The sequence below is a fragment of the Diospyros lotus genome, chromosome 1, assembly GCF_014633365.1.
Source record: "Diospyros lotus cultivar Yz01 chromosome 1, ASM1463336v1, whole genome shotgun sequence".
Lineage (NCBI taxonomy): Eukaryota > Viridiplantae > Streptophyta > Magnoliopsida > Ericales > Ebenaceae > Diospyros > Diospyros lotus.
In genome coordinates this window covers 47,329,775-47,401,863 of record NC_068338.1, presented here as the reverse complement: position 1 = coordinate 47,401,863, position 72,089 = coordinate 47,329,775, and the positions used below count along the sequence as shown (strand labels likewise).

The window sequence follows — 72,089 nt, the reverse complement described above, 5'->3', positions numbered from 1 at the left end:
CCAAAAATGTTTGATTTTTTGGTACTAATAGCCTATATTATAGTTGCAACTCCTTATCCAAAGCTTTCCCTTTCCCTCTTCCACTTTGTCAAATCTAGTCCAGACACATAATAGATCTTCAATTCATTACATTTTTCTCTTTAATACTACTTTATCTTTTATATCAACATTTGGTATATTTTTTTTATTTTGATATTATTGTCACCTTGTACTATTATTACAGTGTAACTAGTAATACAAGAAGAGTATGTTATATTTTGGGGGTTGCCGTTTTTTATTTTGTGCAGCAAAAGATCTACAAAATAAGAGATTAGTGCGATATAATTGATAAAACAGAAAACGAAAATATACACAGTATATTAAGAAGCTCTCTTGCAGTCACGATGAACGCATTCAAGGCTCAGATCTGGGCAATGAATTACCACTTAGGTAACACCACGAATAAGGCCACAAAGCCCCAACGAAACCCAGTCCTAAATCGCCTAATCGTTGCTTCTTTTTTGGCCAAAATAAACCCTTTATTGCCAAGAAAAAATATGCTCTACACAAAGTAGAGTTCACTTAAGAAATAAGAGGTATCACAAAGATAATGGGTTGAAGAAAGCTAACCAAGAGGCTTCACTATTTTCACTCACCCAAAGCATTCGGCCAAGCCAAATATATATGGAGAACAAAGAGTCGCACAAAGTGGCAAATAAGATACCACACGAAGCAGGAAATGTGGAAGGAGGGCCGACCGACAACAAGGGGAAACGGTCGCCGACCAACCGACAACAAGGAAAGAAATAAAGAGTGCTTTCGGTGCCAACTAGAGGAGAGGAAGAGAGAGAGAGAGAGTTCAGTCTCCAAATGAGACAAGGGCATATATATATGAGGGCAATTAGGGCATCCAACAAATGGGCTCGCACAAAGTAAATAGGTCATCACAATAAATGGGTTTGCACAAAGCAAATAGGCTTGCACAAAGTAATGGGCTAGGCTTCTCCATCTCTTGAGAAAATAGACTAGTTGTTTAGCTTACCGTTTTTTATTAGAGTTTTTAAGTTAGTATAAAAGTTGTGTAGTGTTTAAGTTGATAATCTGTTTAGATAAATGTGTTTTTAAACTGTTAGTTAATAGTTATATGTTTGGTTTATAAAAGCTGATAAGTTGTTAAAACTTGACAAAAGACTAAAATAGACATGATACTAAATAATATAAATAAAATTTATAAAAATACTATTTTTATAAAAAAATATAAATTAATTTCTAAATATTAGATAAATTATATATACTTATTAAGAAATATATTAATATAATATATATATACATCTTTTATTTTTTTCTTTAAAAAATATTACCATTAATATATATACAATATATATATATATACTTATAGGTCGGGGACGCCACCAGTGATGGAGGAGGAGGTGACGATCGAGGCTGGAGGCGACGCCTGATGGCGATGGCAGTAATGGAGAAGGGTCGACGACGCTCGGCGACTTGTGGCGATAGATCTGGAACTAGATACGGCGGTGGCGCGACCCACCAACACGAGCTGTAACGCCCCGTAAATGCCAATTTAATTTAATTTTGGAGTAATTTAAATTAAAAGAAATATTAAAATAATTTGTTGTGATTTAATAAAATTTACTAATGTGATTTTAAGGAAATAAGAAATTAAGATAAATTAATTTTGTTATTTAGGAATTTCTGGAAAAAGAAAAAAAAATTAAAATAAATTAATTTGTGTGATTTTTAGAAAGTTCTGGGCGTTTCTGTAATTATTATAGTGGATGTTTGTGTATATAATGAAAGTTTAGGGGTGCTGGCGTGAATCGCAGAAGAGGCCAAAAGTCACATTAAATATAACTTAAAACATATATAGGTTAGATGCGAGCGTGGGCGCGGGCGGTTCGTGCGCGAGGCGGCCAGGCAGCGGATGAGGGATCGAATCGCGGGGGCTGCGCGCGAGGAGGGGAAATTTTGGCTGATTTAATTCAGCCATAGGCGTCAAAACGGCGTCGTTTCGAAGGAGGCGGTGGCCTCCCCCAGCGGCCTGCCGCGTGGCGCCTCCCTCCCCACTCGTTTTTTGCCGCAATTTAGCCCGATTTCCGGCGTGAATTTGAACAGCAAGCAGTAAGGAAAATTGCAGAAAATGGCAGCGAGCTCGTGACGTAAATTTGAGATTTTGGGGCTTTAAAAATTGGATTAAACTCCGTTTAATCCCTGATTTAATTATCCAGGTATGTAGAGCAGCTAGTAATTAATATTCTGTACGGTCAGAATTTCGTTTTGCGTCTAATTTTATTAATTTTGACAAATAATTGAGATATTGCAGTTTGTATAATTTTTACTGCTTTTGGACCAAACGAGCCTAAGGATATCTCTGATAAGGCAAGTTCTTCTTATCTATCTCGTCGTTTCTTTCGTTGGCGATTTATTGGGCCTCCCTTCATTTGTTTCGGCTATTAATTAATTATGAAGTTTTTAAACGGTTAGTTTAAGATTTAATTTATTAAATGGATCTCGTGGGTTTTATTCGTTGGTTGCCTACGGGGGTTTGTGCCACCCCCTGCCTGTTGGGAATGATGCCATACTCACCCGGGGTTAGGTTCTTAGCGGTTCGGGTATTAATTGGATTTTTGGTTATTTTCTAGCTGGAGTGGTTGTGCAGTGGGGGCTACGATCGGCGGTTCGATGACGGAGTGACTGTCGTACGGACTACCTTAGGCCGCCGGCGAGTCTCTCCTACCCACTAACCGTTGACCGGTGCCAGGCACTGATGACTAGCTTAGCCGTTATGTGATTATAGCATACCTGCTTATATTTTATTCTCGTTGCATGTTTTGATGTGCACATGGGTACGGGCTGCATGTTGGGATTAACATGATTTGGTTATGCTTGGTCACGGGCATTTTAGCTTGACTAGGATACATCCAGCACGGGCATATGCATTGCGTGTGGCTTACTATATGGGCGGAGCATGGCCTGATGCCTGGATGTATGGGCGCCTGGTATCACGTTGATGCTCACTACGCCATTGCATTTTATGTGCATTGCATGGCTACTGATAGTATTTAGTTCTCGGATGGGAGTACCGTTCCGAGGGAGCCTATGGCTCGGTTGTCGGGAATACCGACGTGGATACGGGTGACGGGAGTACCGCCCCGGGACAGTGCGCACAGGTTTGTTGAGGATATTGTTGCCTTTCAGGGCAGCGACAGGTTGGTATGGGACTTGGGTGCCAGGTGTCTTGTGTGGGCCCCAAGGACCGGTATGTGCTCTTATTATACTGCACTGTTGTGTTGTAGCGTCTCATGACTTGTGTGTACGTGTGGGGCTGTGTTTGGGATGGTCTCTTCTTTTATTTATAGCCTTTCATTTCTTATAAACTTGCTGAGTCTTGCGTCTCACCTTGCTTTCCATCATTCCAGATAAGGGTAAAGCAAAGGCCGAGGGCGAGGATCGTTCCACTTAGCAGCCGGCCGCGTTGGTAAGGTGTACAGTTAGCTGCCCCCGTCATCTCTGATGTTTTGCTAGAGTCGTTGTCTTTTATTTTTGACTGTGTCAGGTTGTCATTTGTACCTCCTATTGTTGGCACAGGGTCTGTATGTATTTTTTTATATCCTCCATGACCGCTGTATCAGCGAGGTGCTTGTGGGCATGCATGTTTACCGTTTTGCTTCCGCTGTTAAATTTCTTATTTATGCATGCCAGGGTATTTTTGTCTTTTATCTATTTCTCTTCCCTTCTGTGAGCGCACTCATTCGGATAGACCGGGTGGTTGGGATATCCAAGCGGGGGTGCTTACACGAGCTGCTTGCCGCGGTCCAATAGGACGACGACGATGGCGACAGCAGTATAAAAGAGGGACGACGGTGGTAGTGGCGGTAAGTAATGGTAGAGCATAGCTTCAGAGAAGATGATGGAGAAGATAGCTTTAAGGAGAAAATGTAACGGTAATAAAGGATACGCATGTAAATATGAACAATATTTGAGGGCATTTTGATATTTTTGTTGGTCAACCTAGTAGTGTTTTTTGGCAAAGTTGGGGGTACTAGCTTTTGTTAAATGCTATTATAACAACTTTTAAGTTTATTATTTTTGCCAAACACTTAACCATCAAAAGCTATATAGCTTATCAGTTGCAAAATAGCTTATACGCGATCAAACCACTAAGCCAAATAGCCTTTAAGACCTATTTCTCCTCCAAAGAGATGGTAAATGGGCTTATGGCCTGACTTCTAATTGAGTTGTCAATAAATAGTGATAAGGGTAAATGCTTTAATCACGATTCGAAGCCTACGAAGATTATATCCTCCCAAAAAATCGTCATCGTCTTGCATCTTATTCGAAAACACAACCTAACAGATATAATCATTATTTTTAAAAGAGTGGCATCATGCCTCGAGTTTAATTATTTTTATCATTATCGTTTTGTTTTTATTCTACCTTCAATTTTTCCAATATTATGTACTTACTTTATGATATAACTTGTGACCTATTACGCATGCGTAATTAATAAACTTACTTAGTAAATATAAAAAAAAATGTCTCCAAATTCTCATAAATGAAAACAAAAGGTCAATCATGACTTTTTGAATTTAGATTTCCAGTTTTTCTTTCATTTTCTAAATAGGGAAGCAGGATGATAGTACATTGCTATTAAAATCATATTATTGTTCTTACCTATATATATATATATATATTATTGTCAGTATTCATTCATTTTCTTATAGTAAGCTGCAATATTGGCCAGGCAAATGACAAAGACTTCAATCCCCAGATTTATTTTCTCTGAAAATATAGTATTATTTTAATAACAATATCCTAGCATTGTGAATCATGGCTTGTTGAACTTAGATTTTCAATTTCCCTTTCATTTTATAAATAAAAACAACAAAGAATGGTGAGGATGACGACAAAATTTGATCTTTGGTGAGTCCATGGCCTACCCTTTTGGATTTTTAAAACCTTGGTCAAAGAATTTGTAGCATAAGCCTATATATTTTTCTATAAATATCTCTTTTCAATTATTAATAAAATATTATAATTAAAATGTCAGTAGATGACACAGTCTAACAAGTAGAAACAAAAGATTGCAAAACGCCTAGCAGAGGCAGCACAATCTGCCAATGAAGAACCAAACCGTTCATTTAGCCCAACCACACAACATTAAAGAAATTAAATCAAAAAATATAAGCAGAACCCAATAATTAATGACGTATAGAAGCTTTTGATGAATTCGGTACGTTAGTGTTAGTGTTGATATATATGATCGAGAAACAGTCTCCAATAAACTTGCAGCAGCATCATCATCAAGAGTTGAGTGAGGAGTTTAATTAATTAGAGGGATAACTAATGTTCATAATCTATGTCATGAGGTCTTTGCAACGATCAGCTGAAAATGATGCTTGGTTTATAGTTTGTACTTTGTATCCTAATACAGTTGACATTAGAAGCTTCTGCATTTGACCAAGGCTGGGTTGGCGCTTTCAAGTCATACAGATGAAGTCATCAATGGCGGCAATAGCCTTTATACTTCGTTTGTTGGAAAGCAAGGGAATTTACAAATCAATAAGGACGTTTGTAATTAATTAAAATTATTAATTTAGTTCAGGTTTCTATAGGTCTTTTTAGGATGACAATAGGACAAGTAGGGGGGACAAGAGATATTTTTTTACACCTAGTCGGTTGCAATATTTATATATGTACTATACATATAATACAATATTAATATATTCTTTGTATAAATCAAGCAAGAAGATTTGAGGTTTAATAATACTTAAAGGGGTACTCTTGTATTTCTAAAATGAAAGACATCTCCCTCAACTTCTAAAATTAATTAGTAACACTCCTTTAATGAAAAAATGGTAATTACCTAATTAAAAATAAAGTTGTTTAATTTTATAAAATGTCCAAAATGTCATATATATTTTCGCTTCTTTTCTTTTTTTGATAAACTTTACCTATCTTTTTCTTTTATCTTTCTTACCATCCATGTACTAACAAATGTTTTTTCTCTTAAAATAGAGAAGAAGAAAAAGATACGAGAGATAAAGTCTACCATCGCTATGGGATTTTGCAAGGGATTAACCTCACCCTAAATTTATTTAGTTTCGATAATGATATTGTTGAATGCATCTCGTTAGATTTATTCTCATCATAAATCATTGTTGAACTTGACAACTTTTTTTAGTTTATATATATTCAAATTTTATATTAAATATTTTAAACATGTATTTTTGTAATAACAATTATATTTTTAGTCTACATAAATATATATATATATATATATATAGAAAATACACATTCAAATACATTCGATCTTACAAAATTTATGTAGAGAGAGAAGCCTGGAGAAAGGAGACAAAGAGTGATTAAGGGTAAAATAATAATTTTATTGATTCAACCTTCTAATATCACATGAGATCTCTATCATTTTAAAAAACATAAAAGGTATTAGTTATATTGTTATTAAATTTTAGAGGTGCTTACTATGCTTTATATTATATCTATTCTAATATATAAGCAAACACCCTACATTGCGCCTTTGCAATTTTAGTATTTGAAAAATGTCCCTGATAATTATTTTGGATTTTTTCTCTGATTTTTTTTTATTATATATAGTAATTAATGAGTTTCTACTCTACACCAGTTATACCAGTATAAAATAAAATAAAAAATACTTATTAAGCATATCTAAATCATTTACAAATTGGAAACTCTGTGTTCAACACTCTACTAGTTCCTAATTAATTAATTATTTTTTCTTAATTCATTTGCATGTCCCATTCAAAAAAGTTGAATTCCAACCTCCTCTAAATCAATGAACCAAAATTGCTTTTATATATGTCAAGCAGAGTATAAAATACTGTTTTGTTCTTAACAGATGGCTAGCATTAATCTCCTTTCTTTTTTTTTTCCTGACATTAATATCCTTTTAATTGTATGGTAAAGTTGATATTGAATAATAATTAGACTCTTTGGCTTGTATCTTCATTCACACGCGCATACATGTTGACCCGATGATCAAGATGACGTTGCATGCATGCATGTCGCCTTCCTGTTGGTACAGCAGAGCTAAAAAAGGTAATACCGTTAATATAAAATAAAGCCGGTCTAACGAGAAATATTATATATTTTGTGGAGAAGATAGAAAATTTTATGGTAATATTAGGCCGTCGTATTTAATTTTATTAAATATTTAAATATGAGATGACAACTACTAAAGACAAATTTCATTAATATAATATCATAAGTTCATCATATCTTATCTTATATATATATATATATATATATTTAGATCATAAATATATGGTAATTGATTCACTGTCGGATTTTCAACTATTTCAAAGATATTCCAGTCATAAACTAAAATGAATAAACCGCTGCTCATGGGTACTTGCTGTTTTACCAGAAGCAACTTCAATCTTCGCAAGGGGATATTACTTTCCCATCCTTGTTTTCTCTTCTTTATAACTGATAGATTGCAACACCAAACACGAATAAAGAAATAAATAAATAAAATAAAATAAATTGACAGGTGCATTTACAGAATTGACATATGCACGCTTTGCTAGTCAATTTGCACGCTAGCAGGAAAATATTAGTCAGATATATAATGGGGAAACTATCCAGTATCCAATAAAGAAAGAACGAGATATTTACAGCATTGTTACATAATCACCACTTGATTACAAGATATTGGTTAAGAATTAGTATATCTATTCAAGTAGTTAACATGAAATTGGAAGAAAAGTTGCAATTCCAGGTCATTGCACATGCTTTTACCAGTAGTTCTTCCACTAACATGGGGGGGGGGGGGGGGGGGGGGGGGAGAGAGAGAGAGAGAGATCATTAATCTCGATTAAGTTGAATCATTGACCCTTAAGCAGGAGATGGCATGAGCAAACCCACGCTTATACCAACTCTTGTTTGATCAAATTTTCTTTAATATTTTTTTAGTACCTTTACGGTAGGGCGTGGCTAATTAATTGCGTTAATAATTAATTAAGCTTACACAAAGATCAAGTCTAGACATAAATTATATATATTACCATGAGCTCATGTTCATGCTCATGCTCATTTTTCAAAATACACAAGAAGCCATTACTTTACAGTCTCATGTGATCAAAAGATGATGTGCAGGTGAATAAGCGGATATATTTTCACGAACAATCAATTGAAGTATTCATCGTTTCGGACAATAATCAAAGGATTTCAATGGATCAATTGACCATCCACATGAAATTTCCCTTTCATTACCTAATACAGAAAAGAAAAGATAACTAACTCAAAAAAGAAAGGAAAAGATAATCATAGTTATACCACAAGGAGAAGTATAGGCTATCGAATGAGCAAAAAGCTTGTACCATGCTTGGGGAACATATATATATATATGTACCAATAATTCATAAGGAGTAGTATTGATTGATGGAATGTATTTTATAGTTATTTCGCTTACTAATATTTAATGAAAAAGTCTAAAGTTTATAGTCCTTTGTTAAATGAGCAACCGAGGGTGATGCAATGAAAAAAAAAAAAATGCTTCAATTGATGATTAGATTTTTTATTTGAGATATATAGTTATTTTAAATCAAGTTGTTAATTGATTCAAAGTAAAAATGAAAATTCTACTTAACCAACACTCAAGTGGAAGTTTAGGCATATTTCATACCAAGCAAATCGAGATTCTCATGAGTTAGCAGCATAAGCTAAAAAAGGTTAAGTCTTATGCATTAATATTTCTCCTTCATTTATCTCAAAATATTTAAATATATGATTTTGGTGAAAAATGATAACTTCTAACAATCCCCTTCCCTTGTATGATAATTTTGTATCCATCGGTTAAGTCTTATGCATTATTTCTCCTTCATTTATCTCGAAATGTTTAAATATATAGTTTTGGTGAAAGATGATAACTTCTAACAATCCTCTTCCCTTGTATAATAGTTTTGTATCCATCTTTTTATCAAAAATCTTAGCTCCTATTTGGTCTTTGGCTGTTCACTCAGGTCAAAAAAAACTTTTAAATTCTTGTTTAATAATCAATACATTTATGTTTTGTATATTAGTCATATCATACTCTTAATGATTTTACAAAAAAAAAAAAAATCTTCCTTGTACCTAGCGCATGATTACATTTCGCAAACATAAAGTTACAAAAAAAAACTTACGAATAACTTTGTAAAAGAAGAGGGAATACTCTCACTAGATACCTTAGGAGTTGCTCCCATCTTCCTGGTTTCTCCCCTTTCTCTGAGGATTTGAATTTTGCCTTCTAATCTTCCATTTTCACTGTCTAAAGTCTTCCCCTTTCCTCCATTTTAGACCTCCACGTTGATTTCTTCTCTGATTTCCTTTTCCCTTTCCTTCCATCATCGTCCCTATTTTGGAATCAAAGACTCATATTGTGGCACCTTCTATGGTTAAATATTTGAAGATTATAGGTGGTTAATCTTTTGATAACAATTTGAATACTCTTAGTTATTGGTATTTCATTGGCTATGCTCTAGTTCAACTATGGATGTTCCCTTCCTTCTTTGCCTATGAATGGTTTTTCTATCTTGGGTTAATCAAGTTTTAATTTATCTTGCAGACATGTCTTAAATTCTTTAAATTTGTTGCCTAGCTTTATCAAATTTGCTTTTCATGTTAGCCTCTTTTAAGCAATTTGGTTTCAATTCTCTAAATGCATTTCTTGATGGGGATAGGTCCTATTTTGCCCTATTTGGTTTCATTTGTGGTTGCCTCTCTTGTTTTTTTTTTTTTTTTTTTATTCTAGTAAAACAAAAGTTATTATTTGACATTATATTCTAATTATCATTACAAAAAATATTTATAATCTTTAACTATATATATTATTTGACAAAAAAAGTATTCAGAAATTGTAAATTCTAAATTGAAAAAATATATATCTAACTATATTTTAAATAAAAATATTATATATAAATATTACTTGTATTTATATATTTAAATACCCATTTAAAAGAAATTAACCATTGTTGCTGGTGTTGACCACATCATTAATTGGTATCCAATTTAATCCCAACAAAAGTCTGGGTTCATGCCTGGGGATATATATGCTAAGGTTGCGGATCATTGGATGATCCCAACAATATTTGTTGGAGGATTTTAGCCCCAATAATTTGTTTATCCTACCAATTTGGGGCTTAGAAGTTATAATCATAATAAATTTATTGGAGTTTGATACTTTAATAATCAGAACGAACCCAAATTGTTAGGGTTTAACCTTAGAGAAAAAAGTTAACGACACATATTATTATAAGAGAAAATAAAAAGAGCTCTTAGGATATGGGTATTTGATGGATCGGCCTCAATGAAACAGAAAAAAAAAAATGATGGTATTTTGATAATTTTAGAAATTTAATTAGAGTTTACTAGTACAAGGATTTGTAAACATTTTTAGAATCTTGTAGGTATTGCAAGCTTTTAAACTAAACTTTGAGATTGTCAGATCATATTTTTCTCTTTTCTTATATATATATAATTTAGTTTATGTTTGGAACTATATAAAATTATCCTAAATTGAGAAGAGAAAGTTTATAAAATTAATTTTATTCATTAATTCACTAGTCCAATATATATAATTAAATTTACCAAGTCCTAAGTACTAGGATACGCCTACTATTTTTTTTTTTTTTTTTTTTTGGGGGGGGGGGGGGTTGTTAAAGATCATATATATATAAAAATATATATGAGTACTTTTCTGCTAGTTTTCTTGTACGTCTCATCCACTCCATTTACTTTTTGGAACCTTATTCATTGCCATTCTGTAGCCTACCAAATGTGTTTTCTCCATTCATTAATTCTATCGTGAAGTATAATTAATTAACATAAACTACTACTCAAAGCTAGTAGTCTTCAAGATTTTCCAATCCTGTTGTAATGTTGCATTATTATAATTATAAATTAATCTTTAGCTAGAGAATCAGAGAATCCTTGATCCTCGTTAAAGAAAATTCCCCATCCCGTTTAATTAAGTTTATTAATTAAAACTTAAGAATAATTATATCCATATATAGGATCCAAAACGCTTGTCCCATCAAACGTGGCCACCTGCAGAGCAGTTAATTATGTTATATAATTATTAATCATTAATGCAAGCCATCTGTTAAGCTATTCTATAATTATTATTAAATAAATGGAGTGTTCAAAAATTAAAAGAGTGCAATCTGCACTAATCCTACTTTATATCATTTCATATTTCATATTGAGCTTGACCTTATTATACTTTGTAGCTATAGTACTATATATATGTTGAATTTTGTTATACCAACTTTATAAAATTTATTAAATTCCCATTCGGCAGATAACTGAGAAGCCAAGAAATTGGCTTCGCTACCTACGCCACAAAATAATAATAAAAAAATACAATGTGTAAAGAAGGATATATCCTTTATATATTTAACTTAATTACCCAACAAAATGATAAATCCTATATTTAGCAATGTAATATTTATAGATAACACTTAGAATAATACAAATTCAAACCATTTCATCTTGCTTTAATCTTCATCAATCCTTCGGTTGTTGGTTTGTTTGTTTGTCTGAGTTACATATAATATTTATAATGAGTGTTTAAATTTTGATTAAACCAAAAGATTAAATTGGACCAAAAAAAAAAAAAAACTTGATTTGATTTAAGACAAATAAGTTTAATCTAATTTTTAATTTGAAAAGTTTAAAAAATTAATCTTTAACGTGTTCCGGTGTAACCTGATTTTGATTTTAGACAAAAAATTAAATAAATACAATAATATATACACTACAACCTATATGTGTAGATACAATGTGTATTATGTAGTGTATGTAACTTTGATCGGTCTAATTTTTAATCTAAATTTTTATCAATTTTGAATTTTGTCTAAAGTAATTGATCACTCCTACTTTTGATTTGAGTTTAGTGTAATTTACAACAGTGTTTATCTATGAGTGTTGACTTGAATTTTTTCTTTTCCTCGTATGATTGTTTCTATATAAACTTCTTTATTATGAATATTAAAAAAAAAAAATACCACCTACTCTTCATCTTAGTCTACAATACCACTTGTTTTTTCATATTTACCCCTCTCTCTCTCTCTCTCTGATTTGAAGTCCTCCTTCTCCTGGTTGGACAAACCATGAATTGTTAGGTTAGGAAATATAGAAATATACGTTTTAGGTAGATATTAATATATATATATATATACACACACATAGAGGGGGGAGAGAGAGAGAGAGAGTAATTAATTGGACACGCTAATCCAGTCCACTTGTTCCACGTGGATTCAAACCAAAGAATTTAATGGACACATTTTACACCTTAGATTAGTCAAATGACAACCTTAAAGAGCGAAGGAAGGAGACATCCATCGTTAAGAATCTTTGTTTATTCTTCCCAAGCGAATGGGAAATTGGGTTGACATTTGGGTGCTAGTTTATTCAGATTAGTTCAGAGCCTCTTAATTTTAATTTCTATTCTAATACATACATAGATAATACAGTGAACCAATTAAATGTCAGTTGTTTAATGATTGATTAGAGACACTAATTCCACTTCATCAAGTCATTGATTTAAGGCCCAACAAAACTGAATATTTATTAAACTTTTTAGAGGCGGCTACGTGAATTAGTACGTAGTTGACATGAAAAATTGAATGTTACTTAATTCTATATATATATTATGTGAATCACGTGAATTAGTAGTTAACATGGAAAATTACATATTACTTGATTCTATATATATGTGAACCACGTGAATTAGTAATTGTCATAAAAAATTAGATGCTATTTTATTTTTTATATATATGTGAACCAATCAAACTGATTTTTTTTTTTCTTTATTGCGTTGTCTGCTGTTAATTACACTTCTACGAAATGGTTAATTAATTAATGAAGCTTCTAATTGCTTAATGATTGACAAAAACGATAACCCGTTGTACCCACTTTATCAAGTCATTAATTTAATTATTATTATAAGTCTTATATAAATATTCTAAGTATTGGCAATTTACTGAAGAAAATTTACACTTTGTGTCGTGGGACAATGATTGGGGTATTTCTTGGGTTTGTAAATTTAGAGGTGTCAATTTTTGTTTAATTATTAAATATTAAAATTTAATAAAATTTTATTAAACCCGTAGTGAGTTTTCCAAACTTTGTCCCCCTTTCAAGTTTTTTTCTTAACAGTGTTTTAATTAAAAGGGGTTTGAGTTATAAATTAAGAAAATTTAAAAGTTTAAAGATAGATTGGATTTGTGGTTAATTGTGACTGATCAATCTAATTTAAATTTTAATTTTAATTTGTGAATGAATTTAAATTAGAGTATACTTGAACCGCGCTCCCCATTGTGAATCCTAACTAAACCAAATTATATAAACGTTCCCTATAACCTTGTAGCTAAGAGGCGGCTGAGTTAATTAATTAGCAGTTTGAGATAAAAATGATGGAAGCAAAAGAAAATTGATGGAATGAGAATCATGGGCCTGGCCCTTATTAACAACTCATTAATTAATGGAGATATTTCATATATATTTGTTTGTTTAATTTTGCCAGAGATATTGTTAAGTTGCATCGTGAAGAGCATATAATTCCAAGTTGTGGATTCACATTCACACATATAAATGTAGACTTGTTGCATTGCATGACGTGGCAGCATATGACATCAGGCCAATCTGCTTCTTTTTATATATGTACTGAACAGAACAAAACAACGTGCAGAGTCTGGACGGAGATATATAATAATAATATTATTATAAGGTATGGAAATCATAAAACAGATTGGAAAAAGCAGCCAAAATAAAGAAACAGAGCTAAGCTCACCAAGAAAAATGTATTTTAAGTTAATACTTTGAAGAACACAAATAAGGCTATTACAATCAACTAACTCAATAAATAAACGTAATAATTAAGTAATTAACTAAATCTGAATAACCCCAAGAGCTAAGGCCACTAAGAAACAGATGATTTGAAAATAATAATAATAATAATTACAAGTAGTTAAGCCAGAGCCCCATGCATGCAAGCAAGCAAGCACCCACCAACAAATTTTAGTTCATTTCTTGGAATGAGAGAGGAATCAGGGGACCATTCATAGATGAACTTGAAGAGGGTTACTGGAATACCAAGAGTCTAGCGCCTTTGAGTTGTCGTCAGAAGACAAGGGACTTAGGGTCAGAATGGCTTAAGAAAGGGAAGGCAACAAGATCCATGGAACACTGAAGGAAATTAGCCTTTTAGGTTTCACCTTGCACGATCAACTACGGCTTTACCATGAGGTGATAAGGTGTTCACTTTTTTCTACTACCCTGATATTTGGTTAATGGCCTCTTTATAAAAGTTTTACTCAACCTAATATAAATGCTAACAATGAGGTTGAGATAAATGATTTTTTGGTTTTTTTCTGTGTTCTTAATCTTCCCATTAATACCAATAGTTTTTTTTTCCCTTACCAATTAATATATAGGTCGTAAACAGCATGGTAATTACCAAAACAAGACTAGTTGCACTTTAAATATTTTTTCATAAAGAACACTTCATCATTGGCCTGGAATGGAATAAGACCAATGACAAAAAACAGGAACAAAACCTCGTCCAACCAGTGCAAAGCAGCCATCTATTGTCAGCTAACTTGCTTAATTAGTTGAAAGATGCCAAATAATTCACAAGTCTCCTAGTGGTCATATTAAAAGAGAGTCTCAAGTCCATCTTAGAGTTTAGCATTTGCAATTGGGGACGTTAATGTAGACCTTTTATTTGACAGGAAAAAAAACAAAACACGCGCACACACCCACATACTTTTCTGCATGGGTTACACATAAAAGCGACACTAACCATTAATCCAATCCAGAGCCTTCCAGTTAGGCAGTGTCTGGTATTGTATCATCATCTTGCAATACCTTTGAGCCTGCTTCTAGACGTCATACTAAGTTCTAATTGGTGGCCCCTTGCGGTCCAAAGCAAGTTGGAATTCTCCCTGAAGGAGACACCTAATACTAATTCTTTTTTATATCGCAAAGTCAATGGGTTAATTAGGCTTTATTTTAGCACAGACCATGGCTATCTTGGCATCTTAAGATCTTTAAATACTTCATGAAAAGAAAAAAAAAATGGGGGAGATGTTAAATTCCAGTATAATTTATTCCTGCATAATTATAATTGTCCAAGGAGCAGATGAAACAGTTATCGCCCCTTTAAATTCCAAGGCAGAATGGTCGCCTGTCCATAAACTTATTCAACCCTTTAGTTGTATTTAAAAACAACATTTTTCTTGTCTTCTTGAATCATATCTGAGTCTGCTAGGAGAATGAGGCTTAAGGTAACTGAGAAGCCCAAGGAGAAGCAAAGGAAGGGGCTGTGGTCGCCGGATGAAGACGAAAGGCTCAGAAGTTACATCCTCAAGCATGGCCATGACTGCTGGAGCTCCATCCCTGTCAATGCTGGTAAGTCTTTAACCATTTTTAAGAAATCGTCGCCTCTTAATATGGCTGCATATAATGCTCGGTAATCATCTCTGATATCGTCAATGAGACGGTGGGTGGATGCAAATTTTGATGTGGCTGGAAGACAATGCATCCCCCTATATATACACACAACACAATCACAACCCTTATTTCCATTTTAATATTATATATATATATATATGTATATATGTAACTCTTACAAGCTTTCACTCCAGCTTTAGAATCATCGAACCCAGAAAATTAGACTTAAAAGAAAGAACAGCAAGTTTTGAGATTGATATACAGTGCTCTCGAACAATCATTTTGGGGTTTTCTGTATTTATGTTATGGAGAAATGAAGCTTTGAGATGATCATGGATTGATTTCATCTTGGTCTTTGTTCTCTGTAAAACTCTCTGCTTTAGTGTACATAGAGCATTTCCCAAGTGTTTGGACCTCAGGCTAAAAGGTAAAAGGTTAATTAACTTTAAATTAATATGCTTTTTGACATGCATGATATAGCGTGATATAATGATACTTTCATATATAATCGTGAGTCATTTTCTAAGGCTTTTTTCTTTCTTCATTACAATTATTAGTTGCAGGGATAATTTTTTTTTATCAAAATTTTACTCAAAATTGATATTACCATCAATTAATGGGTACGTCATATGGTAGCCATAGTCCTTGTGTTTGGTATTTAATAGGTGGGCAGTTTAATTAAGTCAACAAAAACAAATGGAATTACATCTGAGCAAGACGAGATCAAAGATGACTATATATTCTTATTGTATTGACCAAAATGCCCTTGTAGTTGACTGGCGTGATCTTATGCAGGGCTGCAAAGGAGTGGGAAGAGCTGCAGGCTAAGGTGGATTAATTACTTGAGGCCTGGGCTCAAGAGAGGATTATTTTCTGAACAAGAAGAGGATACAATCCTGAACCTTCATGGCAAGTTAGGCAACAAGTAAGAACGAAAATTTGTATTGTACTATATTACTATGAAATAATATTCATACTCTTTGACTTCCTGGGGAGGTAATTAATATTCGAATCCTGATAATGGGGTTGGGGTGAGATTGTTAAATAACTCACAGATTTGGTCTGAAAAATCAGATTGAATATCATTGCTCTTAATTTTTTTTATAAAAAAATATTTTACATTAAAGTAAGAGGCATAAGATATGACAAAACTATCCGACATACATATATAAAAGGACAACATCTATAAAGTCAGTGTGCATTAGATATCCTGGAAGATACATAATGTGAGGCCAGGCTAACAGTCCACGTCTCCATCGATCCACGCTTGCCTTGAGATACCATCTGCCACATATTCCTCCTCTATTTATATGCACAAAATATTAGATACGATCATCACTTGGAAGCTGAGTAATGGTGTTTGCTAGCTAAAATCTAATGAGCAAATCCTTTTAGTAGCTAAAATCTCTACTAAGTTAGAATCCTGAATTGTACACTTGAAAACTCCTAAACTGGAAGTAAATAGTATAGCTAGCCAAAAGAGAAACATAAAAAAAAATATATATATATATATATACACACAAAACAAAATCGGAATAGAGTTTACTAACAAGAAACTGTACATGTGAAAAGGTGGTCTCAGATAGCCAAGCACCTGCCTGGAAGAACTGATAACGAGATCAAGAACTACTGGCACTCTTGTCTGAAGAAGAAGGTGGCCAAGATGGAGCAAGAAGCTGATCAAGCAGACGATCATACAAAACCTGAATGTCCAAGTACAATCACAGAATCTTCAGTTTCATCCCAGAAATCAACTTCTCGAAACCCAAGCTTCGAATCCTTCGAAGGATCGCCAATGGAAATCATCCAGTCGATGCCACAAGCTCTCAGCCTCCAGAGGGGAGCTGGCCAGGCCAACTTGCCAAAACTCCTATTTGCAGAGTGGCTTTCATTAGATCAATTTCAAGGCCAGGACTTCGGAAATTCAGTAAACTTGCAGGATCCTTCTCTAAATGGGTTGTTTATTAACGGAGGGCCCTTCTGTGGGGAGTTAATTAATCAGCATGAATATTTGGGCAACGGCGTCGCTGATGAAGCGTTTCAATCAGAATTCAAGTCTGAAGAACGATTATTCTCTGAAAATGGGTTTCTTAGTTTTATGTCCAGTGATGATATGTACAGTTATTTCAACATAAATAATGATGTTATTATGTATAATATATGACGAGGATGAATAATTTCTGATTACTTTTCAGAAAGAGTTCTGATTCCAATAAAATAATTGGTTATATCAAAATCATATATATTTATATGTTATCACAAAAGGCCAACTTTCCATGAGTTAAACAACCCTCTTATGTATAGCCAATCTGAACTCAAGCTCAAATTAGATTAAATTTGCTTTTCGGTTAATTAATTGAACAAATATAGCATTTGAAAAGTTGCATGAATTTGGGAAAAACCCAGAGGAAGAGAGGATTAAAAAAAGAGACATTTTGAGAAATATTATTTTAAGAATGATTGTTATTTGTTTTGTCTCTTTTGTTTATGTCTTAATCTTTTTAGTTTATCTTTTAGTTACTTCTAAATCTATCAGGATTATAATTAAAATCCTAATTAGATTTGGTTCACTAATTAAAATCCTACATTGAGCATGATTGCGTTTAGTGGTTTTGTATATATATCTCTATTTAAGAAGTAACTGAAAGTAATTTTGTTATTCTCCAACATAGCTTTTTGTTCAAGCACAATAGATTCTCTAATTCTTTGCCAAATAATTTAATTAATACTCGGGTGAGTTTTTTTTTCCTTTATTTCTTTGTCCACACGCTTAATGAATTTACCGTTTTCTTATTGTTTCAATCAAATTCTAGCCTTAAGTTGTGATTCTTGATGGTTTTATGTAGTGGAACCACATTGTTATTAAATCAAATTCTGACTTTCATCAGAAGTTGGATTCATATAATATGTGTTTTAACAGGAAAGCTAAATTCTTGATTTGTGTATTTTATTCTTGTTACATATGTTATCTACTTGTTTTTTGCTTCTATCTTTTAGAAAAATTTAACCAAATAAACTCAAACAAAAACTGTTTATAAATTTAAAACTTCGACCTTTTTGCACAAGTATCTTCTGTTTTATCTCACAATGATATAATTTATTTGACGACATAAAAGCAAGAAAAAAAAACTCAGATAAATAATTTATATAATTTATCATGCAAAAATCAATAAGCCTTGTGTTTTTTTCTTTTGGTAAATAGCCTTTATTTATTTTTTAAAATTTTTTTGCCACCATTTGCGCTTCTTGAACCCAAGTTTTTAGAATTTTGATCGGAAATTTGTCTTAATATTTCAAAAGTTTAATCAAAAGTTGTTCTGGTTATACTTATAGAAAATAGTTCAATCATCAAGATAATCAATAAAAATAAATTAACTCTACTCACTCATCCCCAATGTGGAAACCAATAATTGAAACACTTCCTAATAACACTGAACAAATATTGCATTTGCTTTGATTAAATTAGATTAAATTTGCTTTTCGGTTAATTAATTGAACAAATAAAGCATTTGAAAAGTTGCATGAATTTGGGAAAAACACAGAGGAAGAGAGAGGATTAAAAAAAGAGATATTTTAGGAAATATTATTCTAAGAGTTATTGTTATTTGTTTTTCTTATTGTCTAATATTTCTGGTTTATCTTTTAGTTACTGTTGAATTTATCAGGATTATGATTAGAATTCTAATTAAATTAGTTCACTAATTAGAATCTTAGGTAGGATATGATTGTATTTAGTAGTTTGTGTATATATATATCTTTGTTTATGAAGTAATTGAAAATAATTTTATTAGTTTTCATCATAACTTTTTATTTAAGCACAATACCTTCTCTAACTCTTCTCCAGATAATTTAATTAACACTCGGGTGACCTTTTTTTCCCTTCGTTTCTTTGTCCACAAGCTTAAAAAATTTATTATTTTTTTTCTGATTTGGGTCAAATTCTCACTTTAAATTGTTATTTTTGATGGTGTTATGTGATAGAATCTCATTGTTATTGTAGTCAAATTTTATCAAATATGACTTTCATCAAAATGACATAATTTATCTTACAATGACATAATTTATTTTACAATATAAAAATAAAATTAAACCCTGAAAACAATTTATATAATTTATTGGTGCAAAAATCAATAGGCTTTGTGTTTTTTTATCTTTTTTTTTTTTTTTGATGAATAGCCTCCAATTTTTTTTTGGCCACCATCTGCATCTTGAGCCCAAGCATTTAGAATTTTGATTTGAAATTTGTCTTAATATTCCAAAAGTTTAATCAAAGTAGTTCTAATTGTACCCCATAGAAGATAGTTCAATGATCAAGAAAATTAATAAAAATAAATTAGCTCTAGTCCGTCATTCCTAATGCCAAAACCAATAATCGAAACGCTTCCTGCTAATATTGAACAAATATAGCATTTTGCTTTGATTAAATTAGATTAAATTTGCTTTTCGATTAATTAATTGAACAAATATAGCATTTGAAAAGTTGCATGAATTTGGGAAGAACCCAGAAGAAGAGAAATTAAGGATTAAACAAGAGACATTTTGAAAAAATATTAAACTAGAACTTATTGTTATTTGTTTTGTGAGTTTAATTTGCTTATTTTCTAATCTCTCCTAATCTATCAGGATTATGATTAGAATCGTAATTAGATTGGTTCACTTATTAGAATCCTAAGTAGAGCATGACTGTATTTAGTAGTTTGTATATATATATATATATATTCTTCATCATAACTTAGCACAATAACTTCTCTAGTTGAATTTTTTATTTATGTATTCTATTCTTGTAATATGTTATTTGCTTGTTTTTTGCTTCTATTATTTAGAAAAATTTAACCAAATAAAACTCAAATAAAAACTGTTTATAAACTTAAAACTTTTACCTTTTTGCACAAATATCTTCTATTTTATTTGGCAATGACATAGTTTATTTGACAACATAAATGCAATAATCAATAGACCTTGTTTTTTTTTTTTTCATCTTTTTTTGGCAAATAGCTAGCCTCAAATTTTTATTTTTATTTTTTTGCCACCATTTGCATCTTAAACCCAAGTTTTTAGAATTTTGCAAAATTTTTAATTAATTAAGATAGTTCTGGTTGTATCCTATAGAAGATAGTTCAATGATCAAGATAATTAATAAAAATAATTTAACTCTACTCCAATGCCAAAATCAATAATTGAAATGCTTCCTACTAATATTGAACAAATATAACATTTGTTTTGATGAAATTAGATTAAATTTGTTTTTTGATTAATTAATTGAACAAATTAATATAGCATTTGAAAAATTGCATGAATTTGGGAAAAACCCAGAAGAAGAGAGAGCATTAAAAAAAGAGACATTTTGAGAAATATTATTCTATGAATTATTATATATTATTTGTTTTGTATATTTTGCTTATTTCCTAATATTTATGGTTTATCTTTTAGTTACTCCTGAATCTATTAGAATTATGATTAGAATCTTAATTAGATTGGTTCACTAACTATAATCTTAAATTGAGTATGATTGTGTTTAGTATTATACATATATATATATATATATATTTGTTTTGGAAGTAACTGAAAGTAGTTTTGGTGCTCTCTCTCATAGTTTTTTGTTCAAGCACAACAGCTTTTCTGACTCTTTGCTATACAATTTAATTGACACTCAGGTGAGTTTCTTTCCCTTCATTTTTTTTTTCCACGTGCGGGATATTGAATTTACTGTTTTCTTTTAGTTTGGATCAAATTCTTGCCTTAAATTGTGATTCTTGATGGTCTTGTGTTGGAACCACATTATTATTTGAGTCAAATTTTATCAATTATGACTTTCATTGGAATTTCAATTCATTTAATATGTGTTTTAACACGAAAGTCGAATTCTTGATTTGTACATTTTATTCTTGTTATATATTGTTTACGTGCTTCTATCTTTTAAAAAAATTAAATCAAATAAAACTCAAACAAATCAATTTGTAAATTTAAAACTTTGACCTTTTACACAATTATCTTCTGATTTGTCTCACAATAATATAGTTTATTTAACAACATAAAAGCAAGAAAAAAAAGAAAAAACTCTCACCAACAATTTATATAATTTATCAGTCCAAAAATCAATAGTCCTTTTGTTGTTGTTGTTTTTTTCCTATCTTTTTATGGTACATTGTCTCTGATTTCTTTTTCTTTTTTTTTTTCCACCATTTGCATATTGAACCCAAGTTGTTAGAATTTTGATTGGAAATATGTCTTAATATTCCAAAGTTTTAATCAAAATAGTTCTAGTTATGCCCTATAGAAGGTAGTTCAATTATCAAGATAATCAATAAAAATAAATTAAGTGGTTGATCACCATATCAAAACAAATTAATGAAAGTTTGCGGTTTCTGTTTAAGGTGTTGTGTATTCCATCACTTTTGGAAAAAAATAAAAGATATTTTTGCACTAAAATCATATGTTAGATATTTTTCTGGTGCTATTTATTTTTCTAATTTGTGGTTTCTGTTTAAGGAGTTATCATGACGAAGAACTTTTAACTGTAAATATGTTTTTCCTATATAATACAACCAATCTAAGGTCAAAATAAGATGAAGTTGCTTTGGCTTATAAAATAAATAGCACCAGAAAAATTGCAGGAAATTAGGAAAAACTAAGAGAATGGAGAAATTTTAAAGATAATCAGCATTTACAACAAATTAAAGTATTTGGAACTCCTCCATGATTAACTTCAATCACTCTGAAAATAGTAACTATAAAATGACCAAATCCTCATTGTCTTTGCACAATAATAACCTGAAATATGTAATTGTTAGTGCATACGAATTTGAAATTAAAAAAAAAAATGCAACTCAAAAATATAAAGGGTATTATTCTAGATAGAAATTAGCATTATTTACTATTTAATTTATTTCTTTGGGTTGTTTCCTAATTTCGTTATTTCCTGATCTTGCAGCTATTAGGATCGGTTTTAATCAGCTCTACTCAGTCATGTCCAATGCCAAACCCAATAATTGAAGCGCTTCCTACTAACATTGAGAAATCTGAGCCAGCTGTTTCAGAATATTCTTCAAGGTCGGATCATGTTCCCCGGGAAGAGGGTAGATTTGGTTTACAGTTCCGTAATGGGAATGGTTATCTACTGCCACGCAACACATTAATTGGGAGAAGCAACATTAATGCTGCTAACAGTGCTCATAATCACAATTTTTGTTTGGGTTGGTGGGGTTGGAACCATTATTTAAATCATCAGTGGAGTTTTCAAGGAGTTTATGGGGGTAGTAGTGTTCACATCCAGCCACAAAGAGTTGCTCCCGGGCCCTTCATCCCACCCCCACCCACCGCCCCGCCCCCCTTGGTCCTACTCCATTTAGTCCATTCCCGAAGCCCATGGTGGGCCTTTTCTGCAACCCTATAGTTCGTCATCATCAAGTACAGAGCCCAGGCCCAGCAATGTTTAATGGCATGCCCTTAATGCCACCATCAATACCAAGATCACCGGCTATCCCTACAGATCCACAGTTGCATGCAAGTATAGTGAAACAGATTGAGTATTATTTTAGCAAGGAAAATTTGGTTAAAGATACTTTCTTGAGAGAGAAGATGGATGGTCAAGGTTGGGTTCCCATTAGAGTGATTGCAAACTTCAATAGAGTGAAGCTGTTGACGAACAATATCCGGCTTATATTGCGTGTTCTGCGCACAAATTCAACTGTTGTAGAGGTGCAGGGTAACAGAGTAAGAAGACGGGATGACTGGTCGAGATGGCTCTTGCCTTCTCCTTTACGGAACTCATCTTTTAATTAACATACATGCAAAATATTTAGATACTCCCGATGAGCTGATTTATATACATAGCCAAGAGTGAATATTTGATCTTGAACATTATACTGTTGATATTTTTGTAATTATATTTTTTTAATATTTGCATGTAATGGATAAATTAGTTCAAGTGTGTTAGGCTATCTCCGACGGCGCCGTTATTTTTTATCACCAAACCAAATGTAGAGAGCCAATCTCAAATTGAAGCCTCTAATGGACCTCGCTATTTTGCCAAAATCATTTGCCAAATTTTTAATGAAACCCAAAAGTATCACCGTTGAAATTTGTAAAAAGATCCTCGTCGTCTCTCTCTCGACAAAGGTTATCACGTTGGAAAAGGCCTGACCAAATACGCTGAAGATGATATTGGCTGGAGAAGAGAAGGTTCAAATAAGACGACATTAGATCTAATAAAATTATTTGACTAAGAGAATATATACTTCTTTTAAATGTTAACAAAAAAAAACATACTTAGAAGAGTTATATCTCTATCAATATTTTTTGTATATATAGTTTTGTTAGTTTTTAAATTTTCTATATGATAATGTTAGTATCTTTTATTATTCTTGCAGGTTCCAATGGGAGCCACCTACCAATTAGCAAATGAAGTTTGTCATGGATTTTTCACGTAATTATTTAGATTTAAGGAGGTTTGCAGTTAAAAAAAAAAAATTAGAGATAAAGTGACAAGATTAAAATTAAAAATTAACACTTATATTAGTACTATTTTTGGTTATTTTATTTATAAAAACAACTTTCTTAATCACTAGTCACCAAACACATAACAATACTAAAATTGTTTCTTAAATGATCTTGCAAAAGTGCTAAACTAATTTTCTTTAAAAATAATTCTTACAAAAACATTTTCTACATAAATAACTCTCAACAACAAAAGTTTCACGACGATGGCAAATAGAAATTAAAGAAAACCTAATTTTTGGAAATCGACATTAAAATAAAAAAAATAATAATAAAATAGGAAACTTCAAGCTCACTTATTACAAACAAATTAGCTACGATGTCCATGTAAGTATATACACATAAATAAATACATCACTATGCACACATTTCAGTGCAACACTAATATAAACAAATTGGAATAAGCACACATGACAAAACACATCCAATACAATAATAAGAATTCAAAGTTAAAAGCGAGAAAACAAACAGAGCCACAGGGAAATCATGATGTTGAAGGCTGAAATGGATTCTTTCAGCTTCAGAAGCACGAGCATCCAAGCAGCTTCTTTGGACCAGTTCCAGTGGCAAGATACTTTGCTGCCATCTCCTCTGCCTTGAGCATGTCTTCCCCTCGCTTGGCTTCAATCATTGCCTTCTTTTCTTCTGCTGCCTTGTGGATCAGAGCTAGCTCGTTTTTCATTTTCTCCACGTATTCTGCCTTCCGCTTCTCCAGCTTCTCCTGCCACATCATTTGCAATCAATACCATACTCCACACCTAGGTTTCACTAAACTACAGTTTGTACCTCTTACGTTTAGGAAATCACACTGACACTACTTCAATTTAGAGGTGTTAAGAGTGTAATTTACCTATAAAAGTGCCCATTTCTTAATTAATCTTTTTTTTATTTGTTATTTTTCCTTTCTTTTCTTTTTTTTTTTTTTTTGAATGGGAGATTTGTGGGTGGGGAGAGGACATTACTGATATCCAGAAAAATTTATGATCAACAATGTGAATGATGAGTCCTTACCTCCATCTTTTTCAACTCAGCTTCTACGCTAGCTTTCCTGCTGTTCTCCCATGATCCAATGGCAGAGATTTTTTTCTGAGCTCTGTCCAGTAATTTAAGATTGTCAGAGGTGCAAATCGTCCACATTGGCTTCTAGAAAGAGGTTTGCCTATCAATTTGATCTAAAGTTGCGTCTCTTAAACATTAAAACTACCCCTCCGAGAGTTTGAGAAAATCAAATTTAGCACAAAGCATATAACATTGCCTCAAATTATTAACACCAATTCTGGCGCGCAAGATGAGAAAAATGGCCATGCTGAACTAACGGATACAACGTCATAGCCAGGGTTTTGTCAAGCAAAAAAGGGTTACAGACACTAAATATCAAGTAATATTCCAGTTTAATGGATATGGTAGTACACCAACTAAACGCGCTCATCTGTTGGGCATCAAGAAGCTTATTATAGTTAGGTAAATCTTCACTGCGAAATGCCAATGCAACATCCAAAATGATGTCAATGAAGTAGTAATATGTGAACAAGCCATGCATCCTCGAAAGTTCAGAAACAGTTTTTCTCCTTCAAAATGCCATATTTGATTCAGAAAAATTATTTGCCAGATGCAACAGAAAACGGTATTACTCAGAGAATATTGGGCAACATAATCTTTTGCATATACTTTAAAAAATTGCTTATATTCAAGATATCCCTTACTTATTGTCTGCTTTTGATTTCTCACTTTCTTCCCATGCTTTAATCAGCGATAATCTCTTCTCTGTTGCAACACGAGCCAGCACAGCATCTAAAAAGAACACGAACACTGCTTTCAGTGATCATGCTTTACACTCAAATGTATGAGGTAGGTAGAGAGAGAACATTGAAACGTAATTTCTCATTACCTCTGTTAATAGAACCCTCGCCAACTTTCCCTTCTTTAGATTCTGGAACTTCTGCAATAATCAAAACAGGCCGAAAAAATTAGCCAACAGACAGACAGTAGCAGATATTATTGCTACGCTTGGAGAGAATGCTAACAAGGAAGTGAGAGAGCAACTTTATGAATCATTTCGAGAGTAAAGCATCTTTTAGCCAGCGCCTTGAAGCATGTTAAGCCAAAGAAATGACACAGAGTTCGCCAGATCTTAATCAAAACCTATACAAAGAAAAATGCTAGGAACAGCATGCAATGAGGCCTGCCACCATGAAACTTTGAAATTCATATTGAGAACTCAAACCAAATCTCCTCTCAACTTCAGCCTGTGAAGCAGAAAAATCCCGACACTTCTATTCTGGTAAGCATATATTCAATCAAGATCTATCTGTTAAAGGCAAAGATGGATCCCAGTGTACTTTGTGCTTTAAGTTCAGTACAGCAACAAGAGTAGCTCCAAAAACAATGGTCCCCCCACTGTCTCCCATGTCAGATTAACAGGCTTTTCATATCCAGATTTTGAGAGTAGAACTGAATGATAATTTGAGCCAAGGTATAATAAAACTTTAATCAAGTAAATTCTAAATTTGGTTGTAAATTCTAAATTTGGTTAAAACTTTCTTTTTCCGGCTAAAATTTGAAATTCAAAATTGGCCGATTATTGAATAAAACCAGAAAGAAAGAAACCAGCAATTTTCACGATTTCCGGTTCGGCCTTGGACAGAAAAGGGGCACAGTTAAATTAAAGAAGAAGAGAAGCCACGGATTACAGTTTAAAAGGTCAGTAATACTAAATTAGTAATCCTACATCGCCATGTCAAATAAAGAAAGAAACCGACGTATTGTAAAACAGAAGATAGTAGTCAGAGTTTTGTAGAAAAAAGAAGATAGGAGAAGCAATCTTCGAGAAGAAACTTCGCTTTGACTGCGTTTTGGTTGCGGCGAGGAAAACAGGAGAGAACTGATGAAACCAAATCGTATTTTTGAAATTCAAGCAAAGTACTACTACAGCAAGCCAATTATGTCAGAATTTTCATTCTCAAAACGCAGAAAAACCAATGTTTTTGTGCATCTTTCACTTATTAGTAACCACAGATGAATGAATTTAAAGAATTTTTGGACAGAAGATAGAGCTGAACCAAAGAGGATAGTAGCAGAGAGGGGTTACGTTCGATGGCTACAAGGGCTTTGGACTCATCAGGCTTGTCCTCGGGAGGAGGAGCAACCGCCGGAATTACCGATTTCTCCTCGGCTACATCTTTGGGAACTTCGGCGGCTTCGGGGGCCGGGGGCGGCGCCGGAGCCGAAGCAGGCGGAGGCTTTGATGGCGCCTCAGATTCTACCTTCTTTGACTCAACTTCCGCCATCTGCTTTAAAATCAAGCTAAAATTTGGATCAAAACTTATGTCACCGATATTGGAGAAACAAGCACGCACGCACGATCGAACGAGAGAGAGAGAGAGAGAGAGAGAGATTGTGCAACAGAAAGGGTAAGAACTTAGCTGGATTGGTAGGTGTCAGCTGGCCATTGAACAGCTGGCAGAGAGAGAGAGAGAGAGAGAGAGAATGATATGATTGTTTGTGTGTCCATTCTGCACAAAAAAATCACAAAGTTGGTGAAAACAGTGGCAATATCCAACTCCAGATGTCAACCTTCCAACGCTTCGTCTTTGGTAAATTAGTAGTACTCTTAATTCCAATCCCCCCCCCTAAATCTAATATTGAAATGGTAAATTTTATGGGTTAATGCAAAATAACAAATGACATTATTATTCTTTTTTTTTTATTTAAAGATAGTTTTAAGTGGTATAAAAATTAATGTGTCTTGAGAAAGGTTTAAAGTTTAAGTTTCTTTCTCTTTAATTTTTGTGAGCCTTATTGGTTAAAATTATCTTATATATTTAAAAATGAAAGGTAAATCAATGATGTGTGGACATAATCACACTACATATAACCTGAGTGATCTGTGGAGGAAGCAAGCAAGCCATTGGGCTGCCTGCCTCTTCTTTGTAATCTAAATCTAAATCTACCCTTTTACTCAAAGTTTCCTAATAAGGTGAGATTAAATCAACTTCCACTATTTTTATTCAAAATTAAAATAATCAAGCAAACCCAACTAACATTTTAAAGTTAAATGCGACTCCCAACCCCTAACCTTAAATTTCCTCCTTAATTGAATTTTTTTCTCAGTTCCTAATAAATAAATAGGAAAAACCAATGCAATAATAATAATAATTGTAATAACAATATTTGGTATTTCTTTCCTTTCCTATTCGCTTTCGGAATTATTATGATTTACAAAGGGTCTATGGTTGGTTGGTTTCACCTTCACCTTCACCACCAGTTGAAGGTTCTGGGCCAAACTCAGATTCTTTCTTTCTTTCATTTGAGGTTGGCGATTGGCGTCGGCCCCGTTATGGGCCCTTTCCAAACCTGGCCCACCCTCTCCTTATCTTATCCATGCGCCGTTTGGAGATAATAATCGTTCGTTGTTGGCTTGGCGATTACTGAAATCAACGGCCAAATTACCGAACACGTCACTCATCCTTGAAGCACTTGGGTTACAATTACACGAAACTGAATATAAATTTCATTTATTTAGGCTAAATTTAACCAGGATATTATTTTTAAGAATATTCTATATAATTATTTGTTGTTTACGTTTTAGGTCATTATAATTTATTTCTTTTTTAAACAACATATACAAACTGATTGTTTTTGAAGTCATTTTATTTTATTTTTTTTCATTTTCTTACTCGAATTAAAAAAACATTCCAATCATCCAAATCATGAATTTTAAGATTTGAATAAAAAGGACTAAATCTTAATACATATTAAAATATATAAATTTAAACAAATTCTAAATAATAGAATCAAGAGGAGGATGGTATCCCCACCAACAACACCACACCATACCAAGCTCGACTAACTGAAAATGGTGGTTATCAAATCAGAAGCACACAACACAATGGAGGCTCTCTTCTCTTGATATTTATATATATGTGGCTCTGGAATCAAAAGTTGTTGGGTGTCGTGGACCTATCACAAAATAAATAAATGGTGGATTAATTATTGGTAAAAATGCTATTCGGAAGTGAAAAAAAATAATCATATTTTATGCATTATTTAATATTAAAAAATATTTAATTTAAATATAAAATATATTAATACTGAATGTCCCTCGTAGTATCAAAATTTCACATCTGAATATCTTTTTTCGTTTTATAGAAGATATATGAATTCGCCGCCAGTACAATCCGAGAACGTGTGCGTCTGCCGGCGACAATTGAGCCAGAAAGGGACGCAAAAGCAACCTAACCAGCAACTGCCACGTTGTGGGGGCCCTCAGATATTTCAACATCCGCTGATATCACTTTTTAATAATATATATTTTACATTTAATAATATTCTCAAAATTACATCATGTTTCTCATATTTTAAAAATTATTTTAATAATTAAGAGATTAAAAGGGATAATTTAATATAACTTTAATTATTGCCAACTCGTTAGCTGAAATATTTTATGCTATTATTTTAAAATAATACTCTTTAAATAAATTTTATCTCACAGATATATTATTGTTATTTATCAGTATCAACATCAAATATATAATATCACCTATACAAACAAAATAAAAATAAAAATAAAAAAGAAGGTTCACAATTATTAATTATATGCTGTTTTATTTAATTAAATATACAAAGTAAAATATGTTTATACTCTTATATATTATATCTTAAACGTATTATTTATTTATTATTACTTCTCTATAATGCAAAAATAATAGAGATATGTTAAATCTTTATTTAAGCAATATTCTTAACAACATTAACGATTTTAAGCGGATTTTGCTTGAAAAATTTATTATAATTGTACGCTATATATTTTCATAAATATCTATTTCTAGTATATAATAATGATATATATATTTAAAATGGTACTTGATATTATTGTTGGGTATCATATCCAATACGATATTAATAATAATTATAAAAAACTTTTAAATATATATATATTTATACCAAGTACATAAAAATAGACAATTTTAAGCCTTGATTTGGTCCTAATTGATAAGATTCCGGGGCGGGCAAATGGAACAACGTTGTCCACCCACCCTGTCGCCGTGTACTACTACTATAAGGCCGTTGGAGGAAGAATCAGCCAGGAGCCTCCACAACATCCCTTTGACTGCTACCACGTGGAAGGAACCATTGCCCAATCAGGACCACAAGCTTTGAAGTCGTGCGCTAACCTTAGAGTTACAAAACGGCTGGCCTAAGCCTGTTTGTAGGCTGCCCATTGAGCTTGCTTAGGGGTGAAGTCACAAAAATTATTTTTTTAATTACTTCTTATAATTTTTTATATGAAAATACATGTTTTATCCAGTGAAGAGTACTCAAAACTGATAAATGTACAAATTGATTCAATTTTTGTAATATGGTTGTCAATTTTTCTCATACTTTTCATTAATTTAAGCTCTATTTCTTTTTCTAATAAAGGTGTGTTTGATTGTCTATATTTTTTTTTTTTTTGTGAAAATAACTATTTTTCACCTAAATTCTAACTTTTGTAGTGTTTTGATTAGTTAATTTTTTCAGATAAATTAATTTCTAACTTTCCGTCAAGTAAGGTGAATTTCTTACTTTTGATGGAAATGATTTTTCTAGAGGAAGGGGTTGTTCTAATTTTTCAAAAAATTCACTCACCACGTGTTGCATCTATCCACCCAAATTACATTGCTTCTGTCCACCCAAATTTCTCTAAGATTTTTCTTTCCCATTCGACCCGACTTTGTCCCCTTCTTCTTTGTCACCATCTATCGTCGAAGACGAGCTCTGTCTTGGGCTTTGTCGCCATTTCCGCAGAAGACCAGCTTCGACTTCATGTTCGTTGCCATTTCCGCAAAAAACCATCTTTGATTTTGGGTTTCAAACTACCGACGCATCTTCATTTATTTTCATGGTAAAGTTTTCAACCACGTTTTGTTCTTTTTTTTGTAGATTCACCAACAGTTTCACGATTTTCTGGTGTCGGATGTTACCCAATGTTCAAATTTTTGCTCGGAATCCATGGTCGTGGCTATTGTTCCATGTTGACAGAAAATGAAAGAATGGGGATATATACCAAAATCCATAATTTTTTTTACTGCAATTTCGATTTCATTATGCATTTTCTATGGCTGTGGCAGATTTCTATGGGTGTATGTATATTTTTCTATGTGTATTTAATTTATTTTTTGAATATTTTGTGTATGTATATTTGATTTATTTTTTTAATATATATATATTTGATTATTTTATGTAGTTGATTATTAATTTGTATATTTGATTATTGATTATTGATTATCTGTATGTGTATGTAATTATTTTCATAGAAAATAATAGCAATCAAACACCAAAAGTTAAAAGAATATAACAATTTTTAGGTAGAAAATTAAATCAATCAAACACATTCAATTAATATTTTTTTTAAAATTTAATTCTAAACAATTCAATTACCTAAAAAATATTATGCAAATTCTAAGTGAACTTAGTACTTGAAAAACTTTTGATGGCTTAGGGTACTAATTTTTTTCTATAATTTTTGTATGGACTATATATATTTTTTATGAAAAGTTATAATGCAAAATTTTAATAATATAATATTCTTTATAGGGCCATAATGGGACCTTTAGCCCAGCACAGCTGAAAGTCATTAAGCCCCACCCAGGCACAGCGAACTCTATGCTAACCCAACCTAATAAAATTAAGGTTTGGTAGATTGATATCCTTATATTATTGTAATTTGTTCAACCATCTACTACCATATTTAATGGCACTCACTAGAAACTATAGCCTCATATTCTTAAGAGCTTATAATGATTTATTTTACAATTAGGGTTTAAATTTTGCTACGATAAACCCACACAAATCTTTGTCATCTAATATATATACATGTTTAATAAATTTATTTGACGAACACTCAAAAAATAATGCCAATACATCAATGGAATAAGTAAAACCCTAATCCCTTTATGTACTTATACGTCCCACTAGTAGCTCAGTTCCGCTATCTTAGTGTTAAGACTACATAATCAAAATTATTGGGCAGTCATTTCAATCATATTATTATGCTTACCAATTTGGGTATCCTTAGCCTGCAGGCTCGAACTCCAAGTCTTTTTTTTTTTTTTTTTTTTATGACCCAGTTTCAAGCTTATGCCTAATTAGTTTGGGAATAACAACCCCGATCCCTCGATACTGCTACCAAATAAACTATGAAATGTGCTTGGTTAACTAGAATTTGAGATGAGATTTACTGATATTACCACCAAAATCCTCCCACAGAAGAAAACAAATATTCTTCTCCAAGAATCGAACTCGAACTCACACTAATGACCTCCGACATGACATACAGCCCCTCCTTTGCCACCTAATTGTGCCCTAGGGGCTCTCTTCATTTTCTTTCTCAGCTCTGCTCACGTTTTTGGAGGAAGTTTTATCTTTTTCCCTCAACTTGTTTGGAAAAGAAGTGGGATAAAAAAAAATAAAATGCTACGTAATAAAACAGAAAACATAATTGTAATTATATTTAAAATAAATAAATAATAATATATTTATAAATATATTTCATTATCCCTCCTCTTTGCACACCAAATCTGCAAGTAAAACAAAGATACAAAAAGAGATGAGGAGACAATACCATGTGTGATGTGTCTTTTCTCCTCATATTCCATTACTATAAGACAAAAATCTCTCTTCCCTTCCCTCCATCCAACCACCATAAATACCACATCAATGATTTTTTTTTTTAAATTTACGTATTTAATTGCTTAATATTTTTCATAAAAAAAATTATAGGACAACATATTAAAACATATTTTGATCATTTTTTCATAAAAGAATTGTAAGTAAAGGGAGGTAGAATTGTTTTTTATAAAATTAAAAAATATTTTTCTTTTTCATCTTTTTCCAATCAAACACACCCTAAGAGATTATTACAAGAAATTCACAAGAAACAAGACTAGTTGTTCAAACTGCAGAACCCATAAGCCACTTAAAAAGTCTTAAATCTTTGCCACTTTCCCTTCTTATTTGCCCCTATAATTCTTTTATTTCCCCCTTTGGTAGTGTCAAACCGTTGAGCAAGCGAAAATATGATAGGTGCTCGGTTTATATCGAAGATAAAAATTGAAGTAAGAGCTAGCTTTCTGTTCAGCAAGGATAATATGACAATAATACCAAAATGAGAGACCGAATTGAATTACCGAGCAGGGGTTAATTAGACTTTTCAAAGCCTCGACAGCCCACTTCGGCCTCTCATTTTGGTGGATGTATCATCGTCCTTTCTGCAAAATCAAGCTGGCAAGAAGAGAAACTAACCCACAAATTTGTCATCAGCTAGAGGACATGCATCCACAATATAAGAGATCACCCAAGGAGAGGACATTTACATTTAAGAAAAAAAAAGAAAAAAGAGGAGAGAACACAGGAAATGAGGAATCCCGTGTGAAAGGTTCAAATAATAACAAAGCTACAGCCAGAGCACACCCCCATCACCATCACATAACACAAGCATCACAGTTGTATGACCAACTAGATTATTACAAACCGATCAACCGTGCAACAAGTAACGTTATAACTTGGGATTGCGCAAAAAATGTAACCATGGTTTTGTAACATTACCTTTTTTCAGATTTCAGAGTAGGCGTACTCATCTTCGGTTGCAGGCTGAGAAAGGGTGGTGAGAATCACAAAGATTCCAAACAGTACTGTGACAACGGCCGTGAAGTTTACCAGGAAGGCCTCGGTGCCATACTTGGCAAGCCCAGAGTTTTCGAGGAATGTCAGCTTCTCAAGGAATCCCAGTGTAGCGTTGCTAATAGCCAGGATGTAAACGAGGATCCCGAACAGCACGTGCCATGGAAGGGACTCTCTTCTAATTGCATCCGTGCCCCCAGGGTAGAAGAACACGACAAAGCCATACACCCACTGCAAGTTATATGTAGCCATTAGCCAAAAGTTTGGGGAACAAAAATAGGGGGAAAAAAATCTCTTAAGATAGGAAAAAAACATAGGCAAATGATAGATGTTAACTCTATGAGGCACTAAACCAATGCCCTCACAGTGTCAGTTAGGCAACAAGTTAGAAACCCGGCTTCCACCAGGAGAGACCTTATCAAACTCTAAAGGTGCCAGGAAAACCAATCAGAATGGACTGAACTAGGTTCAAGAACTATTAATAATGATTGATGGTAAATCCAGGATTGAGCCGAGTTGTGATTACCTGGATGCCATAAAGGACAATAACTCCAATCCCGATCCAAGAGTGTAAACTGTACAGATTGGCAATATTGCTCTCATTGTGATATTTGAATGCGGCATAAACACCAATTATACCAAGTATCAGTGCAATTGCATGCAGAACTAGATGGATTAGTTTCTTTACATCCTTCGTCCAAGGAAGAGTCTTGTAACTAATAATGGCTGCATTTAGAAAATAATTAAAGATATAATAATTGCATGCGAACAAATAACTGTCATGAATTATATGAAATATTCAGCAATCAAAAAATCACAAATCACCTTCTCCTCCAAAGATGATAAGGCCAATCAAAATCAGAACAGGATGAAGCTGTGCAAAGGAAAAGAAAAAAATAAGAAAAGAAAACACACATTAGATTCACAAGCTAAAGACTTGACAAATTGCAAAGTCCTGAAGTAAGAAAATAGCCATGTAGGATGAGTTTATCAAAAATCTAAATGTATTATTATCTAGCATACAACGTATGCCTGCTTGATCCATTATCAACTGCAAAACTATTATAAGCTTTGTAGTATATGCGGAGAATCCAGGTAAGAACAAACAGAAATGAATCAAATCCACTTAGTACCCACACATTAAGAGAATGTTGCAAATCTATGTTAAATGAGTTGTGAAGATTCCTCTCATGCATGCATAAAATGAATCTTGATGATTCTTTGAGATATAACCTACACTAGGGAATATCTGGGAGGTATTTGATTATTCATGCCATAACAGTAAAAAACTAATCTGAACCACACCTACAGAGTATTTACTCTACTGTAACCAATACAATATAAGAATAACACTGATTCTTAAAGTAGAAGCAATATCTGTTGCTATTGATGCTACTCTTGTCAAAATTATTATCTAAAAGTTTAAAAAAGGAAGTACACAGAGAGCAGGGACTATGAAGGAAAATATAAACACTACTGCAAGAAATAATAACCTCGCTTGAGCAAGCCAATAAACAGCTCAATTTTCAATGTTGACCATGGGCACGTGGCCACCACGTGACTCATGAGATTAGTCCAAATATACAGATAAGAAGTGAATCCAATGTGAGTGAGGCCTGGACTTGGAGAAGCTGCAAAACGGAGGCGTCTAGGCTCCCCCTTTTACAGGATGAGGAGGCATTGTATTTCTGGACTGTTTTTTTCTTTTTTGTCTTCCAAAAGGAAATCTTTCCACAACTCTGTGAGATTCTGGTAATAAATAGTACCTTTACCATTGCTGCCAAGACTCTCTCTACTTTGAAGAAACAGATCTACTTATAGTTTCAGAGACCCAAGTCTATCCAGTTTCAAGTGATGACAATCAGCTTGGATTGGAAGCAACAAACTGAACTGACATGTGACTTTTGCACCCATGACGAGTATGTAAATGTATAAAGCAAAAATACTTGAAATTGGATCAAAGATTGAACACCCTTATCCTTGAGCTAAACACCAAAAACTCATCCACCCAAAACATCTCCTTTCTTTCTCAAAGTAATTCTCACAAACAGAGCATAGGCATACTGACAGACTCAGAATCACATAGCCAAAATGAAGGAAAGACGGCTAATCACGAATCAAAGCCAAAAAAAAAAAAACACCCACAGAATCAACACACCCGCAAACAAAAGTTAAAAGTAAGAAGAAATCAAAGCGCGCGCGTACATTGAAAATAAGGCTTTTGTTGGAAGCTTCCCAGGCAAAGCCGCCTCTGAAGCTGATGCACCAAACCAGCACCATGATCGCGCCGGCTACGCCCAGCACGTGCACCACGTAGGAGAAAATTGTGGCCTTCAGTGCAATCGCCATCTCTCTCTCTCGCTCGATGGCCTTTCGCTCTCTGTTTATCCTTAACAGGGCAAAGGAGAAGGAAGACGAAAGACGATGACTTTTTGCTGTGTTTCTTTGTACATAATAATAATAATAATAATTATATTTATCTGCAAATTTTCGAATTTCCAAGAAAATTGGTTTCATTTACAGATAGATAGGTCTCCTGCGATATGGGCCGTCAGATTGGGGAGTCGTGTACGAGATTAAACCCCCATGTTCCGTGGATTGGTTGCCACGTGGTGGTTCGTTATAGGGAGGAGGTTGATGGCGCGTGTATAGATCGTGCGTCGTGTCTATATTGCCACCCTTCGTCTCAGCTTTGTGCGTGTGTTATTCTCTTTCCACTCAAAAAATCCAGACACGTGATCCAGGTGTGACGGACGGATCCCTTCCCTCCCTCCATCCATAATATCATTTGATTTTTTTTTTTTTTTTGTTAATACACCCAACCAACCACTTGATAATATAAACGATTATGTCACCTTCTCCCACCCACCCAACAAGCCAACTCAATTGTTGTATCGATCGGCTATTCTTACATATAATAAAAGCGCATTAAATATAGAATTTAAGATGCGTTTTATCTTAAGACTTCCTGTAATTTTATAAAGACTTTTTATTTTTTAGTAATTATTCAAGTTTAATATTTGAGATACGTGTGGGTGTCTTTTTTTTTAAAAAATAAATAAATAAATTTCACCTAGGTCTAGTGTTGCTTAAAATTTAATTTTAGGATCATCTTATTTGATCTGAATTTAGTATTTGAGCAATATTAAATATTTACTATGAATAAATACTAGAGCTTAGTCTAAAGTGTATGATGCACTTAAAACTTGCAAAACTTAGGATAAGTACTTTATTGGATCACTAGAGTTGCAATTTAATGACTTAGAAACTTTGTTTTACTTGAGAGATTATAGGTTAGAATTTTATGGGTAGTTTTATTTCATTATTTAAAAATTATATACTTTATCACAAGCAATTTGAGCATCAAGAGTAACTAATGACATTATTACTTAATTCTAATAAAAAGTATTATCAACTTTTAAATGACATTTTAATATAACACAAATTAGTTTGTATAAATTAGTTTTGTGAACGGCTAATAACAAAGATGACTCAAAATTTTTTACACATTCATAATTTAATCTAATCGTTTTAATTTTAATAATTAAATTTAAATTATTTTATTTAAATATAATTTTATTCAACACATAAAATCAATTTAAGGATAGTATCTTAATTCATGAGAAGTGTTACATAATAATGATCGTGATCAATATATGCACATAATTTAAATAAATAAATAAAAAAATCAACTGTTCTGCTATGGCCGCCGGCCGTGACCGGGCCATCCAGCCCTTCCAGGAGGAAGACCCAGACCACCGACGGCTCCTTTAAGCCCACCACCAAGGGAACCGGACAGAGAATGCTCCGCTCTAGCGCCGCTCTCGGTGACTCCACAAGGCCAGTCGGCGTGCAGATGGAAGGGATTAAGACCCTGATTCAATCAGAATTGTGGCAGAGTACGCTGACCAACGCCCTCGTCAAGAGGCTCCGCGTCCTTGCCGAGGGCAACGATCATGAAGAACTCGCCGTCAAGGGTAGCTAGGGCTTCGGAGAAAGCCGTATTCCTAGATCTAGAAGTAAAGGCTATGGCGGCAAAGCGGTCGAGAGAGGGAAGGAGATGTGGAGATGACTGAAGGCCTCAGCGTGAGGCATGGTTTGGACGAGGACAGTGGGGCACCAAAGGGGTTGCCAACCATGGAGGCGGAGGAGGTGGGAGATCCTCGGCGCGTAGTTTTGAGGCATTGTGAAAGCGACGACGCGATCGGCAGTGGCGCTGATACTGCAGGGGAGAGATGGGGGTGAGAGACGGCCGTTAATTTTGGGAAGTTGGGGGCTGCTTCCATATCCGGCAGCCCACGGCAGATGAGCCGGCAACTGTTTCCGCCATCGTTGTCGTTAACTGTTCATCTTTCTTTTTTTTTTTTCTTTTTTTTAACTTATATATATATATATATGTGAATCCCAAGGTGATATCTGCTGTCTCTTCCCTGTCCCCTTGCCTCATCATCAGATTAATACAGTATGAAAAAACAACCCATTTCTTCCTCTGAAACAAATAAGTTTTTTTTTAATTATAAAATAAATTTTTAAAAAAATATTTTTTTTATCATTATTAATGCGTATTATTATTTAATAATATGTATTAATTTAGTGAAGTAATATAATTTAATTGCAGAAAAAATCCAAGGGACAGTGAAAAAAAAACAATAGATCTGAACTCATGAATCTCATCCATAATAATATTATTATATGATACATGTTAAATCAATATCAACACCAGTTTTTAAATTAATTTGATATATTAGATAAAATTATATCTATTTAAATTAATTTAAATTTAATTATTAAAATTAACATGATTGAATTAAATTATAAATTCACAAAAAAATTGAGTTATTTAAAAATAAGGAATTAATGATCCTTGTCTCTCAATTGTTGTTTTATTAAAAAAATTATTTTATATATAAATAAGTTTGAGAAATAACTTTTACGATGTATATAAATTTATAATAATTTTATTTAAAAATAATAATAAGTTATTATAATAAATAAATTTATTGTTAATTTTAAATAATATTATTATAAATTTATTAAAAACTATTATAAATTTGTATGTATAAAATCAATGTATAAAGATTATTTATCAAATTTATTTATAAATATAACATTTCTAAAAAAATTTACTAGCACCGCATCATCACAAATACTAGTTACTAAAAAGGTTAATATAAACGACATCTCTTCAATAATTAAAAAAATATAATATTTAGCTTTTGATATACAAAACATTAAAATTTCATATTTTAATTATTAAAAATATTATTTTAAGTAATAGAATATCAGCATATATATAAATGCGCCCATTTCTACAAATAAAATGTCACGTGCGTGACCAATTAATAATATTTAAATACATTAATTGATTTATTATACTCTTTCAATAATTAAAAAATATGATATTTAGTCTCTAATATTCAAAACATCAAAATTTTATATCTCAATTACTTAAAAACAAAACTTTTATTTATGACATATAGAAGATAGATATAGCAAAGTGAAAGTATCATGTTATAAAAAAATCACATTAACCAAACACATCAAATTAAAATTTACCCATAACTTAAAAAAATCTTAAATTTCAAATACTTAAATATTTAAATCACTAACCTAAAGCCCTACCTTTTTCAATTCTCAAGCATAAAATATTATAAAATTAATCTTTATCATTTATTTTTATTGAACTTATTCCAACCTTCTCACTCTCTTGTTTATATCTTCTTTTGTGTCACATGTTAAATACTTAAATAATAAATTTTAATAATTAAAATATAAATTTTTAATATTTTATATAATTATTAAAAAATATAATAAATTAATTAATTTATTTAAATATTATCAATCAATCATCCACATGACATGTCACTTACGACAACAAACACGTTTATGCATGTACTAATATTTCATCACAATAAATACTTAAATTAATAATTTTAATAATTAAGATACAAAATTTTTATATTTTATACATTAAAATTTAACATCATATTTTTTTAATTATTAGATTGTTTTGTAGTACATAATCATCATTGTAGACATCTGTGGGCCACGTGATCATTCACGTGGGAACAAAATATTTCCTCTCTGAGTCAAAAGTCAAAACCCAAAATGTGAACTGAATGGCGATTGAGCATCTTCTAAACTTTTTTCGCTGGCAGATATAATTATTATTTAGAACTCGAATCCCAAGAATATATTTAATTCTCCTATTAAGTTTTCCCATCATGCACACATATATTAGATAAGCCGCGTTTACTATACATATTTATTCGATGTAATTTAATATAGGATTTTAAGTTTATTTGTGAATATTTATAAAAAAAAATTATATTGCATTTAACATAAAGTAATATTAATAATTGTAATAATTAAATGACAATCAATCTATTTTCTATAGACAATGTACATTATTAAATTTTATTTCTAACAACTAAATAATTATATTAGTTAATTATACAATATAATTATTATTAATTAACAAAATTATTTAAATATTAAAAATAATATGTAGCAAAAACTGTATAATCATTAAGTCAATTCAATATTTTAGTAATAATGAGATTAAACTTGTTATGATTGGCAATTCAGTAAAAATTTTAAAATACGATTGCAATCAAATATCATAAAAAAATTTAACGTTAGAATTTTATAATAACATCATTACATTTTTATCTCTTAAACTTAATTAATAATAAAAAAAAATTATGTTAAACTTAGAAAAATATAAAATTCAAAAATTTAAACCCAAAATTCCAAACTTATCTGTATTAATTTATATCAATAGTTAAACTTGATGGACGATATATTATCAGTAACTATGAGATTGATGGCATAAAATATTTTATAGAAAATAATATTTAAAAAAAATTCAAAACATTATGATCAACAATATTTCTTTTACTTAACCCTTAGATTTATGGTTTGCAAAAAGAGTAATGGTATTCGGCCACCCCCTTCATTGCTTGTCATTTTCATTTTAAGAAACGCTTGCTAAGTACATTTCAACCGTTCAATCAATGGTTATCTATTAATTATTATAGTTTCATATGTGTGTATATATATATATATTGGATAGATGAACTCATATTCTTTGATTTGATTGATCTTTGTCTGTATATGCATTAATGATATTATCTTTTGTCCACTCATGGCATCTTAGATCGCCTCGTGTAAGACTTTTCAATTGGAGACCTGTTTTTACTTTCTAGAATTTTCATATAAACTAGTTCTCGCCCATGATACAATATTCAACAAAAATATGTATAAAATAATAATTTAAAATATAAAATTAAATTAATAAAAAAATAATAATTTTATTTTATTAGGATGAAAATAAATTTTAAAAGACTTCTTTGTATATAATATTTATAGTCAAAGTTATTTGTTCACCATCTTTTATCACATATTAGCATCTTTAACCCCATCTCATGACTCTCGATATTACAACATACAATTACCCATTTATCTGTTTGGAGAATTAATGTTTAAATCATTATTAATTATATTTATCTGTTATTTAATATGTCTAAGATTTATTTTTATTTTTTAATTCTTAAATATTTATCTATTGTATTGAATAAATTAAATAATTTATTTTTTAGTGTATTGAAATCTGTTGTATTCAATAAATTAAATGTAAACACATTCGATAATATTTATCTACTTAAAGAATTAACATTTAAACCATATTTATTTGTCATTTAATGTGTAAGATATATTTTTTTATTTTTTAATTCCTAAATATTTATTTATTTTATTCAATAAATTGAATAATTTATTTTTTGATGCATTGAAACTGCTATATTCAATAAATTAAATAATTTATTTTTTGGTGCATTGGAACCTACTGTATTCAATAAATTGAATAAATTAATATTGAATAATTCATTTTTTGGTGCATTAGAACCTAGTATATTTAATAAATTGAATAAATTATTATTGAATAATTCATTTTTTGGCGCATTGAAACCTGCTCTATTCAATAAATTGAATGTAGAGCTTTGGAAAAAAAAAATAAATTAGCACAATCAACTTATTAAATCTCTGTCTTCTTAATTTTAATTAATAAATGTACATTTGGTAATATTTATCTGGTTGAAGAATTAACGTTAAAACCATCATTAACCATACTTACCAAGCTAAATAATTTCAAAAGCTTTTCATCACTATTTAATGTGCCTAAGATATATTTTTTTATTCTTAACTATTTATCTACTGTATTCAATAAATTGAATAATTTATTTTTTGATGCATTAGAACTGTTGTATTCACTAAATTGAATATATAACATCCCAAAAATTTGAGAAATAAATAATGATTATTAATTTTGGTGTTTGACGTCAACATCGAGTAATTGAGAAATTAAGAGACAATATCTATTTATGTTATTTTGAAAAAATAAGTAAATAAGATAATTATTAATTCTTGCATCTATGGAAATTATTGGTTAATTATGAGTTTAAAGAAAATAGTAATTTATTTGAGCATTTGGAAATTTAAGGAAATATATGTTGATTCTGTTTTAAGGAAAATAATTGTTTATTAGGGAGTATTTAGGAAAATAATAAAATAAATTAAATGGGTGAAATTTTGGAAATGTTAGGGTGTAAGTGAAATTAGAAAGAAATGGGAATTGGGCGAGTGTGCAATTAATGGAAGTTTTGGGTGTTGAAAAGTAATTTGCGAAAGTGGCTGAGGATCTTTTTATAATTATTAGAATGCGTATATAAGTTAAATGGAGTGGCTGGCGGAACGGTTATGTGCGCGTGTGCGTGCGCGCGCAAGAATTTTTGGGCTGATTTTATCAGCCCATGGCGCCTGAAACGGCGCCGTTTTGGGCGCCAGTGCTGGCCCCTTGCGCGGCCACGTGGCGCGCGCTGGCGCGCGCTGGCGCGCCCAGCGGCTGCCTGTCTTACGCCCACCGCTTTGCACGTTTTTTAAGGCCAAATTGGCCGAGTTTTTCTACCGATTTTGCTGCTTTAAACTACTTCAATTGAAGCTAAAAATTTAGATTAATTTGGGAGAGAAGCAGAGAGCTCGGGAGATGAAGAAAATGGCGCGTAGAGGCTAGAAATTTTGAGGAAAATTGGGAGAAGTTGAGGATTAAGTTAAGTTTAATTGCGGTTTAATTACTCGGGTGAGTAAATAATTATGTATTAATAATTTTGTACGGTTAGATTTTAATTATAAGTTTGATTTTGTTAATTTGGGTGATTATGCTGTGTTGGATGTATTAATTTGGTGTGCAAGTATATATATATACATACTTAGAGCACTGTGTGCGTGAGAGTATATTATTTTGATTGTGAAAGTGTGAGGGTTTGGATTGCAGTGAGTGTGCCGTGTGTCAATTTATATATCTATATGTATATATGTGTAATCAGTGTGTGAGTGTGAATCAGTGGGTGAATGTAATGAAATTAGGATAAAAGAAAAATTAAGAAATGCCTGGCCGTGTAAGCATATTGGTGAAGATATGTGTATATGCTGTTAAGCAAATATATATATATATATATGTTCCTATGTTTATAAGCTAAGCATATTGGTGAGTTGTTAATATTATATATTAATTAATTAATTATATATATATATATATTGAGGATGTTATTGATGTGATATAATTTAAATCAAATATAAGACTCATCGGGGTTTTATTTACGGTGTGGCTACATGGGATTTTAGATGGTTAAATTATTTAAATTACACGGTTAAATTTAATTAGTGTGAGCCACGAGTTTTATTAATAGTTATTAAACATTTTACTTCGTAGCGGGAGTGCAAGAAAGAGAAGAAACGGCCGTGTAAAGGTAAGCTCCTAACCCTCTCATTGGATTCAATAAATTAAATAATTCTTAAATATTTATCTATTGTATTGAATAAATTAAATAATTTGTTTTTTAGTGTATTAAAATCTATTGTATTTAATAAATTAAATGTAAACACATTCGATAATATTTATCTACTTAAAGAATTAATATTTAAACCATATTAACCATATTTATTTGTCATTTAATGTATAAGATATATTTTTTTATTTTTTAATTCCTAAATATTTATTTATTTTATTCAATAAATTGAATAATTTATTTTTTGATGCATTGAAATTGCTATAATCAATAAATTAAATAATTCATTTTTTGGTGCATTAGAACTTGCTTTATTCAATAAATTAATATTAAATAATTTATTTTTTGGTACATTAGAACCTGTTGTATTTAATAAATTGAATAAATCATTATTGAATAATTTATTTTTTGGTACATTGAAACCTGCTTTATTCAATAAATTGAATATAGAACTTTGGAAAAAAAATAAATTAGCACAATCAACTTATTAACTCTCCGCTTTCTTAGTTTTAATTAATAGATGTACATTCAATAATATTTATCTGATTAAAGAATTAACGTTGAAACCATTATTAACCATACTTACCAAACTGAATAAATTTCAAAAGCTTTTCATCACTATTTAATGTGTTTAAGATATATTTTTTTATTCTTAACTATTTATCTACTGTATTCAATAAATTGAATAATTTATTTTTTGATGCATTGAAACTGTTGTATTCACTAAATTGAATAATTTATTTTTTGGTATATTAGAACTTGATGTGTTCAATAAATTGAATGTAGGCAGAATAATAGCTTGAAAAAAAAAATAAATTAACACAATTTAAGCAAGAAACTGTATAAGTCAACTATTAACAATGACTGTCTTACTTATATATATATAAAGATATTTCGTCGATATTAATATTTATAATTATTGCTTTAAATTTTAGGACTAATAATAGAAATAGTTTTTCTCATAAATTTATAATTTTATTTACTTTTAATAATTAAGATTAAATTGACTTAATCAAATACAATTTTATCAATATTATATATTATCTAAGGTAATATGTAATAATAATATTTATAAAATTTATATGTACATATAAGTAAAAATATATATATATAACTTATTATGCATAATATACTTTTTTTTTTAGGTTATATGTATTTATTTATTTATATATGTAAATTTTATAAATATTATTATTATATGACACAATATCTGAATCAATATGAATATTTTTTTAAATTAATTTTATATATTACATAAAATTACACTCAATTAAAATAATTTAAATCTAATTATCAAAAATAAAAAATTATATAAAATTACAAATTAAAAAAAACATTTTTATCATTAACCCAAAATTTTAAAGCTTAAAATTTCCTTATTCTTGACCCCACTAAGTTTTGAAAATAATATTTTAAAATTTTTATTAAATTTTTTAAAATACACTGAAAGATATATATATATTATTTTTTTCTTATTTGTAAAATTTAAAATAAATTTATCTAAAAAAAGAAAAGATATATTTATTTAAAAAATCTCAAATACGTAAATTCTTTTTTAAGAGTTATCAAATAAATTTAACAAATATAATAAAAAAAATATTTAAATTAAAATAATTTATATATTTTATTTTTTAATCTATATCTTAATTAATAAATACTACCTACTCACGTTAAAATCTCTTAATTTCTAATGTTACTTTTAGTTGAAGTTTGTGTGATTTTCTATTATTAATTATCTTGTTTAAAAAGTGAATGACAGTTCTGGTGAGAATAAAATTGCACTCAAATGAGAATTTTAATATACCCTCCTATTTAAAAAAAATAATAATAAATATATCCAATCCTACTCTTATAAAAAAGACATAACTCTCTCTATCTTAATATCTCTGGGAAAATCCTAAATCTGGACAGAGCAAAATTGAAAAACTGATTTTGAGAATTGGATGATCCCTTCAATATTATTCCAAGTAGTTGCTACAAAAAATGACCCCTCAATTTTCTTTGGATGATAAGAAATTTAGAGTCATTATTTCTAGAGTATATATTCGATAAATTTTAGGTATATGTAATAATCAATAAATTGTGTACACTATATATTTTAATAAAAAATTAACAAGCTCATGATCCCAAAATAATTTATTTACTACAATTAACATAAAGAACATCCAAATATGCTTTAACTAACCACTAAAATAGACCTCAAAAGCCTCAATATTTATTAGTGTATTTCAATATTTATATCAATAAGTACTCACGTGATTATATAAGTCAACAGGGGTTGTGCCTAAATTATAAGTGTGACATATTTATATCCACACATTTTGACAATAAAAGAAAAGAAAACTCAACACAAATATATAACTAAAAGAAAAATATGCAAATGTATTCAATTTAAAAGGCAAAACCAAACCAAGTTCCGCCACCTAAATGGAAACCGAAAAAAGGCAACATCACTGATTACATCAACAGAAAAATGACGTGATTGAATTTTCTACACCTCTGGGTTTGTCAAAAGACAACTATTATATATCCTTAGATTTGTCAAAGAATCAAATATTATAACTGAAAAATCTATAGGGAAATTTTATTATACAATAAATATGTGTTTGATTGCATTATCTAAAATTTAATTTTAGATAATATTATTTAGAAAACAAAAATAATCTCACCTCCTTGGAAAATAAATTCCATAGAAAGAAATTTTAAATGATTGTATCATACATATTTTTTCATGAAAAAATTAAGAGTATTTGATTATTTTTTATAAAAAATATGTAATAATCAAACACACTCTAAATGTAAATGTCTAAGTTACCGATAGTGTTGAAATAGATAACACCAAAAAATTATATATATATATATATAGTAGATGTGTAATTACATATATATTTGTGAATTCTCAAATTTGTCCTTAAAAACGAAATAATGAAAAATTTTAATCTATATATTAACAAATTATTTTATGATAACTACAATTAACAAATATTGTCAGCTTTGAAAAAGAAATACACTAAAATTGTAGTTTTATTTTTTTATTATTAAAATAGTAGTTATGAATTTTATAACAGGGTGAAGTACTACACTGTAATATCCCAAAATTTCGGTGATGATAATAATTATAAAATTTCAGTATTTGAGGATTCAAGGTAGCAAAATAATAATAATAAATAATATTTCCAATAATAGGGAGAATAATAACAATAATATCAATAAAAGAATAAAGTAAATTAATTTGAATTAAATCTAATTAAATTAATTAATTTGTTTAAATTGTGTGGCTGTTGATTAATGGTTAATTTTGTAAAAAATTTGTTATAATTATACCCTTCTTTTGATCTTAAATATGGTTTAAATTAAATATTAATATATATTTTATGGTTATATGCAAGTTTAAATTGAAAGATGAATGAAATTAAGTTCTAAAGTAAATAATAATAATATATAAAATTATATATAATACATATACATCATTATATACATGCATGTAATATATATAATATAATCTAATATATATGTGCCATGTGTAATACATATATATAATATATAATTTATTAATAACATTAAATTATTTTTTTTAGGCATGAAGAAATCAAGCCCATGAAAAATTAAAGTCTATGAAGAATTCAATCCCATAAAGAATTAAGGTCCAATTTGAATAACCCATGAAAGATATTATTTGGAGAAGGCCTAAGGATTATTTTTAATCCTAATGAAGATTAAAAATCAATTTATAGAAATCTATTTTTATTTTTTTATGAGAGTGCTTTATTAGGTGTGTTTTTTAACTAAAATCCATTTAACTATTAGGTGTGTATTATAGCTAAAATTCATTTAACTTTATGAGTGCTTTATTAGGTATGTATTTTAGCTAAAATCCATTTAACTTTAAGTGTGTGAGTGCCCATTAGATATAATTATGTCTAGTTGAATAATTAAAATTGTGTGGTTTGTATTGCATCTTGTGGCCTATAAATAGCTCACTTGATTGCATTTGTAAGTGTGATTATTATTCTTGAATTAAAGTTTAATTACTTCCTTAGAATTCTCTCTTTGAGAATTACTTTTGTTCTTACTTCTTTCTCTATTATTTTCTCTTGTGATCTTACTTCTTTCTTTCTTCTTTTAAATTTTTATGTCATTTATGGTTACTTTATTATTCACCGCCTAAATGGCCGGTTAGTTTATGCCTTTAAATTTCTACAATTTTAATTCTTGTATTTTAATTATCCACCGTCTAAATGGCCGATTAGTTTCTGCTATTTTAATTCTTGTCATTTAAATTCTGTTATTTAAATTACGTCGTTTAAATTCATGTCAATTAATTTTTAAATGAAAATGAGTAGCTAAATCTAATTTTGGGTTAAGGTAAGGACAGTGTCAAATGCCAATGATTCCTAAAGAAAGCTGCGATTTAAATGAGTAACATTAATTTAAATTTCAGTATGAGTGTGTTTTAATTATTGAGAAATCACTAGATTTGGATTAGAGCGTAAGCCTAAATTAGAGCTTTCATGTCACGCATGAGAGTTACGAACTGGAAACGCTATCATACCTTAACCCAGATGATTAATTTAGTTGTCTTGTATATTAATTGTAATTGGATTTATGATAGTTGCTTAAATTAAAATCTCGCATATCATGTATGAGGATTGCTTAAACTAGAACTATCATCATCTCTAATTGCATTTAATAACAAACCTTCATATCTGAAATTAAATTAATGTTACTAACCTTATCTGTTAAAATTTGGGAATCAACGGGTTGGCACTGAAATTGTCTTAACTCAAGTACTATCCAATTTTATATTCTAACTTTAAGTATTTATTTCAATTACTGCCTTAATTTATTTCCTAGTATCTGTTGTTTAAAAAACCATAAAAAAAATCTTGTTGCCAATTTGTCCAAATGCGTGTGTGCTTGTGTGTGACATTCTTTTTATTTTGCCATAAATAAATCTCTCAGTGGACGACCTGGACTCATTCAGAAAATATAAATTTAAATTTGGACTACAACTGCACTCGTACACTGACGAGTATAAACCTCTCACCTAAATAAAGAAAAAAATATAAAATTTTTATTGTGTTTTGTTTTGTGTTTTAATTGCAGGGTGAGAGTGCAGTCAGCTGTGCGCGTAAGCTTGGAGGCTACGCATTACACAGTGATCGCTCCTTTCAAAGTGAAATAGAAGAGAAGAAACAGATAGGGAAAGCTAAGAGATTGGGGAGGGGGTTTGGCCGAGTGAAGAAGAAGCCATGAGAGCGAGAGATAAGGAAAAGGAGAGAGATCGAGAGAAGGAGGGAGGCGTGGTGTAGCTTCGGCCATGGAAGTTGCCAAGTGAAGCTCGGCCATGGCAGTCGAGCAAGGCGATAGCGCGCGGCCGCGTGAGGTGCGAGTGGTCGCGGTGGAGCCGGCTGTGGTGGCCACAGCCAGGGGAGCCAGAGAAGGCGGAGCAGCGGTGAACGGTGAGGGCGACGCTGGCGCTGGCTATGGCAGCGGCTAAAGCAGCCGTTGGCCATGGCAGCAACGCACGCAGGCGCAGGGGAGCTGGCGCGAGAAGAAGAAAAAGAAAAGAAAGAAAAAGAAAAAAGGAAAAGAAGGAAAGGAAGAAGCAAGGCGCAAGAGCAGGGGCGCGGGAAGGAGAAGAAGAGAGGAAGAAGAAGAAAGAAAAGGAAATAAAGAAAAGACAAAAAAAAAAAGGAAAGAAAAATAAGGAAAAAATAATAGAATTTTAGAATTTTTTGGCATAGAAAGTGATCAGGTACGTGGGTAAAAATTAGTAGAAGCGTGATATGTTTAAATTATAAAATTTACGCGATTAAAATTAATTAATTTAAGTTCCGGTTGTGTTATTTGCTAGGAAATGATTTAATTCGCATCGGGAGTACAAGAGAGGCTGAAAGCAGCTAATTTCAGACAAGCTCCCAACCCTCTCCTCTTGTTCCTTAATTCCCGTGAAAGACCCCGTGATTTTCTATACTTTATCCTCCCCCTTACACTAATTCGGCGCCTAGCCTTATTTGTTGAATTATTGTTCATTTGTTTTAATTTAAATTAAATCCAAAACTTCTAGAGTTTTACTTGTTGAGTGCCTACGAGGGATTGTATCGCCCACATTCCTTTCGGAATGATACTGAACCCAACTTGGGGACTAGGTTCATAGTTGTGGGGATTTATTTTCGGATTTCTCGAATTTATTTATGATTCGGATAGAGCTATCGAGTAGTATGGTAGGGGTCGGCTGTTTGGTGACGTGGAGTAGATTACTGTACAGTCCTTGAGTAAACCATCAGGTAGATACTCCTAGTCACTGGCCATTGACCGATGTCGGGCACTGCTAATTAGCTCTTCCAGTATGTGATTTACTGCACGATTAAATTCATTATATTACTGTTCATGATTTGATATGCACATGGATACGGGTTGCATGTTGGGATATTCATTTATTGAGTATGCTTGGATACGGACATTCTAGCATTGTAAGCACCCCCGCCCGGATATCCCCAACCACCCGGACTACTCGAACGAGAGCGCCTACGGGAGGAGAAAAATAATGAAACACGAGACAAAAACCACCCCGGCATGCATACTCAAAGATGAGAGCAACGGAAGCGAAGAAAAACACATGCATGCACTACGGGTACTCCGCTAACACAACGGTCACAACATAAGTAAAAGAGTACAAACTCCTGTGCCGACACACACGAGACTCGAGAAAAGACCTGGCACAGTACGAAATAATAGAGTAAATTCTACTTAGATATCAGAGTGGATAAGGATTGACGAGACTACCTGTACACCACACCGACTCTGCTGTTAAAGCTGACTCCCTTGCCATGGCCCACGCTGCCACTACCTGGAATGATGGAAAGTAATGTGAGTCGAGAGACTCAGCAAGCATAAAGAAAAGAAAGGCTGAAGGCTGAACATAAACAGAAAACTCTCCCCAAAATAAACCCTCAGGTACACACAAGGCATGAGACGCTACAACACAGCAGTATAACATAATAAAAGCACATATCGGTCATTGGGACCCACACAAGACACACGGCACCCAAGTCCCATACCAACCTGCTGCTGCCCTGAAAGACAACAAATATCTCCACAAACCTACGCGCGTTGTCCCAGGCCGGTACTCCCGTCACCTGTATCCGTCGGTACTCCCGACAACCGAGCCATAGGCTCCCTCGGAACGGTACTCCCGTCCGAGAACTAAATACTACCAGTATCCATGCAATGCACATATAAATGCAATGGCGTAGTGAGCATCAACGTGATACAAGGCGCCCATACATCCAGATATCAGGCCATGCTCCGCCCACATAGTAAACCACACGCCATGCATATGCCACGCTGGATGCAACCTAACCAATCTAGAATGTTCGTGTCTAAGCATACCCAATAAATGAATATCCCAACATGCATCCCGTACCCATATGCATATCAAATCATGAACAGTAATACAAGGTATCTAATATGCAGTAAATTATATACCGGCAGAGCTAGTCAGCAATGCCTGGCACCGGTCAACAGTCAGTGACTAGGAGTGTCCGCCCAACGGTCCTCTTCAGGGCCGTGCCGTAGTCTACCCCAACGTCACCAAACGGTTGACCCCTGCCCTACTGCTCAATAACTCTAACCAAATCATAAGTAAATCCAAGAAAAAACTGTAAATAAACCCGATAAAATCATAAATAAATCCGCCCGTCTAGGAACCTAATTCCCAGGCTGGTTCGGCATCATTCCCAAAGGGAGTGGGGGCGGTACAAACCCCCATAAGCTCACAACGAATAAAACTCTAGAAGCCTCGGATTTAATTTAAATTAAAACAAATGAATAAGAATAACAAATAAGGTTAGAAGCCGAATTAGAGTAAGGAAGAGAATAAAGTACAGGAAATCACGAGGTGTTTCACGGGAATTAAAAAGCACGAGGAGAGGGTTAGGAGCTTGCCTTTACACGACCGTTTCTTCTCTTTCTTGCATTTCCGTTGCGAAGTAAAACGTTTGCTGGCAATAAATAAAATCGCAGCTTTAATTGAATAAATCTACCGTGTAACATAAATAATTTATCTGTCTAAAATCCCACGTAGACGCACCGCAATTAAAATCTCAACGAGTCTCATATTTATTTTAAATTAAATCACGCTAATAAAGCCAGCTTAATAAATTAAATTTAAATCAAACGACTCCAAATTCCATAATTAATAAACGAATCGAAACAGACGAAGGGAGGGTATAAAATATGAGAAATTATAGGGTTTCTCACGGGAATTAAAGAATACGAGGAAAGGATTAGGAACTTGCCTGAAATCGGCTGATTCCTGTCTCTTTCGAGCTCCCGATGCAAATTAAATCATTTTCTAGCAAATAACACAATCGGGACCCAAATTAATTAATTTTAATCGCGAAAAATTTATAATTTAAACATATCAGGCTTCTACTAATTTTTACCCACATACCTGATCACTTCCATTGTCGAAAAATCCCAAAATCCTATTATTTTTCCTATTTTTCCTTTCTTCTTCTTTTCTTCTTCCCCCTGCTCCTGCGCGTCCTGCTATTCCTCTTCTCTTTTCTTCTTTCCTCTTTTCCTTCTTTCTTCTTCTTTTCTTCTCTTCTTCTTCTTCTTCTTCTTCTCTTCTTCCTTTCTTCCTCTCCCCTGTTCTTCTCCTAGCGGCCGCTGCCCCTGCTACTACTGCTGCGTCGCTCATGGCAGCGGCTTCTTCAAGCTGCTGCTGTTCCTTGTCGGCCATGGCAGCGGCTGCCATGGCCGATTGGCCTTCGAGCTCTCGAGCTCGCTCTCTGTCTTTCTCTCGGCCTCTCTCCCTTACTCTATCTCTCACTCTCTGCTCACCCTCCCCCTGTCTCTCCTCTGCTCACTTTGAAAAACATGGCCACTGGCCATTCCACAGCTTCCACGCACATGCACATTGCCACTCAAAATTATAACACATTGATTAATTAACTAAATTTAATTTAGGTAAATTTAATTTACACTTTTATTAGTTTTAGGATATTACAAGCATGGTTAGGTTGCATCTGACACAAGCATATGCGTCGCGTGTGGTTTACTACGTAGGTGGAGCATAGCCTGATGCCTGGATGTATGGGCGCTAGTGTATCACGTTGATGCTCACTACGCCATTGCATTTTTATGTGCATTGCATGACTACTGATAGTATATAGTTCTCAGACAAGAGTACCGTTCCAAGGGAGCCTATGGCTCGGGTGTCGGGAGTATCAACATGGACGGGTGACGAGAGTACCGACCCGGGATGGCGTGCCGGGTGTTGGAGATTCATGTTACCTTTCAGGGCAACAGTAGGTTAGTATGGGACTTGAGTGCTGTGTGTCTTGTGTGGGCCCCAAGGACCGGTATAGGCTTTTATTATGTTATGCTATTGTGTTGTAACGTCTCATGATTTGTGTGTACCTGGGGGTTCATTCTGGGAAGAGTTTATTGGATTTATCCAGCCTTCAGCCTTTCTTTCTTTATACTTGCTGAGTCTCTCGACTCACTTTACTTTCCATCATTCCAGGTAGTGGTAGCGTGGGCCATGGCAAGGGAGTCAACTTTTAGCGACAGAGTCGGTATAGTGTACAGGCAATCCTGTCAATCCCTTTCAACTCTAATGTCTGAGTATGATTTACTCTATTATTTTATACTGTGCCAGGTCTTTCTTCGAGTCTCATGTATGTCAGCACAAGAGTCTGTGTTTATTTATTTATCATGTGACCGCTAAGATAGCGGGGTACCCGTAGTGCATGCATGTGTTTAAGCTTCGTTTTCGTTGTTATTATTTTTGTGTATGCATGCCAAGGTAGTTTTTGGTCTTGTGTCTTATTCTTTTCTCTTCCGTAGGCGCTTCCGTTTAGATAGTCCGAGTGGTTGAGATATCCGGGCGAGGGTGCTTACATGCACTTACAACAAAATAGTTAATTTTAGTAAAAACAATAATACTTTGTCCAAACGAGAGGAGTTGACAAATAGAAAGGGAGATTTGTTCTGTAAGATTATAAAACAAGAATGGTGAAATAATAGTGGACAATAAAATTCTCTGACACAATTATTGATCTCTCTCATTCATATAACAAATCATTATTCTTTGGTTGATAAAATAGTAATGGCTATAACTTTATGACAACTAAATATTCACATAACTATCTATTTACCCCCGGGGGCATAAATAAATAAATAAAAAAAAAAAAAAAGAACATTCACAGTAGCATTAGTAAGAAGGAAGAAAAATACTAGAAAATGAGCTAGGTTTCCATCCACCCGTTGGACTTTTCTTTTAAAGGAAAAAAAATTACCAAAGATGATTTAACATTGCCCCAAATAAATTATTTTATAGTTAATGAAACCTGTGACCAACAATGCTAAAGATTTTAAAACAAAGAAGATATGGTTAAATCTACGACCAACAATGCTAAAGATTTTAAAACAAAGAAGATAAGGTTAAATGATTTTTGTTTGGCTTGCAAGGACAGATAACAACAGTGGTTATTTAATTGAAATGCCTTAGTTTGTATCCCTGTCTACATCAAACTTTTCATCACCTGTTCTATTCATCATTAATAAAAAATTACTAACGAGAATTGATATGATGCCATAGCCGAAAGCAATTTACATTTCAGCAAGACAAGCGCAACACGGTTAGCTTCTTTAGTTGATCTGATTTCTAAAGGAATCCTCAAAAGATAAGTATACGGCAACTATCATTTTGCCTTTTCTCTACACTTGGGGTTCTAAACTAGTTTAGTATGCTTTGGTTTGAAGTGTAAAAAAAAGCTAGCAACAACGGGGAAGAGGCTCCAGAAGAAGTTTCCAGACCATAATGAGGCCAATCAGGCTTGTTTAAGCAGAAGATGACAACGCCATTGAGTAAAAAGGATGGATTGTCTTTTTTCTAGAGATGAGAAGGGTCGGAGGAAAGACTAACAAGAATAAAAATGCAAATGGTTACGTACTACAGAATATGAGATTAGGGATGTAAGTAGATTCCAATTAATCTTATTTAAAGTGAAAATAAGTACAAAAATGAGGTATAAGACTTATTCGAAAACTTATCAAAATAAACATGGAAATGAGGTTAATTAGGCCGCTTACATCCCTAAATATGATTTCTTAAGACTGGAAAACCAGCATTTTGTCTACCTTTCAAGCAAAATCAAATAGAAGAGAGAAAACTGAAAAATAAGAATAAAGCATATCTAACAATTATAGAATATTTGAAGCTTCCCGTTAAGAGGTTAGCAAAAGAAATCGAGCAGGCACTAGAACTATCTGAATCTAAGTTGACAAATGGGATTTTTGAAATTCGCTATGAAGCTTGGAGAGAGAAGTAGACAAGCAGGCTAAAGGATTTGAAGATTACCTGGAGTGGATAATATGTTCCTAATCAAGCAGGAAAAGATGGCCATCCTGACAGAGGAGTCCTTGAGAAAGTCGGACAATTCAATTGCAGTGGAGTGATTGCATGAGGAACTCGGGAGGCTTTCTGCAAGTTTGATAAGTACGATAAGCTGGAAGTGAAAATAATCCACAGGCTAGTGATCTGCACGTGTTGAAAAGACTTTCTTAGAAAAAACTAAAAAGGTTCCAAAGTCCATCAATAACTTGGCTCAATTAAAAGGGTTACTAAGTAAAACAACAAGAGCGATTAAACGAAAGAGTTCTGTAAAACAAATGAAATGCAAGAGATTTTCTCTATTGGTATTTAGAAACTAGGACCCAAAATGCAACGGGTAACAAAAAAAGGAACCAGTAAACAGGAGATGCTGGAAACTAGTCCAAGAAAAGAAGATCTAGAATGCGAATTCCTTCAGCAATAAGGGATGCAAAACTATGGGATGAATCAAATACCTTGAGGCCTTTGAGTTTGACGAAAAGAGAGTGTTCAGGACTTGGCAGTCAAATATTAAGAAGCTCAGTATGGTGAATTCAGACTTTTTCTAAATAGAGCTGGGGGAAGAATTTTGATACACAGAGGAAGAAGCAATAGCATTACGGAAAAGTTTCACCAGAGTAACAGTGAATAAGCTAGAAATACAGATATATATTACACTTGCAAAAACAAAAATTTGTCACTGGATTGGCACGAAAGTAGATGCTCGAAAGATGGCCGCCTTTATTCTGGGCATTGACTAAAGGAACTTGCTAGAGCCCTAAAGGAAGTGGCAATCAGGAGTCTTCAACAGAGGAGAGAGGTACTTGCAGAGACAAAAATCTGTCTGTGGATTGGCGGGAAAGAGGATGGACATATGACACCCTATTAAGATTTAAGAGTCGGAACGGGCTGACTAATAACTGCCAGAGCCATAAAGGGTGAGAACTACAATATCGAAAAGAAAGTGGCAATAGAAAGTCAAAAACAGAGGAGAAAGGGGTGTGTACTCGAAACAAGCAATGGAGAGACTATGCCAGAGAATCAAATATCAGAGGGACATGGGTCACCATGAGGAAAAAGTCTTCTGTGCCTCTGAGACACCACATCATTGTGCCCCAAACTGATCACATGCTGCCACATGTTCATGATAAGGGTAAACTTGTCAAGTCCCATCATGAGTCATGGTATGAAACTCCAATGGTGGAGCAGTGACATAACGGAGGAACTGGAGATAATAGTGGGACATGTGCCACCAACATTCACTAGATAATGCAGGTCATGTAGGCATGACCCCCCGTATACTTAAGGGTACAATATGCAGAAAAACTTTCACTCGAACTGACTACAAGACTTTTAATAAAGCCATTCTTTTTGTTAGAGTGCATACAAGCAATTGTAATTCAAAGAACAGCAACACGTTGACTAAAAAACAGACGCTTTCAGAAATTTTGTGCTTATTGTCACATGCATATAGGCAAGGTGCAGCACGAAAAACACACTTTCTGAAGCCCCAGTGTTCTATTGGAAGTATTTGATAGATACTTTAATTATACCCCTAGAATAACTTCTGCAAAGCAACGAAGCCCAGTTGGATATCTCTTAATACAACAATTACCAGCCTTAATCCCACTGAGGTCAGCTACATGATATCCACTTGGTGGATATTGTTCAATACAAAAATCCCTATTTTACTCTCTGAAATGGATGGTAACTTGGTAGCCTCACACTGTTGACTTGCAAGAGACTAGAGTAGCAGATGACTTAGCACAGCTTTTAGAGATGAATTCTCATAAGAAGCACATGTGAACAGAACTAGGGAGTAGACATGACTCAAGTCAAAGGGTGTGAATATACAACCAGGTAAACCTTTAGAATGTTGTGCTTCAGTTTAATGTGACTCTACACCTAATGAATATATTAACATGTTACATCTATGTGCTTGTGTACATCCAGGACCAATTTGTACAACATGTTTTGACACAAACAGAAATTTCTTCAGCTAAACAGTTGAATGAATCCACTTTCCCTCCAACCGATGATTGTCATCTTACACATTTGACAAATGAATTACTGAACACTCATACCTGGTAAGGCAAGAGAGGCCATTAAAAAGCTAATGTAATGAACAAATATATATATGGAAGGCAAGCTAAAAAAAGTACAAGAAAGATATTCAGAGGTGTCTCAAGTTTGTTGAGATAGAAATTAAGATAGACACTTAGTAATAACTGTACCAAACCCAAGAACTTAGCATTTTTTGATATGACAAAAGCCTGAACAAACAAAGCTTACATGCACTGGGATTGAAGTTTACATCAAAGTTCAATCAGAGAAACATACTATCTACGTCAGTGACCCATTGGAAATAACATTTTTCTCATCTTTGTTGTTCATCCTCTCTGCATGAAAAGCACAGAACAATCCAAATATTGATCAATTTAACAGAACAGGCTCAATTGGCAAACCATATTCCCCAAGCCAAAAGTAAATATCATTTCATCAAAGAGACTTTTGTGTCTAACTTATGACAGTAAGATTAATTCAGTATTCATGTTACAAAATTTAGTTCAATGTTGCAAAGAAAGGCATAATATAGGCCATAGGATCTAAAGAAAAATCTAAAAGATGAAAAGAAAAGACACACTTTCAAATGTTTTGAATTTAAGCAGATTACCTGTATACATAATATTGAATTGATTAATAGATATATCAATTTATAAATTTAGAACGCAGGAAGATTCCTTGATAGAGAGATGTTTCAATAGGAAGTCAAAGCTCAATGTCAATCATTTCATTTGGTTGTAGAAAATCAGACTTCAGTTATAATTTTTTTTGCCATAGCAATAAATAGTGTCTTTTCAATTTTTCACCAAGAGAAAATTGTTCAAAGTAGGATTAAGGCTTGGTTGTTTGTTGAAGAAAATTGCTTAAATGGAAGAAATGTCCTGTTAGAGATTACCAACAAGCGAAGTGCATGGATGCTGCAAATAGATGTTGTCACAGCCCATGCGTTGGTAAACAAATCATTCAGCATTGCCCAATCTGCATAGAGAAACCACAATTTAATCAGGATAGGATCGAATCAACTGATGATGCTATACAGTTTTTAGTTGCTTTTATATTTAAGAATCAACATGCAATAATAATAATAAAATGATCCTGGATTCATACATGTGGATGCCAAAATTCATGCTATTTCAAGGTCACTGGTAAAATCTTCTATCCATAAGCTGAGCATCATTATCACTCCAGACCAGCTTACTTTGGCCTCCTCCACCACCAGTTGAAAAGGACAGTTTCTGCAGTTAATTCAATGTAAGCTGCATGGAATAACAGTAGAAATTCCTAACACAGAAAATAGAATTTTACACACCTGTCTAGCTCTCTTATCAGCTGGAGTCCAAGTTGGTAGAAAGGATGCTGAAGTCCTCTCATTCTTGGATGAAGTTGACGGTTGTGTAGATCGCCTTTGCCTCTTCTGTTCAGTAACTTTCCTAGGAGTGCATCCCCCTTGATACCTATAGAAGTCAAGAATCGACGGACTTTTTCTCTTAGCAACCTTTGACATATTACCAGGATATGAAAAACAACGGGGTGATATGTCACGTGGAAGGGACTGGTGGAGCAATCTGCTTTTTTCCCTTATTCTGTTAAGGAATTCTATTGTCCAAGGTGATCCTTGCTGTTGCTTAGCAGAGTGAACAGCTTTGAAGAGGGCTGTTTCACCATGCTGTTGCCTATCCTTGTCCCGAGGTGATAGACGGGGGAAATTTTTCGCAGTTTTCCAAGCTGAACCCTCCTTCAAAAGCTTGTCTTGGTCCTTTACAGGCAATTTATTCTTGAGGAAATCAGCATTTGGACGTCTATTAATTCTTTCCCTCCAACTTTGCCCTACATCTCTTACAGAAACATGAACGTTGGAGTCAACACTAATCTCAGCAGAAGTGGGAAAATCAGGAATGAAACTACTTTTGGATGACAACTTTCTTGCAGCTCTGAAGTTCCCTGATGCAAGATCCTTCTCACTCTCAATTGCCAAACATGAGAGGTCTGCTGAGTTTGCAATAGAAGAGAAGTCCTCACGTACTGAAGAAATACTACGAATGTCAACAACTTCACCCATCATGTCATCTGGCAGATTCACAGAATTATTGTCAAGGTGGCAATCCAATTTGTTCATCAGACCCATGTCAAATGCCTCTTGTGGAGAAAACAATTCGTCATCCAAACGCCAACCAGTTCCTTCTATCTCATTTGATATCTTATCCCTCCTTGATTTTTGAGAATCGAACTGCTTGCACGCATTGGGAGAATTCGTCATCGCATCTACATTTGAAGGTCCTGAACCCCTTCTTTCACGAAACAATTTATTACGGGGAGATACACCATGCCTTTCATCGTCATCAAATATATCATCACCAGTACGTATCCAAGTATCATGTTGCTTGGAAAATCTTTGATCATTGAGGCTGCCATCAGGAAATTGTTTTGGCATGTCAAAATGAAATAACCCATCCATAGGCACATCAATTTTGTGAGGATTGCTAATGTACTTTGCTTTCTTTCTTGTGGAGATAGTATTGCGGTAACAATTTTCTGACTCGTGAGCAGAAGAAACAGAAGAAGAGCAATCAGTCATTGCAGATCTAGAGTCCTCACGCTCCCCGTATCTGCACAAACTACTAAATAAAGCTATACTTTCTTCTGAAACATGATATTTCTGGAGTGCACAAATCCTGTTCTCATGTGACCACTCAAGAAACTCAGCAAGACTGCCTATCGAAGCCAGTATTGCATGAGCTGAGAGAGGATTAATAGAAGGAAATGTCGTAAGGAAGGACTCTGCAAGAGTTTCTGATTCGGGCATTTTTGGGTAAGCCTGTCTAGTTAATTTGGCAGCACTTTTAACACAGTTCAATATTATCTCGTCAGTCAATTCAGGTGAATATGAACAAAAGATTTGCAGTTCAACTCTCAAGCTAGCGGCGGCGGCATACAGTTCATCTGATGATTCCATTATAGCAGCAAGAAAACGGCTTTCACCCTCAAAGACCTAAGGAGAAAATTATAGACATTGCAGTGACTCTTCGAAGTGACTAACAATTGGCTTACATCTTAATTTATATTGCATCATAAAGAACATGCAACAAGAGGAAGTCCAGTAACTTCCTGGAAGTGCCAATGATATTAACAGAGAGGTCGCCCTCCCTGTTAAATTTATTATTGCATCTTAAAACACATGCAACAAAAGGAATCCTTGGTGAAAGTACCTATAAATTAATGAAGAGGTTGTCCCCCCTGCTGAAAAAGAATTGCAAGCATGATGCAAGAAAGCAACATTATAAAAAGGCAAAAAAAATTAAATCTATAATTTTTCCAGAAGGAAATCCTACCAGAGATTTCACAAAATACATATGCTTGTGTATTTTTCCAGAGAAGCTATATTTGGTCTAGTTACAATCAGTTATGAGACAAATCTTAAAATAGCTGGAATCAGAGACATGGAAAGCATACCAGAATGCAGGAGCTGAAAGTAAAACTCAGGGAGGTTAAGATATTGGCAGCAATATTTTCAATCCACAAGGGTAAGCTTGAAGAACCGTCATCAGGAGGAGTTGCTTTCTTTCTAATGTTTCGGCAATCATACCAAACCAAGCAAATTGCACTACTAATTATAACATCCACAGGCAGTTTTAGATCACGCTCCACAACTTGTGCTCCTTGTTTCTCCATTTCAAGAATTTTTTGGTATGTGCTTCTCCTGGAAATTATCATTTCTTTATCAAAATTCTGCGTGTTAACTATGACAACCATATCTGGAAAGGAAGGCATCTTGACAGGAATTTGCTCCCGTCCCATAGCCAAGGATATACATGGGATTGGCAAAGGCATACAGAAAGCTTCTGCTTGATCTGCAGCTCTTGGAGATCCCAAATCATATTTATTCTCACAAGGTACGAGATTTAACAGTTCTTCCAACTTCTGCTAGTTACAAAAGTACCAGGTTAGTTTAGCAATCACCTTCCTAGCATACAGTTAAATTCCAGGATAGTATAAAGTTTTAACGTGATTGCCACTGACTATTATGTAACTATGAAAAAATGAAATGTAACATATAAATAAGATGGCCATCGCATGAAAACTGCAAGTCCCACAGAATGAAGAAGCATCCCGCAGGTTTGGAAAGGATGGGAGTTGCTCATGTAGTAGAGTTACCTGCATGTCCCCTCCTTATCCCTTTTTATCAAGGAGAGAGAGAGAGATTAAAATTAAAGGTCACTCCTCTCAGTGGAATACAGTAGCAAAGCTATCACCATATTTATCCCCAAGCTACCAACAGGTCCTCAACACTTTTCCTAGCAAACATTGACCTGCTTTATAGTTACTTCTTTTATCTCAAACTAGTAAAAGTTTGTGTCAACATTATCTGGGTTCCATTGTTACATTGGTACTTTCAAGTGTAAGATCAGATAAGTTATTTGGTCTAATTCTTTGAGAACAACACCGTGCAAATTCATCTTAAGCTTTTGACCATGTTATCTAGTAAAGAATAGGGTAGTCCACAAAAGCAATGGCAACTTACAAAGTGGAAGTGGAGAACAAGAGGTATAGCAGAATGGTATGGAAATTCTACTTCCCTGTATTTCTCAATGTTAATTTTACATTTGCTAGTTTATTCAGTTGCCTAGAATTCAATTAGCATGCACTCAAAGTCTAGAATGCATTGTACTTTATAAGAATACAAACAAACATACTACTAGCAGTTTACTCAAATTTATGGCCATTGATAGAGGAAAAAGGACAAAAAGGATCAAAGCTGTTAGGGAAATACTCATTTAAGCTGAATTACTAAAAGAACTTATCAAACCCATTACTTTTCAAACAGAACTAGAATCATAACTTGAAGAAATTTTTTGTGGTAGTGGTTTTGGTGGTATCACACAGCACATGCATGTCCCACTATGATCTAACCTGTTTTGCATTAAATGTCATGTTTTTTTGTCAAAACAACATAAGAAGAGTTATTCAGCTGACAGCCATGCCAATTTCAATCAAGAGAAGCAACAGCTAGCACACATTATGAAGGAAAGGAACTTGCCTTCATAAATCCAACATTCTGGGGCATGTCAACACCGTCACAAAGAGCTTTGGAAGCACTAGCCTCCTCCAGTATCAGCTTGAGGAAATGAAGACCAGGGAAGCTGACTTTTGGGGAAATTGTAGATACTCTAGATTGGCCACATGAACCTCCATATTCCAAGATAATGCTGAATTTTTCAAAGGGAAATGATGCAGAAATGTTCCTTGAAGATAAATTGGAGGAAGTATTACAGGCTGCTTTAAAGCTTGATAAAAAAATATTAAAAATAGAAAGGAATAAAATCCTCTGGAAACTGTATTATAACGTATTCTGAGTTACAGAATGAATATCCAAGTGCAAAAGGCCCTATTTGAATTAACTGCTTTGATTGCCAACCAGTGTGAAGCATGATTATAATCCTTATGCTTAAGGAAACATGTTACTGTATAATTGGTGGTTCTGCATGTTTTGGTTTTCAAAAACATGTTTCATTATCTGTTATGTGACATGTTTGGAGAAATAAACTCAAGAAAATGTGTTCACTCGTAAAAAGAGAGGAATAAACACTCCTACAAGTTTTTTTCAAAATATTAATAGTACGGTCATTTGTATCAGCTTGAAATCAAACTACTGAAAATTTAAGAGTATCTATTATGAATGGCCAAAATGTTTGGTTAATTTTGAGGAGAACATGAATGCATAATTTACAACAAATGATTACTGGTTATTTATTTATAACATAAACCTTTGAGTGAATCAGAGCTAACAGCTAGGTCTTGGTAAAACACATCATCTAGGGTAGCAGACAGCTAAGTATGTTTCTGAATAAGAGAAAGTTCCATACTTGTAAATTTTAGATAGAATTTAATGAAGAGGTAGAGGAAAAGTAGGAAAAACTTGACGAGAGACTGTTAAGCACAATATGAGTTATAAGGTTGTTATAAAAGATAAAGCCATAGATAGAAATGACTAGCTAGCTCAAATTCATGTGGCCAGCCACACATAGTGGATTTAAGGATTGATATTTTGTTGTTGTTTTGTAATGCAACTCAAAGATTTATTTTCTGGTATAGTTATTCGTTTTTAATTAAGGTAATACAGTAAGTCATTAACATAAGGACACAAGGAAAATTGAATTTAACTACCGAGGAGCATCTATGCAGCATCAGTTTAGAAGATTCTTATAACTTCTTCTTTTATTGCTTGAATCAAATATAGAGGATTGCATTTTGACTGATGATAAGAAACTACACTAGAACATACCAGAGTCATGGCATACTGCGGAAATAAATATCCAAAATATTGTTTTTTCTTTTCCTCTCCTTTTGAATCTAGCTTGGGTAGAACTCTGAACCCCAACACTGTGCAGAATATCAATTGAGAAGCTGACAAGTTCATCCTTAACTGTTTTCTATTGTTAGATGTAGTTCCTAGCATTGAACTTTATTCTCAGCGCAAAATTGAGAAGTATATGCCCATATATTGAACTGCAGAACTAGATAAGAATAAACTGGGAGTCTGGGACTAGTAGGACTAGTAAACTACAACTATTATTCCCAAAATTATATGTCAGTATATTATCGAGCAACAGGTTTTATTTGCAGATCAAATATTTATATTACAAGTAATATTTCACCAGAAAGTACATCTTAGCAGCCTGAGAACTTACTCATTGGATATTAAACAGCAATCTGAATGAAGCAGGACATCTGCTTTGTCTACAAAATCATTGTTGCAATGCATCTCATGTTCGCTTGCATGCTGGAAAAAATATAGTTGGTCATTATAAGATATCCGCATGGAAGTTAACAGCATCTTCAATTGCCACCAGAAAACTTGATCAGCCACAATCAGTACTTTGAAACCATTGTTGTTAATGTTGGACTGAAGGATAGACTGGATGACAGACAGTGATGGATGAGATATAGTTATATCTGTCTCTACCTTCTCATGCATATCTTCAATCAACGTCTGGATAAAATTTAATTTGAATTTCAAGCAATCAAATCTTCTACACAGTTTATCCATATACTGGTAAGTTGTATGGATACCATAATAACATAAATACCAAGCCATCTGTTTAATTATGCACAGTGTTATTATTGTCACGACATTATCATCGCCATGATCCAAAGTGGCATTTGTTTTCATGATGCAATCCATCAGCTTTTCTGTTGGAAGACCAAGTAATATGGTATCATCCATAGCACAACTTGAGTGTTGTGTCTTTGCCAGCACCGTGCCACTGCTAAAAAGGGCTAAATAGCTCTTTTTGAAGTTATCAATGAGTTCCAGAATATCATCAGACAACTTAATTTCGTGCAACCTAAACTCCCAGTGCTGCGGTGTAGCACATGGCACAATTTTGTTAGTAGATGAAACTGCAGGAAATATGGTGTCACCATCAAATGCCTTGGATGCATGTTTTGAACTTCCTCCTGCAGCTGCCTCCCGTGGATTTAAGAAAAAATTTAGATCATTAAATGGTGTTATCGATTCAATTAAAGTAGGAATTCTCTTGGCATTGATGTCAGATAGGACTTCTCCATTTCCATCATTCAACGACTGACTTGAAGCAAGGTCATTCAAGTCCATTTGTACTGGTGAAATGCTGCCAGACGGCAACATTTCCTTGCCATCCTCACCATCTGTCCCATTGGGTGTATTACCAGAGAAAACAAAGTCAAAAATCCACATCCCATCATTAATAGATTTCGGATCAGAATCAATATCGTAATTATTTATATCCAGCACCCGTCTCCAACAAGAGGAGCACTTGTCACAGTTCCTATAATCTTCACCCAGATAATGCCAGTCCAAATATATGCCATCAGACACAGAAGGAGGCTGCGGCCTTAAAGCAGCTAATATTTCATCAACAAACATAGACAGCGACCTTATCTTATCATGGTCAGAAAGAATAGGAACAGGCAACGATTTAAATGTCTCATCTACCAGAGTTAGCTCCAGACTAACAACCAATTCATTAAAATTTGAAACTTTTGAATCTTCTACAAACATCGGTTCACATGTATCTGCCTCGGAGACAGTAGTAGATTCATAGAAGACATCCAGAAATTGGTAGGGGTCAAAATTAAGGAACTGGATTTCCTCAAAATTAATGATCCCCGGCCAGATAGATTTACCCTCTGACATCCCCAGTTGAAATTCAGAATTACCTTTATGTGAGAGTTCAATAATGCTAATTAGATCCTTTTCCATAGAGAAGCTTGAGCAAGCTGACTCAGCTTCAACACAGTGGTTGGATAGACAATGATCTGCAAGATACTCAAAGATGTCTATGTCCAAATAACCGAAAAACTCCTTGCCATCAGTTATTATTCCCTGTCTTTGTGGGTATGCTTGGGGTTCAATATTTTCTAGAAATAGAAGTTCCTCCTCCATTGATATGCCAGTCAGAATTCCCAAACTAATATCATCCACTTCTAAAAGTGGGAAGAGGATAACTCGGTCCTCTGCAGAACCAGCACTATCCAACTGAAGAGTCTCCTCCGCCATACAATACTCTGGCACAATGTCATCAACTGAACAACATGATTCCAGAATCTTGAGATACGGAGGCATAAGAACAGGATCAAGCATGTCCTGCAAGGTAGGACAACAGTCACTATCAAACTAACTTGTTTAGGGTCTGATGAAACACTGCATAGCCATGTGCAGTGTCACTACCAAGTTTTTTTGAACCAAATTGACATTTAGATACTGCTGGAGGGTTTCTTGCTACACCATCCAGCCAAGTGAAGGATATTGGAGTTGTTAGTGCAAAACATGATGTTAGCAAGGAACTTTATGTAAGCATTGGAAAATAGTTAAGACTTTCAGCTTTTAGAATAAAAAATAATGTCCGTGTATTTGTTTTAAGACCTCTACCTAAAAATGAGGAGAAAATAAATGGAAGAGGACCACAACCAGGTTTTAATGCCTCTTTTCACAGTTAAGGATACAAAAACACCAAAAAGCAGTGTCTACACAGATCGATCCTTGTGATAAAAGAATGATCTCTTAATAGTCCATTAGTGCTAAGTCGTACAAGTCCAATCAGTGAACTAATTAATGTCTAATACTTTCCACCATCCAATGCAATACCTCGCAACTTATACTTTACAATGAGAAATAATATATGACTGGCTTCTCTTAAGAATTAACCTGAAGATTTGTAACATGGCCATGTGTAATGAGACAAAGAAAAGAGAGATCAAGAATCAAGGGCTGATAGTTGAGTGCTTGAGAAATGGAACTAACAGTTTTCAAGAGTTGATAGAGGTTGTTCAGTTGTAGAAACAGCCCCAGTTTTCCAGAAAAGTACTCTACAGAAAATGGAAAACTATAAAACTTGTTCAAATACAAAACTTTTCTAAACAAAAAATGGAGATTTGAAAAGCACAGTTAAATTAGAAAACTCTAAAATGAATTTTCCAAATTTTCCTTACTAATTTGGAGATTTGTAAAATGCAGTTATCCATAAGATTTTTCCCAAATCATCTCTATCTCCTTATATAAACAAGTTACAATTGCACGAAAAAACTTCTCTATTCCTCTCCTTTTTGAATGCATTTTTCATATTTTCTATAGAAAATGAAAACTAGAGATTTTATAGAAAATTAAAGATAGAAAACTGGGAAAAAAAAAAAATCCACGACTAAACAACCCCTGAAGGTTGTAAGTTTCCAAACTAAGTGGATCTAACCAAGTTTGCTGAACTTTCCTAGATAATATGAAGAAAATATGAAGTCAAACTACAATAATCTTTTTAATATGTACTTGCCCAATTGCTAATAGATATTAGAAATGACCACGTACAAGTTTCATCACGTCTGGGTTGCCCTTCTTCCTCTCACGCAAGCAGTTCCTTGGCAAGTCAATAGATGTTGATTGCACACAAATGCAAGCATGTGACTTATATAGAAGATAACAGGAATAGTAAAAAATTTACCATAATATTATTATCAGCCTTGAGAACTTCAATGAAAGGCTGCATCTTCTCTTCTTCGAAGAAGAAAGCATTTTCCTTGAAGAATCATACAAGAGAATACATAAGAAACTTTATAGAATACAATGCATAGGTGACCTATACACATGGAATATATAGAACCTAACTTTAACAAAGCCCAGTTGTTTAGTATGACATTCTCACCAGGGATAGTTCAATCTCTATCATTTCAAACTCTACTGCTTCGCAATCATTTTCTGCCCCACCATCAAAAAGGGAATCATCTTTCTCCTGCAATGAAATAAACCTGATTGTATTGAGTAAATAAACTACATCTAGAAAAACAATGCTAACAGTCCCAACTGCAAGCATGCAACACTTCTGGGGATTCAACCTCCATATCCAATATTCCTCAGACTCCATTTTCTTCTTTTCATACAGAAACTCAATTTCTTCCTGCAAGCTAACACTACAAAGAATCTTGAAGATACTTCATTAAAAAGAGTTCCCTGATAAATTAGTAAATTACTGAGTTGCTAGGATGATTAGATCAACGTTCAGACAAAAATTTCATGTGCTCATCTCCAAGTCATTTTCTCCTGAGAAAAGATTATGGAGAACAAGAAAGGCAAGGACACTTAAGGATACCTTAAGGACACAAAGACTTGTAGAACCTCTTTATTAAGTTGCTCAAGAAAGAGGAAAATTCGAACAGTATAAATTGATCTGCAATACTACCACAACCAAGATGTCAATCCATGATCTATCATTGGTTTATATTCTAAAGCACAGGGGAGGAGGGTGGGGAAGGGCTGATCAAGTGAATGAGTGAAAAGGAGTTAACTAAGGAGAAAGCAAAACCAGCAATCAATCAGAACTGAATTCCTTCCACGTTTTCTATTAAGAGCAACTTAAATAACATCTCAAATTCAAATTCTATTACTTCCAGAACTGAAACTCCTTCCACAATTTCAGTTAAAATCAACTTATAATGGCTGATTTGAAGGCCAGGCCACACAAAAAAAAGAAAAAAAGAAAAGAGGGTAAACACTAAAATGTTGATGAACATATAAGATCATTAACTATTCACTACTATTATATTGCTCGTGATTTAAACAAAAATATCCTAAATTTGGTAGAACTATTATTGATCAACCTCAGAGCTTAAAAAACTAAAATGTCTTCTCAGTTCTCATCATTACAAAATTTTATGGAACAATGTGAAAAACAAACAGGCGACAAGAACGCCGTTCGATGTGAAAAAAGAAAATGCAGTAAAAGGAGCGATTCATGAATTCCATTAAACATCCGTGGCAACTTACATCCGCAACTTGAATTACCTCAGCTTTGACGACTTAGTGGAAAAGCCAATGATGACAAAAGTGGATGAAAAGTAAGAAGTTCAAGATGGAACGTAAAATGATGCAATAAGAAATTCTAAAGTGAATTTAATCTCATATATCGATGGAAATTTACCTTCGTGTCTTGAATATCCACACAGCTTCGAGGACCAAAGTTTCTCGGCTGATCGAGATGATCTTCTCCAGAGCATGAACGAGTGTTCGCAAACTCCGAAGCTTCAACATCGATGAAGCCGGGAAGAACGTCGGAAAAAAACTTGGAGAGAGCGGCATCAATCGGAAACGTCGGGATTTCGAGAGAGGCGCTCAGAGCGGCCACGTCTTCGAAGCAATAGCGGATGTCTTCGGCGGTGGTGGCGAGGACGGAAGGAGGAAGGTGAGGCAGTGGGAAGCGGAGGAAGTCTAGGGTTCCGAGGGATTGGATTGGAGCGGCATTGTAGTCGATGCTCAGAAATCGAGTTCGCATTGTTGTTCACAATTTGAAACTTGGCTATGGGGAGAGCTTATGGAAACGCAACGGATTGATCTGTGAATAAAACTGGCGCTCTCGATCTATTTATCCGAGAGCGTGACACGTCATCCGGACCAAAAGAGCGGCGGGAAATTATCAAATTAATTAGGAAAATGAGATGCTCGCTTCCATTTGAGGTTGAATATATTTTTCTAATTTTTTTAAATAGTTCTACTGGTTTCTATTTGAATGAATAAATATATAATAAAAACCTATTGTGATTGGGAAGCTCAAATTTTAGATAGAAAATTAAAATAATCAAACAAAACTAAAAAGGTTTACGTGGCAAACCGTGTCAGCATTTTATTTATTTGCAATAAGATAAATTAGTCATGAAATTAAATATTATTAAAATGCGTTTAAAATATAAGATATTGTTTGAGATAAAATAATGTGACTTATTTGATTTGTAAAATGTATGAATATGGTATTAATTTGTATTAAGTTACATGAAAAAATAATAATAATCTTCAAATAAATTGTGTTTGGTTATCTAAAAGTATTTTGGTAATAATTATATAATCTTTATTGAGAATTACGACAAGATTCATTTATTATAAAAAAATAAATGAATAATAACTGCATAATCTTTATTAAAAATTATGACGAGATTAATCTATTATGAAAAATTAAATAATTTTATGTTGGTGAATTAAACTATACATAAATTTAGGTTATCATCATAATATTATTAATTTATCATACTTAAATCAAATGTGTTGTATATAAACTTAAGAACGTATTATGGGTAATCTCTGCCTAATTGGACCACCTTTGATAACATATATAACAAATTAGATGAATGGATAATGATGTTACTAACAAACCAATGACCACAAACACTAATTATATTCCTTAACAAAATAAATGTTCCAAAATCAGAAGTATTAATGCTTATAAATACCCAAAAAATGGACTTAAAAGGGGATTTCCATTTTTCGCATCATTTTCTTCTTTATCTTCTTCAACCCTCTAATTTTCATCTTTTGGTATCCTTTGTTATTTTTTTTCACAACTAACTTTTATTCCTTACTTATCTAGTGACTTGATTATTAGAATGCATGTTTTTCATGGTACAAAAATTATTAATAATTCTTAGTTATAAGAGAACCTTATCACATTACACGTGAAGGCAAACATAAAACATTAGGTTTCAAACCTTCTAATTAAATAGTATTTATTAAAATAATATTATATTAAAATAAAATTAAAATATTTTTCAAATTAAAATATCAAAATAAAACTATAAAATATTTTAAAATTTATATTAGACTGTTTGTTATAATTTTTTAAATGCATCGATGATTGCACTTTTATGAGATATTGAGCATATAAATCATTTTCTTATCTATCAAATTCTCAATAAATTTATTTATTTTTCTTTAAAATAAAATCATTTATAAAATAACAAATAAGAAATTACGTGATTTCATTTTTATAGATTGTCAGATAAATTTAATAAACACAACAGAAAATACTTTTATCTATGAATTATGATGCTTTACAAATCTCTCTTTTTTTTAATTCATATTTTAATTAACAAATACTACCTAAATATATAAATTTATTGGTGATTTATTAATATCATCATCAAAGTTATTTATGAGAACATGAAATCCTTTGAAACAACCAGTTATTTATGAGAACTGGAAATCCTTTGAAACAACGATAGCATTGACAAGCCCATTCACAAAATAGTATTACTTTGAATTATCATTTTAAAGGGACACACCTCTCCCTTGTAACAACAATTTAGATCTAATATATTACTACAACAATTGAAAATAACCAAGATCGGGGGATGAGATCTCTTAGATTGCCGAAGCTAACGATGAATAATAATGTTGTATTTTTTTTAATATCTTAATAACAATAACCTGTTACTAAGGAAAAAAATTGCTACTAATTTCACCAAAGATAATGGTAGATGTAACAAAAATGGAATAGCAAAATCGCACAAATTTTCATACAACAACAAAAAAGTAATTTTATGATCGCACCAAAAATTTTGCCCTTTTGCATTCCTATTCATTAATGATCTGATCAGTTATTGATTTTAATATATTATAATATACTACTGTCGGAAATTCAAGCAACAACTTGTCTATTCTATTGTCAAGCAAACAATCAATTTGGTGTTAAAAAATTCTATTCGCATTCATGCTTTTTACTCTACAGAGCTACTTCTTAATATATTTAAAATAACCTCAAATGAAAATCAAGTTTTATCTTTCATTACACAATCACTTACCATCGCACTTTTTTCTTATCATCCAGACTCTGTAATTCACTACGTGTTATTTTATGCCTATCATCACAAAGCCATTTTCTTCTCACCATAGCAAAGAGGTTACTTATTTCTTGTTATTTCATGCCCACAATTACTCAGCCATTTTTTCCTCAGTATATTAACCAGTCAGAGTTCAACCATGGATAACTATACTCAAATATTGATGACATGGACAGAGTTTGACAAGAAAGAGAATAACTACTCAGAAGAATAACACTACAAATCATTTGATGGACAAATAAGTATACTAGTTGTAATACCATTTGTCGTTGTCGTAGGAGACTTGCAAGTCAGGAAAGTCCAACTTCCCCAAATCCTGGGGTTTGAAGAACTCAAAAAACTTGGAGCTTCCTGAATCCTAGGATTCAGGAAACCTAAGATTCAGGGGAATCCAACTTCTTCAAACCTTGGAATTTGGAGAACGCCACACTCGAGGCTCAACATGGGGTGAAGGAATTTTGCTAGAGTCGTTATTCTTCTCCTTATAAAGGTGATCTCTATCTCCACAGCAATTGTTTGAGAGTTGATGATTTTTTAAGCCAAGCTCAACAACCCTTACAAAAAAATATGCGTGAATCACTTTCATTTCATTTCTTTTCTTTTATATTCATTTGCATATTCTATGGCAAAACGAGCCCTTAATGAAAGACTTGTGAGAAAATGAATACGACTTCTGACAAAGAGATTGGATGTTTCTAAGGGTGGTTGCCCCTCTATGCGCCAAACTGAGAAGCCATTGATTTCATCTCAAAAAATAAAACCCCACTTGGGTGTGTGCGTTTTGCACACTATAGGTGTTGAGTGAATACGTTCTAGCTTGTGGCGGGGCAACCCAAATGGTCTTAGGAGAAAGAGAGAAAGAAATGGGGCAAAAGAAACATTATCACTGAATTGTTTACACTTTTCTTTTATAGAGCAATTGGCATTTGCAACTAGGGCGAGGGTTGCAAGTCTTCTCATTATGCTGATATGATTGGATCAACTACCTTCAAACTTTGCCTCTGAACCCTGGGGTTCGAAGGCATCGACCGTCG

At 32.9% G+C, this 72,089-nt stretch overlaps 5 protein-coding genes and 1 long non-coding RNA gene across 8 annotated transcripts; 2 read left to right on the top strand and 4 right to left on the bottom strand.

Annotated features, from left to right (window-relative positions):
• Window positions 1–15,238: 15,238 nt before the first annotated feature.
• Window positions 15,239–17,677, top strand: LOC127786974 (transcription factor LAF1). The gene is made up of 3 exons (XM_052314793.1): window positions 15,239–15,429; window positions 16,267–16,396; window positions 17,044–17,677. The coding sequence occupies exons 1-3, from the start codon at window positions 15,294–15,296 to the stop codon at window positions 17,633–17,635; spliced, it is 858 nt and encodes a 285-aa protein (XP_052170753.1). The 5' UTR covers window positions 15,239–15,293; the 3' UTR covers window positions 17,636–17,677.
• Window positions 17,678–22,444: 4,767 nt separating this feature from the next.
• On the top strand, window positions 22,445–23,900 carry LOC127794109 (la-related protein 1C-like). The gene is made up of 3 exons (XM_052325009.1): window positions 22,445–22,637; window positions 22,745–23,184; window positions 23,841–23,900. Exons 1-3 carry the CDS (start codon window positions 22,445–22,447, stop codon window positions 23,898–23,900), a joined length of 693 nt encoding a protein of 230 aa, XP_052180969.1.
• A 341-nt stretch (window positions 23,901–24,241) lies between these two features.
• LOC127793566 (remorin-like) lies at window positions 24,242–27,532 on the bottom strand. 2 transcript variants are annotated; one of them, XM_052324330.1, is made up of 6 exons: window positions 27,391–27,532; window positions 27,056–27,254; window positions 25,856–25,906; window positions 25,671–25,758; window positions 24,979–25,060; window positions 24,242–24,688 (listed from the first exon to the last, which is right to left on the bottom strand). In XM_052324330.1, exons 2-6 carry the CDS (start codon window positions 27,252–27,254, stop codon window positions 24,488–24,490), a joined length of 621 nt encoding a protein of 206 aa, XP_052180290.1. In that variant the 5' UTR covers window positions 27,391–27,532; the 3' UTR covers window positions 24,242–24,487. The 2 variants fall into 2 exon arrangements, with proteins under 2 accessions (XP_052180290.1, XP_052180289.1); XM_052324329.1 differs by lacking the exon at window positions 27,391–27,532 and having other exon boundaries at window positions 27,056–27,376.
• Window positions 27,533–33,297: 5,765 nt separating this feature from the next.
• LOC127793299 (transmembrane ascorbate ferrireductase 1-like) lies at window positions 33,298–36,077 on the bottom strand. Its single transcript, XM_052324150.1, has 4 exons — window positions 35,833–36,077; window positions 34,453–34,501; window positions 34,154–34,353; window positions 33,298–33,858 (listed from the first exon to the last, which is right to left on the bottom strand). The coding sequence occupies exons 1-4, from the start codon at window positions 35,974–35,976 to the stop codon at window positions 33,559–33,561; spliced, it is 693 nt and encodes a 230-aa protein (XP_052180110.1). The 5' UTR covers window positions 35,977–36,077; the 3' UTR covers window positions 33,298–33,558.
• A 13,111-nt stretch (window positions 36,078–49,188) lies between these two features.
• On the bottom strand, window positions 49,189–55,861 carry LOC127813534 (uncharacterized). Of its 2 annotated transcripts, none has more exons than XR_008026115.1 (3): window positions 55,338–55,861; window positions 54,850–55,029; window positions 49,189–50,325 (listed from the first exon to the last, which is right to left on the bottom strand). It is a non-coding gene; the product is annotated as an uncharacterized LOC127813534 (long non-coding RNA). The 2 variants fall into 2 exon arrangements; XR_008026116.1 differs by lacking the exon at window positions 49,189–50,325 and adding an exon at window positions 51,378–51,478.
• Window positions 55,862–57,082: 1,221 nt separating this feature from the next.
• LOC127794102 (protein SHORTAGE IN CHIASMATA 1) lies at window positions 57,083–68,730 on the bottom strand. Its single transcript, XM_052324998.1, has 10 exons — window positions 68,370–68,730; window positions 67,098–67,184; window positions 66,897–66,971; window positions 63,612–65,548; window positions 61,961–62,165; window positions 60,376–60,846; window positions 58,235–59,914; window positions 58,033–58,160; window positions 57,821–57,903; window positions 57,083–57,260 (listed from the first exon to the last, which is right to left on the bottom strand). Exons 1-8 carry the CDS (start codon window positions 68,718–68,720, stop codon window positions 58,065–58,067), a joined length of 4,902 nt encoding a protein of 1,633 aa, XP_052180958.1. The 5' UTR covers window positions 68,721–68,730; the 3' UTR covers window positions 57,083–57,260; window positions 57,821–57,903; window positions 58,033–58,064.
• Between the last annotated feature and the right edge of the window lie 3,359 nt (window positions 68,731–72,089).

Bases quoted from the DNA above. Each gene is read 5' to 3' on its own strand.
- LOC127786974 (XM_052314793.1), top strand. From the start codon at position 15,294: ATGAGGCTTAAGGTAACTGAGAAGCCCAAGGAGAAGCAAAGGAAGGGG. The intron at 15,430-16,266 runs GTAAGTCTTTAA...GATCTTATGCAG, and splicing joins CTCCATCCCTGTCAATGCTG to GGCTGCAAAGGAGTGGGAAG. The intron at 16,397-17,043 runs GTAAGAACGAAA...ACATGTGAAAAG, and splicing joins CATGGCAAGTTAGGCAACAA to GTGGTCTCAGATAGCCAAGC.
- LOC127793566 (XM_052324330.1), bottom strand. From the start codon at position 27,254: ATGGCGGAAGTTGAGTCAAAGAAGGTAGAATCTGAGGCGCCATCAAAG. The intron at 25,907-27,055 runs GTAACCCCTCTC...TGATTATTGCAG, and splicing joins AGCCCTTGTAGCCATCGAAC to AAGTTCCAGAATCTAAAGAA. The intron at 24,689-24,978 runs GTAAGGACTCAT...ATGATGTGGCAG, and splicing joins CTGAGTTGAAAAAGATGGAG to GAGAAGCTGGAGAAGCGGAA.
- LOC127794102 (XM_052324998.1), bottom strand. From the start codon at position 68,720: ATGCGAACTCGATTTCTGAGCATCGACTACAATGCCGCTCCAATCCAA. The intron at 65,549-66,896 runs GTAAATTTTTTA...CCTACCTTGCAG, and splicing joins AGGCTGATAATAATATTATG to GACATGCTTGATCCTGTTCT. The intron at 59,915-60,375 runs GTATGCTTTCCA...TTTTCTCCTTAG, and splicing joins CTTTCAGCTCCTGCATTCTG to GTCTTTGAGGGTGAAAGCCG.
- LOC127793299 (XM_052324150.1), bottom strand. From the start codon at position 35,976: ATGGCGATTGCACTGAAGGCCACAATTTTCTCCTACGTGGTGCACGTG. The intron at 34,502-35,832 runs GTACGCGCGCGC...TCCTTTGCACAG, and splicing joins ACAAAAGCCTTATTTTCAAT to CTTCATCCTGTTCTGATTTT. The intron at 33,859-34,153 runs GTAATCACAACT...TATAACTTGCAG, and splicing joins TTGTCCTTTATGGCATCCAG to TGGGTGTATGGCTTTGTCGT.
- LOC127794109 (XM_052325009.1), top strand. From the start codon at position 22,445: ATGCCAAACCCAATAATTGAAGCGCTTCCTACTAACATTGAGAAATCT. The intron at 22,638-22,744 runs GTGCTCATAATC...GTTCACATCCAG, and splicing joins CAACATTAATGCTGCTAACA to CCACAAAGAGTTGCTCCCGG. The intron at 23,185-23,840 runs GTAAGAAGACGG...TTATTCTTGCAG, and splicing joins TAGAGGTGCAGGGTAACAGA to GTTCCAATGGGAGCCACCTA.